Below are 72,089 nucleotides of genomic sequence, written 5' to 3'. Positions count from 1 at the left end.
CTTCACCACGCTGGGCGATGTGGGTTGGAGTAGGTGGTGCGGTAGGGGTGGTGGTGGAGGGGGGATGGGCCAGGCGACTGGGGTAGTTCCACGGACCGATTCTAATACCGCATCGCACCGCTGATGTTAGCCGTGGGCAGAAATCGAACTCAGGTAGCGGAGTTCCCTGCAAAGTTTGCCCTCCACTGTAAGACTGTCCGCCTACGCATCATACAAGATCACAATGCCCATCATCCCTTAGGAGCGGATACATTTAACACCACCTTGTGGAAAGTCAACAATATTCGTCTTTATTGATAAAAGCTCTCTCATAGGAGTGCGTCATTGTGCACCGTTGGCGTAGGCTCACCAGTAATTGAGCATGGATGGAGCGGTGGTGCAATGGTTAGCGCACTGCGTTGTGATACCGGCTAATCTGCTATACAGGAGGTCGTCGGTTCGATCCCGACCCCGACGTCTATAAATGTGGGTTTGCGTGCCTCTCTCTCTCTCTCTCTGCGTGGTCGCGTGAGTTTTCCCTCCGGGTTTTCCCTCCACATTTAGAAGCACGCGTTTAGAGTATTTGGCTGCTATACATCTGCACGTGATAAGCCACTTCGTTGAGCTGTCATTTGTGGTCAGCTCGCTTCTAAAAAGGAGCTTTAGAGCTCAGTTGGGGCTTACCTGGTAAAATAAAAATAAAAAAAAATGTGTGTAGTTTCAGTGCGATTCACGGCCAACATCAGATGCGAGCGACTTCTGAACGGACCGATCCTGGGCCTCCCTAACACGTGACCGTCCGCGCACCGACCAACGTGAAGAAACACTAGCGACACGGCGTGGGGAGAGCCTTCATCCAGCAGTGGATACAACAATTTGTTTTTTTTACCAGGTAATTCCCACTGAGCGATGGAGCTCTTTTTCAGAAGCGACCCGGCCACAAATGATAGCTCAACGAAGTGGCTTATCACGTGAAAATGTATATCAGTCAAATACTCTAAAACCGGTGGTTTCTTAACCTGGGGTGCACCCAGCCCCCCTGGAGGTGCGAGATTCCCTTTCTGGGGGGCTGCGAGACGTGGCCAGATTTTTTTTAGAAGGTAAATAATCGAAAACACAAACTAAGTACGGGCACGTAAGTACAACTACTTTGTTTCATCAAACCCCGATGTATTGATTAACATTGTAAAAATGTTCGCGATTCAGAACCAAAGGGGTACAAGGCTAGAGCAAAGGTTAAGAGTCACTGCTCTAAACGCACCTTTCTAAATGTGGTGGGAAAAACCGGAAGACCCGGAGACAAATCCACGTAACCGCGGGGAGAACAGCAGCAGGCATCAGGGTCGGGGTCGAAACCACGACCTCCTGTGTACCAGGCGAGGTAGTTAACATCTCCAAGCCACCGTGATGATGATGAGAGAGAGAGAGACACGCAAACTACAAATATACAGCAGCAGGCATCAGGGTCGGGGTCGAAACCACGACCTCCTGCATACCAGGCGAAGTAGTTAACATCTCCTAGCCACCGTGATGATGATGAGAGAGAGAGACACGCAAACTACAAATATACAGCAGCAGGCATCAGGGTCGGGGTCGAAACCACGACCTCATGTATACCAGGCGAGGTAGTTAACGTCTCCAAGCCACCGTGATGATGATGAGAGAGAGAGACACGCAAACTACAAATATACAGCAGCAGGCATCAAGGTCGGGGTCGAAACCACGACCTCCTGCATACCAGGCGAGGTAGTTAACATCTCCAAGCCACCGTGATGATGATGAGAGAGAGAGAGACACGCAAACTACAAATATACAGCAGCAGGCATCAGGGTCGGGGTCGAAACCACGACCTCCTGTATACCAGGCGAGGTAGTTAACATCTCCAAGCCACCGTGATGATGATGAGAGAGAGAGAGACACGCAAACTACAAATATACAGCAGCAGGCATCAGGGTCGGGGTCGAAACCACGACCTCCTGTATACCAGGCGAGGTAGTTAACATCTCCAAGCCACCGTGATGATGATGAGAGAGAGAGAGACACGCAAACTACAAATATACAGCAGCAGGCATCAGGGTCGGGGTCAAAACCACGACCTCCTGTACACCAGGCGAGGTAGTTAACATCTCCAAATTGCCGTGATGATGATGAGAGAGAGAGACATGCAGACTCCAAATCTACAGCAGCAGGCGTCAGGGTCGGGATCGATCCCATGACCTCCCGTACACCAGGCGAGGTAGTTAACATCTCACCAACGCGGTGCCGCCCCTTGGATAGACCGGGAGGGGGGAGGGGCTGAGCCACCCACGCTTGCAACTCCAGCACGAGGCCCACCGTGACACAACGATCATCCTCCAGCACTCGCCACTCCGCAGCAGCTGTCAAAGTCTCCTGCAGCCAAGTGGCGTGTGGGGCTCTCCGTGGACTCAATCCCAGCCCACGAAGCCATCTGGTACCCTACGGGTGCAGTGTTAGTCCATGCGCGCGTGCGTGCCACGGGACCGATAGCAATAGTACTAATAGCGCTGGTCAACACACTTTTTCTGGCATAAGGTATTCCAACGGTTCAAAGGTAATTTTGGGGTGCTGATTCCAAATCTGGCATCAGTTTTTGTCTATCACATCAGGTTTTTGAGATATCAAATATTGCATTTTCAATAAAACTGTAGAAGAAAATATTAAATAAATGTGGATATCTACATACAATGATATTATAAACACACTATCCTAAAAATACAGCACCATATTTTAACACTAAAGCAGTCGCTGACTCGCAACAACTTGCAATCATAAGTGACAGAGTTAATTTCGGGTAAAATCTATGAAAATGGGGTTTGCCGATAGCATAAAAATGAGATGTGATAGAGCAAATCTGAGATCAGATTTGGAATCAGCACCCTGAAATTAGTCTAAAACAGCTGCAAAAGTCCAGGCCATAAAATGTTTGTTGACCAGTGTAATCAGTCAGAGTAATTAGTCATAATAATTGATGATAATAACGAATCGAGAGCGCGTGCGTGTCTCTGCAAAAGCTAAATAAGAGACCGCTGTGTCCATGCTGTTTTCTCAATCCTCGTGCACTCTTCCACGCTCCGCGAACTCATCGGAGGATCGTTCTTAGGAGACGCTGCCCCCCGTAATGGGAATGTGGAGTTTCCACCACCGGCTAGCGGTCGCCACGCCGTCACGCGAACCCCGGTAGTCATCCTCGTAGCAGCAGCGGCGGCGGCGGCTTTTAGCTGTCCCATCGAACCATGACGGCGCTTCTACGGGTGTCTGGAACGCTCTTCCTTCCGATGTTAGGAAGACATTGGAGCTGTGTGCTTTTAAATTATGAAGGTTGAAAACGTATTTCTTTGGAACTGCTTTTTGTGTCTGCTGTCCGTACGTAGCACGCGTGACTACGTACGGTACGAGAGAAGTTCAACATACATAATCTACTAATAGGGGTTTTGCCCTTTTTTCTGGCAACAAAACTGACACAAAAAACAAAATTATTTTTTGTTTGCATTTGACTGCAAGTATTGTGGTTAATGTAAGCATGATTCCTTGCAAAATGTGTCAGTTTTGTTGCCAGAAAAAAATGGGAAAACCCCTATTAGTATATTTTGGTACTGGCAAAGGAGGTCCCATGATACATAATCTACTTGAATGTAAGAGAGTAGTAACCGCGGGTCTACGTCGAAACGTCGTGAACTCAAAATGATTCGCTGGGTAAGGTGGAGGCGAAGACTGAGAGGCGAGGGATAACGAGAAGGTACGGACGATGCTCTCAGCAACGTAAGCGTGGCGTTGATCGGGTAGCGATGTTAATAAAGTGACGACGTATTCGCGAGATGACGTTAAAGGCGTCCTCAGGTGAAGAACAGGTCTGTCGGAAAGACAGCGTCTGAATGAAAGACAGCGTCTGAATGACAGACCTGTTCTTCACCTGAGGACGGCTGCTTGCGTTGTGGCCGAAACGTCGTGAGAATTATTTATTATGTTTTATTTTTATTATTTTATTACTTCCCTTCTACGTGACTTTACCGAAAGAACCAAAAAGAAGGACATGTTACTTTTAATTTTTTTGTTTAACACGCAGCCACCCTCCCCCATTCCCCCAACCACTCAAGCAAAACAAACAAAAAACCCCGTTTTGTTTGAGCGAAAGACACGAGTTATTAAAACGAAAAGATACCTCCGAACACGGCGCGTGAACGGCGGGGGCGACGCACCAATCAGTTCACGCGCGCGTTCCTCCCACGCTCGTGCACGCGCGCGTGTCACTGCGTTCTTAACTCGCTTTCACTTTCTATTCTCTTTTATTCCTTCCGTATAAGCCGGCCACAAAGAGTACTTTTATCCCTCGGATTATATATATAAAAAATATTAAACCACCCCCCACCCCACATACAACAAACAGCGCGATAGAAATACACATTACATCCTTATTCTGCTACAAAATCAAAACTTAAAAGTGTACGGACCCGAATTCATCGTCCGGCCCCCCCAAAAAACTGAAAGAAAAAAAAAACATCATTTTATTTTTTGTCCCGAGTTGGCCCGCTTTGAACAACGGGGCATTAAAGCGCGGCCAATGTAGTGGGGGCGAGATTTAATTCCAGATCATTTTGCTTATATTTGTGACGGGTCCTTTCTTCTGAACGGATGGCCTTTGAAGTGGGGTGGACAGATATCTTATACCATTAGGACAGCATATTCGTCGCTTCGCTATCGCCCCGTCCGCCCTGGCCGCTATGAATATTTTTCTTGGTGAGATGCCCCGCGCCCCATCCCCACCCACCCACCAACCAACCCCCGCCCCGTCCTTCAACCCACCACCCTTCCACCCACCACGCGAAATGTATCATGAAGCCACCGCCCCTGGCTCAATGCCCCATCTTGTTTCCTGATCCCCCCCCCCTTACCGCCACCTCCCTCTCGCTCCACCCCGCCACCCACGACCCCCACCCCTATCAACCACAATTCACACATTGCTCCCACATTGACTTCTACCCCCACCCCTCCTTCCCTCGCCCCCCCCACGTCTACCACCGGCTGTCTGCACCCACGCTCGCCAAACAGAAAGACAAAGAAGCCGCCCACCCCACCCACCCCACCCACCCCACCCACCCACCCCACCCCTCCCGCCCACAAAGTGGCCTCTTAGCGAGCACCTCTTAAGGTCGGAACAGCGCGCGGTCGGCTTTGTCTCCCAGTGGCGAATTTCATTCACACACCGAACCAGCTACTCGTTTAATGGCTGAGTCGACCTAGACGATGCTCACTCAGCACTGATTTTTTTTTATCACTCGCCATTTATTTTATTCGTGGTTGAAAATATTACTCAGGCCGCCGGGTTAGGAGCGCAATGCGCTAACCGTTGTGACACCGCTCCCCGCTGATGTCCACGTGCATGCAAAGGCAAATATCCCCCGTATAGCCTTTTGACAGGATGTTGGGGCAAGTGCTGTTAGCATGGATCCAACCAGCGCAAACGAACGTGTGCAGCGGTGTGGCTGGGGGCTATCGGAGGCTTAGCCCCCTCGAACCCGTCCAGAAGTTCACATCTCAGCACAGGGCCATGCGGTGAGCACCCCCCGGGCGACCACAAGGTCATCTCTGGCAAACCACGTGGTTGGGTGACGCTGCCGGTGACCGCGAGCCCTTGGGCGCATTACAATAAAAATAAACCACGTGGCATCCTCGCACGCTCTCGGATTTTGACATTAATTTTGGACGTTAAAGAAATTAACTTAATTAATGAGAATTTTTTTTCTCTCTCTCTCTTAGTCGTGCCGCAAAAGAATATTTCCACCGACCGCCTTTGTTTCTCCCGTCGCATTGGCTACCAATGAGGTTTCGAGTTGACTACAAGATCCTGCAGCTGCAGGCCTATGCAATGCTCGCCATGGGCTGGCCCCACGAGACCTGCAGCACGTGATCTGTGTTGACTCTCCAGCGAGGTCCCTGAGAGCCCCGGATCGCGTTCTTCTCGGGACTCTGTTCCTGGGCTGTTGACTGCACTGTGTGTGTATGTGTGTGTGTATGTGTGGGGAGCGGTGGTGTAGCGGTTAGCGCGCTGCGCTATGAACGTGGCGATCCGGATTCGATTCCCGCTCACGGCCAACACCAGTGACGATTATCTGAACCGGTCCTGGGCCTCCCCTAGGTCGACTCAGCCTGAAATGAGTACCTGTTGCGGTGAGAAAACATCGCCACTGGGGAGACAAAGGCGGTCGGGCGTGGTGCTGGCCACCCACCCCCTCGTGTACCGTTCCGGCCTTCATAGGTGCTCGCTAACAGCACTTACCCCCACAGTCTGTTAAGGCTATACGGGGGATCTTTGTCTTTTATGTATGTTGACCTTCTTTCGCACCGTACGTAGCCAACCGTACTAATCGGAGGTGCGGCAGACTGCGGGACAACGCTCTGTGCCTGTGGTGATCAGGCAGTCAGATTCACGCGCGCTATTTAAATCTCTGTTCAAAACTCAACCTCTGGTGGGGTTAGATCTCGTAAATTCGTGTCGTAAAACCCGCCGCCACCCGTCACAGCCAATGCGTGAGGTTTGTCACGTAAACGACCTCTTTAGATCGACGTTAAGCCCCCACCCCCTCTTCGTGTTGGCCGTGGTTTTGTTTTCATTTGCCCGCTTTTCGCACACGGCATTGGCATCTACGGATGAAACGCTTCTTACAAATTCAAATTATTTTAATTCTACATATCCAGTTGTTGTTTTTTTTTTCAGCGTTGCCGTGCATGTCTTTTGAAAAATCCAACATCAAATGTTTTTTTTACTTGTTACAAATAATTTTAAAAAAATCAAACTAAATAGTTTCTTTTATTTTACCAGGTAAGGCTCACTGAGCTGTGTAGCTCTTCATCAGAAGCGACCTGGTCGCAAATGATAGCTCAATGAGGCGGCTTGCCATCACGTGAAAACGCAAAGCAGCCAAATACTCTAAACGCGTGATGTCGATTCGAAATGCGGAGGGGAAAAAAACCCGGAGGACCTGGAGAAAAATCCACGCGACCACGTGGAGAGCACGCGAACTCCAAATATACAGCAGGCGTCAGGGTCGGGATCGAACCAACGACGTCTTTCCTACCCGCTAAAACAAACACAGTTAAATAGCCACAGCTTCGCCATCGGCCGTCGTTCGGGGGTTTTCCAACCCTGTGCCCTCACGCGTCGAGCGAGGCAATGAAAGGTGGCGACGGGGTGATGGGGGCTGACTGAGACGAGGGGATAGTGGTGTCGAAACGTGGCCCCAGCCTCTCTGCCTCCCTCCGGTTCTCGTGCTGTGGGACCGACTCCACTGCGTCGTTCTACCCACGGCAGACGACCACAGCGCCACGCGTGTCGCCGTGGGGCCGTCACGCAACAGACACGCGCCTCTCGTGGCCTCCTCGCCTTCGACGGACTTTTGGGGCAAGTGCTGTGAGCGAGCAACGATGAAGGCAGGCCACGGTACACGAGGGGGTGGGCGGCCAACAACCACGGTATACACACGACAACAAAGACAAAGATCCTCCGTATAGCCTCATCAGACTGTTGGGGCAAGTGCCGTAGGAGTTGATCTACAAAGGCCGGCACTGCACACGAGGGCGTGGGTGGCCATCACCACGCCCGGCCGCCTTTGTCTCCCGAGTGGCGATGTTTACACACCGCACCAGGTACTCATTTGAGGCTGAGTCGACCTAGGGGAGGCCCAGGACCGGTTCAGATAATCATCACCGGTGTCGGCCGTGAGCGCGAATCGAACCCGGGTCGCCGGGATTCGTAGCGCAGCGCGGCTCACCGTCACGCTACCGCTCCCCACACACGCGCACACACACACACGTACAGACACACACGGATTATTCAATTCTATTATGATAACGAGGTTCCCCCCACCCCACTCCTCATCATCCTCCTCCTGCGGGCGCTGCAGTGTTGTTTTTAATGGGCCAGGATCGGAGGCTCTTCTGCTGATCCGTGGCTCGCGACGTCGTCGTCACCACGAGCGCGGCGCGCAGAGGGAGCCGCGCGCGTGGAGATTTTTCATGGGGAAAATTGGATTTTTTTTGTTTGCTCCACTTTGTCACTGGAACACACGCGCGCGCACACACACACTCACGCACAACGCGCGGAGACACACACACACAGAGACGTGGACTCGCACAGGCCAGCGCACACACTCACGCAGACACACGCAGACACTTGCAGACGCAGAGACGCATGGACAAAGGTCCCACGAATAGCCCCAATTCGACGCAGACACACACAGGCAAACGAAGACAAAGATCCCCCGTGTAGCCTCAATAGACTGTTGGAACAAGTGCTGTTAGTGAGTGGCACCTATGAAGGCCGGCACGGCACACGAGGGGGTGGGTGGATGGCACCACGCACGGCCGCCTTTGTCTCCCCGGTGGCGATGTTTCCACGTCGCACCAACTACTCATTCGAGGCTGAGTTGACCTAGGGGGGGCCCAGGACCAGTTCAGAGAATCGTCGCTGGTGTTGGCCGTGAGCGGGAATCGACCTGGGGTCGTCGCTGCACAACCTCTCCCCACGTCCACACGAACACACCCTGACATACACACACCCTGACATACACACACCCTGACATATACACACCCTGACATACACACACCCTGACATACACACACCCTGACATACACACACCCTGACATACACACACCCTGACATACACACACCCTGACATACACACACCCTGACATACACACACCCTGACATACACACACCCTGACATACACACACCCTGACATACACACACCCTGACATACACACACCCTGACATACACACACCCTGACACACACACACCCTGACATACACACACCCTGACATACACACACCCTGACATACACACACCCTGACATACACACACCCTGACATACACACACCCTGACATACACACACCCTGACATACACACACCCTGACATACACACACCCTGACATACACACACCCTGACATACACACACCCTGACATACACACACCCTGACATACACACACCCTGACATACACACACCCTGACATACACACACCCTGACATACACACACCCTGACATACACACACCCTGACATACACACACCCTGACATACACACACCCTGACATACACACACCCTGACATACACACACCCTGACATACACACACCCTGACATACACACACCCTGACATACACACACCCTGACATACACACACCCTGACATACACACACCCTGACATACACACACCCTGACATACACACACCCTGACATACACACACCCTGACATACACACACCCTGACATACACACACCCTGACATACACACACCCTGACATACACACACCCTGACATACACACACCCTGACATACACACACCCTGACATACACACACCCTGACATACACACACACACTCGGCTCTGGCAAGACGCTTGGCCGTGCAGCGTGAAAGAGTGGCACAGCGACACGCCACTCGAGTTGACTCTCTCTCGAGCAGCCTCCAGTGGAAACCCTTTCGCCGGCAGTGGCGTGAACAGGCAGTTGCAGGGCTGCACCTTTGCCATTCATTTATCACCACAGTCTCATGGCCGAGACAATTCTCTCGACAGAACGACCACTGGTGCCCTTTTTTTTTTGCAAAGTGGTACTCATTTTAGTCACTCAGCAGCGAGCGTTGCTTTGCTGCTACTCGTGTTGGTGATGATTGGCTAATCCGACCCTTCGACCAGGGTTTGGATTTACGACCATCCTCTTGTGTCAATCGATCACTCACTCTCTGAGCCTAAGCGACCCCTGGGCTGACTTTAATTGAAGAGTTCGCTGTGGTGGTGGCGGGGGAGGTGGTGGTGATGGTGGTGGTGGTGGTAATGATGGTGGTGGAGGTGGTGGTGATGATGGTGGTGGTGGAGGTGGTAAGGATTGCGGTGGTGGTGATGATGATGATGGTGGTGGTGATGGTGGTGCTGGTGGTGATGATGGTGGTGGTGATGATGGTGGTGGTGGAGGTGGTAATGATGGCGGCGGTTGGTGGTGGAGGTGGTAATGATTGTGGTGGTGGAGATGGTAATGATGGCGGTGGTGATGATGGTGGTGGTGGTGATGATGGTGGTGGTGGTGGTGGTGATGATGATGATGGTGATGATGGTGGTGCTGGTGGAGGTGGTGATGACGATGGTGGTGGTGGTCTCACCAATAGCGAGGGTAAGATGATTGTGTAAATGCGAACCTTGTCTGAAGTCTTCCACGTGACCCGTCCATCATTCCTCGTTCATAGCTCATTTCAGCGCCTCGTGTTTTCATTTTGGCAAAGCGGACTGTGTGTGTCTGTCTGTCTGTGTGTCTGTGTGTCTGTGTGTGTGTCTGTGTGTATGTCTGTGTGTGTGTGTGTCTGTGTGTGTCTGTGTGTGTGTCTGTGTGTGTCTGTCTGTCTGTGTGTCTGTCTGTGTGTGTTTGTGTGTGTGTCTGTCTGTGTCCGTGTGTGTCTGTGTGTGTGTGTGTGTCTGTGTGTGTCTTTGATCTTTTGTGTGTGTGTCTGTGTGCATGTCTGTGTGTCTGTGTGTCTGTCTGTGTCTCTGTGTGTGTGTGTCTGTGTGTGTGTGTCTGTGTGTCTGAATGTCTCCGTGTGTCTGTCTGTGTCTGTGTGTATCTGTCTGTGTCTGTGTGTCTGTCTGTGTCTGTGTGTCTATGTGTGTCTGTCTGTGTCTGTGTGTGTCTGTCTGTGTCTGTGTGTGTCTGTGTGTGTGTGTCTATCTGTGTGTCTGTGTGTGTGCAAAAAAGAATAAATCACATTTGTAAACGCGTATGAATTCAGTTCGCCCACACATATACACAATACGGATTTACGACTCACACAACTGATACTTTATATTCTGTATAGGATTCTGCCACGCCATGTAACTGCTTCGCACCCGCCACTGCCCTTGCACTCCAGGGGTCGCCTAGCCGACTCGATATCTCTGGGAGCGGCACTTTAAAAAGCAATGTGGGACATGCCTATTATAACGCGGGACATGCCCATTATAACGCGGGAAGCGGGCGTTATGGCGAGAGACGCCCGTTATAACGCATAACGCACCCGTTATAATGTGATTTCTGAATGGTCGATGACGAACTACTTTCTTGAACTGCGCGGTACGATACAGTATGGGGAGTAGCGATACAGTAACGCGGCGGCGTGCCCTCGGTTATCTGTCCCGCCGTCTCGCTGCGTGTTCGTAGCGGTAGTCGTACGTCGCCAGACTTCATCGTCGCATTATTCTTAGGGGGCAATTGTGTTTCGCTGAACGCGCCTTCCGCCGCGTTGAGCGAGGAATTACCCCGGACACACAGCAAGCGGGGGAAGCAAATCGAAGAGCTGAAACGTGCTGGAAACCCGCGCCTTCTTGTCCATCACATTTGCAGTGACCGAAAAATGACCCCAAGCCATGGTGCAGCCCAGACGGCTGTTTAAAAAATAAACAAACGGTCTCCGATTGGAGGAAAAGCGTCCTCCACGAAGGGGATAACAAAAAGGATTCCGTTTAAAGGGAAAGGACAGGGATTGTCTAGAGCAGGGGTCGGCAACCAAAATAACAAGAAGAGCCATTTCTTTCCAATTCGGTACAAAATTCAGTATTTCAAGAGCCGCAATGCATCTGAGTACATACTGTACATACGTACATATCGTCAAGAAGCAGCCCGTAAAGAGCCGCATGCGGCTCCGGAGCCGTAGGTTGCCGACCCCTGGTCTAGAGGTAGGCCTCGGCAAGGCAAGGTAATTTGCCCTTTTTACCGGCTACAAGGGTAAAGGTAAAGGGTCAAGGTGTCGACATGCCAAGGGGTAAGGTAGAGGGTAGGGTAAAGGTAGCACGGAAGAATTACCCAGTAAATACCTTGTTTACCTACTACCCTGTTTACCGCTCGCTAAAAGCTCCGTGGCGCAGTCCGTAGCCTCCATTTTAAATTGGAATCACCGAAAGTATTCTATATGAATAAAGCGCTCTACCTCGCATTCACCTGTTATAAACCTTGTTCATGTGTAGTAATACCCCAGTTATTACCCTGTAATCGGGTAATTTGTATGGGGTCAGGGCAAAAGGTAGGGTAAAGGTCGGCTCGTTGCTTTTGACCTTTTACCTTACCTTGCTAAAGGGTAAATTGTAAGGGTAGAGTGATTGTATTTGTGGTAAGGTCAAAGGTAAGGTAAAGGTCGGCTCGTTGCTTTTGACCTTTTACCTTACCTTGCTAAAGGGTAAATTGTAAGGGTAGAGTGATTGTATTTGTGGTAAGGTCAAAGGTAAGGTAAAGGTAGGCTCGTTGCTTTTGACCTTTTACCTTTTACCTTACCTTGCTAAAGGGTAAATTGTAAGGGTAGAGTGATTGTATTGTGGTAAGGTAAAAGGTAGGGTAAAGGTAGGCTCGTTGCTTTTGACCTTTTGTCCTTTTACCTTACCCTGCTAAGGGTAAAAGGTAAGGGTAGAGTGATTGTATTGTGGTAGGGTAAAGGTAGGGTAAAGGTAGGCTCGTTGCTTTTGACCTTTTACCTTACCTTGCTAAAGGGTAAAAGGTAAGGGGCGAGTGATTGTATTGTGGTAAGGTAAAAGGTAGGGTAAAGGTAGGCTCGTTGTTTTTACCTTAATTTCCCGAGGCCTACTAGAGGTAAAACAAAGTATGACGAGAAGGTTCGAGAAAGGGGAGCTGATGGATGTTTCGGGGGGGGGGGGGCACGAGGAATGGGGAGGTTCGTAGGAAGATACAAGCCGGGCGACAGTCACCTGATTGTGTAATCCACAGTCGGCTTCTGTATGTTGTGAACTAATACAAGTGGCTCTTCTTATATATCCTCGGCGTCGAAGACATTGCACGTTCGTCACCCAGATCCCGAATGGAAAACTAATCGGCGCCTCTAACCGTGGGCTACATACCGGGTGTGTACGGACCAAGTTCAACACGCACCTGTACGTTGTTTCGTAAGTAAGTTGACACATTGCGGGCGCATTAAGGGCAATAATACAAAGCAGTTGTGGTGAAGTATGGTCAAATAACCCCCCCCAACCTATAACCTGCAGGGACATGGGGTGGGGAGGCCGCAGCGGACCAACAAAACGGCCGTGCGTGTAAATACAATAATATAATACTGTTGTTATTATTAAGCGGAAGAAATCAAACCGTTAGATACTTTGATCATTTGAATGCAAACATGAAAAAGGGTAGGGACGGGTCAGAGGTGGGGGGCACGGTGGAGCTGAGGGGAGGGGTCCCCCCCCTCCCCCTCCCCCCACCCTATCAATCCCCCACCCCCTGCCGCTATAATCTCCCCTGGGCGCACGCGCTCACAATCTACACTTATCGGCCACGTGCATGAGGAGGGTGTTCGGCCATGTGTGCACGTGCGTGAGTGCGTGAGCGAGTGCGTGCGTGTGTGTGTGTCGGTGTCTGCGTGTGTGTGTGTGTGTCGTTGGGGAGCGGTGGTGCAGCGGTTAGCGCTACGCTGCGCTACGAAACCCGGCAACCCGGGTTCGATTCCCGCTCACGGACGACACCGGTGGCGATTATCTGAACTGGTCCTGGGTCTCCTCTAGGTCGACTCAGCCTCAAATGAGTACCTGGTGCGGTGTGTAAACATTGCCACTAGCTCTTTGCACCCACATTTTCGGGGTTCCCCAAATCTAAAAATGTCTATGGTTGGTCAAATATCTCTGGTGTTGTAACTACAGTGATGGAAAAAAGTATTTGATCCCCTGCTGATTTGGTACGTTTGCCCACTGACAAAGAAATGATCAGTCTATAATTTGAATGGTAGGTTTATTTGAACAGTGAGAGACAGAATAACAACCAAAAAATCCAGAAAAACGCATGTCAAAAATGTTATAAATTGATTTGCATTTTAATGAGGGAAATAAGTATTTGACCCCTCTGAAAAACATGACTTAGTACTTGGTGGCAAAACCCTTATTGGCAATCACAGAGGTCAGACGTTTATTGTAGTTGGCCACCAGGTTTGCACACATCTCAGGAGGGATTTTGTCCCACTCCTCTTTGCAGATCTTCTCCAAGTCATTAAGGTTTCGAGGCTGACGTTTGGCAACTCGAACCTTCAGCTCCCTCCACAGATTTTCTATAGGATTAAGGTCTGGAGACTGGCTAGGCCACTCCAGCACCTTAATGTGCTTCTTCTTGAGCCACTCCTTTGTTGCCTTGGCCGTGTGTTTCGGGTCATTGTCATGCCCTGGCTGAGGGAATGAGGTTCTCACCCAAGATTTGACGGTACATGGCCCCGTCCATCGTCCCTTTGATGCGGTGAAGTTGTCCTGTCCCCTTCGCAGAAAAACACCCCCAAAGCATAATGTTTCCACCTCCATGTTTGACGGTGGGGATGGTGTTCTTGGGGTCATAGGCAGCATTCCTCCTTCTCCAAATACGGCGAGTTGAGTTGATGCCAAAAAGCTCAATTTAGCTCTCATCTGACCACAACACTTTCACCCAGTTGTCCTCTGAATCATTCAGATGTTCATTGGCAAACTTCAGACGGACATGTATATGTGCTTTCTTGAGCAGGGGGACCTTGTGGGCGCTGCAGGATTTCAGTCCTTCACGGCGTAGTGTGTTACCAACTGTTTTCTTGGTGACTATGGTCCCAGCTGCCTTGAGATCATTGACAAGATCCTCCCGTGTAGTTCTGGGCTGATTCCTCACCGTTTTCATGATCATTGCAACTCCACGAGGTGAGATCTTGCATGGAGCCCCAGGCCGAGGGAGATTGACAGTTCTTTTGTGTTTCTTCCATTTGCGAATAATCGCACCAACTGTTGTCACCTTCTCACCAAGCTGCTTGGCGATGGTCTTGTAGCCCATTCCAGCCTTGTGTAGGTCTACAATCTTGTCCCTGATATCCTTGGAGAGCTCTTTGGTCTTGGCCATGGTGGAGAATTTGGAATCTGATTGATTGATTGCTTCTGTGAATAGGTGTCTTTTATACATTTAACAAGCTGAGATTAGGAGCACTCCCTTTAAGAGTGTGCTCCTAATTTCAGCTCGTTGCTTGTATAAAAGACACCTGGGAGCCAGAAATCTTTCCGATTGAGAGGGGGTCAAATACTTATTTCCCTCATTAAAATGCAAATCAATTTATAACATTTTTGACATGCGTTTTTCTGGATTTTGTTGTTGTTATTCTGTCTCTCACTGTTCAAATAAACCTACCATTAAAATTATAGACTGATCATTTCTTTGTCAGTGGGCAAACGTACAAAATCAGCAGGGGATCAAATACTTTTTTCCCTCGCTGTATACCTGTGCCAAATGTAATCATCTCTCTAGCCCTTCTACAACAACATCATTATAACTCGCATCAGTCGCTCAGTCACTAATCTATCAGATCGATATATTAATGCGAGTGCGCATGTATGCATGATCATTATCGGCATCGTCGGCCATGATCTATGCCCTGCTGGATGAAGGCCTCCATAATCCGTCACCATCTGTCGCTGAGATGCAGCACCTTGGGATCACCTCCGTGGTTGTTTCGAAGGGCTGCTTTCTCCAGCCTCTACCACAGATACACAAAGATAAAGTTCCCCCGTATAGCATCGACAGACTTTTTGGGGCAAGTGACTGTGAGCAGACACCGATGAAGGCCAGGCACGGCGATGTCTACACACCGGGCTACTCGTTTGAGGCTGAGTCGACTTAGGGGAGGCCCAGGACCTGTTCACACAATCGTCACTGGGTGTGTGTGGCCGTGAGCGAGAATCGAACTCGGGTCGCCGGGTTCGTAGCGCAGCGTAGCGCTAACCGCTACACCACCACTCCCCATTCTGTTTAAACAAAGACAAAGATCCCCCGTATAGCCTTAACAGACTTTAGGGGCAAGTGCTGTTAGCGAGCATCTATGAAGGCCGACACGGCGCACAAGGGGGTGGGTGGTCAACACCACGTCCGACCGCCTTTGTCTCCCCAGTGGAGATGTTTACACACCGCACCGGGCGACTCGTTTGAGGCTGAGTCGACCTAGGGGAGGCCTAGGACCTGTTCACACAATCGTCACTGGGTGTTGGTGGCCGTGAGCGAGAATCGAACTCGGGTCGCCGGGTTCGTAGCGCAGCGTAGCGCTAACCGCTGCACCACCGCTCCCCAACGACACACACACACTATCAATCAGATTCTGCAGGCGACGAATGCATACCAAATACCGTTATGCATATCCGTTTGAGAGCGTGAAAAGGCATTCGACTCGGAGGAAATTAAAGCGGTGATGTTTGCCTATTATACGTGCGTTATCAAGTTTCTGCTCCAGTGATCTTATACATAACACAACAGGTTAATTGAAATAAAAATAATTAATAAATACCACGGCGATTTTACTGTAAATGAGAGTATCGGAAGCGCTAAATACACACACACGCGCATATGTACATGCGCGTGTGTGTGTGTACGCGTGTGTGAGTGCATGTGTGTGTGCATGTGTGTGTGAGTGTGTGGGGAGCGGTGGTGTAGCGGTTAGCGCTACACTGCGCTATGAACCTGGCGACCCGGGTTCGATTCCCGCTCACGGCCAACACGAGTGACGATTATCTGAACCGGTCCCGGGCCTCCCTTAGGTCGACTCAGCCTCAAATGAGTATCTGGTGCCATGTGTAAACATCGTCACTGGGGAGACAAAGGCGGTCGGGCGTGGTGCTGGCCACCCACCCCCTCGTGTGTACCATCCCGGCCTTCATAGGTGCTCGCTAACAGCACTTGCCCCTACGGTCTGTTAAGGCTACACGGGGGATCTTTGTCTTTTTGTGTGTGTGCGTGCGAGTGCGCGTGTATGTACTTGTGCGTGTGGAGTGTGGAGGCTGAGGTGGATTGGATCTGGCATGAGCAGCCTCAGGCAGGATTCAGCTCTAAATCCGAGTCACAAACCGCGTCGGAACCTCCTCCGCCTCCAACTCCACCACCACCTCTTTCTCCTCCCACCCTCGTCTAACCACGCTTCTTCTTCCGTTCCTCCTCATTTCCCTCCCTTCCTCCCCGTCGTCTATCCAAGTTCCACTCGCTCCTTCATTTCCTGTCCTCGTTTTTCTCCTCCTTCACCTCCTCACCTCACCCCGAAATCCTCATCTCCCCGCCAACTCCTCCTCTCCTATCCCTCAACTCTCCCACGTCCCCCTCGGATGTTAACTACCTCGCCTGGTACACAGGAGGTCGTGGGTTCTATCCCGGCCCTGACGCCTGTTGCTGTATATTTGGAGTTTGCGTCGCTCTCTCATCATCATCATCACGGTGGCTAGGATATGTTAACTACCTCGCCTGGTACACATGAGGTAGTGGGTTCGATCCCAATCCTGACGCCTGTTGCTGTATGTTTGGAATTTGCGTGTCTCTCTCATCATCATCATCACGGTGGCTAGGAGATGTTGACTGCCTCGCCTGGTACACAGGATGTCGTGGGTTCGATCCCGACCCTGATGCCTGCTGTGTATTTGGAGTTTGCGTCTCTCTCTCTCTCTCATCATCATCTACACGGTGGCTAGGAGATGTTAACTACCTCGCCTGGTGCATAGGAGGTCGTGGGTCCGATCCCGACCCTGACGCCTGCTTCTGTACATTTGGAGTTTGCGTCTCTCTCTCCGTGGTCACTTGGATTTTTCTCCGGAACTTTCGGGTTTTCCCTCCACAGTTAGAATCCACATGCGTTTAGAGCATTTGGCTGCTATAAATTTCCACTTGATAAGCCACTTCGTTGAGCTATCATTTGTGGCCAGGTCGCTTCTGAAAAATAACTATACAGCTGAGTAGGCCTTACCTGGTAAAATTGAAAATAAAAATAGTTCAAACATATTGGGTCTTTCGGTAAGTCCGCGTAGATAGAAAATAAAATAATAAAAATACCGTAATCACAATATCACGACGTTTCGATCGCAACACAAGCAATCGTCATCAGGTGAGAGCTGTTGAGGTAGGAAAATAGAAAACATTGTTTGATTATATTTTTTCTATTTACGTGGCTTTACAAAAATACCCAAAGAACATGAATTCCTGCAGTCACGAAAGCTTTAAGTCAAGTTCAAACATAGTTGAGACCTCCTGAACCTCCTTCTCCCCACTCCCTCATCCTTGCCTCTCCCAACTAATTCTCCTCTCCTAACCTCATCGTCTCCATCAACCGCTCTTCCCCGTCTTCTCCTGCCCTCCTCCACCTCCTCCCCCCCTCCTCATCCACGAGGTTTGATTGATTCCCACAGGACGGGAGTCTGACGCGTGAGATCAACTGCTCTTGTTACAACCGCGAGGAATGGTGACGGGTTGTTGTTGGAAGGTTTCATCCAGCGGTCGATGGATCATGGCTAATTATGATGATGATAGTTGGTGGTGGTGGTGATTCAAAGCACCCTGTTTAAAATCTGAAATAATTATAATTATATGTTTGAATATCAGAGAAATCTGGAGACAAATCAGACACAACGCAGAGGAATTTGAAGCAAATCCACCACCCTCACCAGAACTGGCTGTCTGTGTCATCCACGTGTCTCCACAGCCAGAGAGTCACTCACGGGGCGGGGGGGGAGTGATTTCGTGAGCTGGCTCGACCGGAGCTGCACATCTGTGAAAAAAAGTGTTATAGCTCATCCTCCAGTATAAAATGGTTTCCTCTTTTTTCTGGCAACAAAACAGGTGTTAAGTTGTTAAAACACCAAGCTGAAACCTTTTACAAGGAATCATGTCCGCATTAACCACAATACTTGTGGTAATTGGTTTTTACCCTTTCAACTGGTACAAAAACTGACACCTTTGTACAAGGGATCATGTTTGCAATAACCACAACAGAAGCAGTCAAAATGCAAACAAAAAGAAACAACTGTGATAATGGTAATGATATGCACTGTCCTTGAAGTTGATTGGTCCACACCCGAGACAGCTTTTCTTAGAACCTAGTCTCCATTGGTGTTGGACCAGATGACAATACTTGTGGTCAGGATGCTAACAATATACATACGATGCTCAAAAAAAAGCTGTCTCTGGTGCGGACCAATCAGTTTCAAAGACAATGCTTCATATATTATCAGAGTATGTTTTTTGTTTGCATTCTGACCACAAGCATTGTGGTTAATGCAGTTACACGATTCCTTGTAAAAGGTTTCAGTTTGGTGTTTTAACAACTTAACACAACTGTTTTGTTGCCAGAAAAAAGGGGAAAATCTATTCACATATTTTGGTACTGGCAAAGGAGGTCCCATGATGAAGTTTAAATCCTTGGGATATCGATGATGATGTTGATGATGACGACGATGATGATGATGATGATGGATTGATGACGACGATGGTGATGATGGTGATGGATTGATGACGACGATGGTGATGATGGTGATGATGGTGATGGTGGTGATTAAGGATCAAGCAACGATGATGATGATGTATTGATGACGACGATGGTGATGATGGTGATGATGGTGATGATGGTGGTGGTGGTGGTGATTAAGGACCAAGCGCGCTGCCCTTCAAGGTGACCACGGGCTGAAACGACGCAGCTTCAATCGGAGCCACTCACCCCCCTCTCCGCGACAGGACATGGACTCTTCCATCAGCCCCCTGCTGTAACAGCCTGCACACCCGAATTTCTTTAGGTCGAGCATCCTGAGAATTGGCCACGTGGGAACGGTTTTTGAATTTAATGTTGGGGTGGTGGTGGGGGGGCGAAAACAACTCGGGGGGAGGGGGGGGACTCATGCCCGGCAGCCTACGCCAGATCGAATCCCAACCAAGACTAATGCCAGTATCGAGTTACCCTGTGTGGAGCATCGAACATCCCATCCCGTTCGGCGATAACGAAGGCGGCCGGGCGTGGTGATCGATGGCAACACCGAGGAACCCCTTCGCCCCCCCCCCCCCCGTGCGCCGAGCTCGTGTTAACGTCACCACTTGGGAGACAAAGGCGGCCGGGCGTGCATCCTGGCCACCCAGGTGCTTGCTAACAGCACTTGCCCCAAGAGTCTGTTCCAGGCTATACGGGGGACCTTTGACTTTGTGTGTGTGTGGCGCTGCCCCCCACCTCCTCGGCCTTCAGAGGAGTTCAACGATGGGGGGGGGGTATTCACGTGGAAATGTATAGCAGCCAAATACTCTGAACGCGTGATGTTGATTCTAAATGTGGCGAGAGAAAAAAAACCCGGAAGACCCAGAGACAAATCCACGCGACCACGGGGAGAGAGAGACACGCAAACTCCAAATATACAGCAGCAGACGTCAGGGTCGGGATCGAACCCACGCTCTCCTGTATACCAGGCGAAGGGAGTTAACATCTCCTAGCCACCGCGTTTACTCATCTTTTCTTAGATTTACATAGCGCCGTATTTCTGGTTCAGGGTTTCCATTGGATGTGAACACTGCCCCATTGCTGGTTTGAGCATGAAAACACTTAGACGTAACTTGGCATTGCAAAGAAGTGTGTGTGTGTACATGCCCACAGACAAAGACAAACACATCCCCGTATATCCTTTAATAGTCTGGTGCGCAGAGCTCTAACTGCTGCACTGCCGCTCCAAAGACAAAGATCCCCCGTGTAGCCTTCACAGACTGTTGGGGCAAGTGCTCTTAGCGAGGACCTATGAAGGCCGTCACGGCACACGAGGGGGTGGGTGGGTGGCCAGAACCACGCCTGACCGCCTTTGTCTCCCCAGTGGCGATGTTTACACACCGCACCAGGTTTACACACCATACCGCTCCACACACACACATTGATCACGTGTCAAGAGAGATCTCAAGGCGAGATGATGTTTCAAATAAAATCACGCTGGATCCTCCTTCTCTGTCAAAGCGATGGGTGCGTTAATCCTTTATTTTGAAGCCATCGCTTTGGTAGACAGGAAGGGAAGGCCGCGTGGAGACAGACTCCCAAAGCGCGACCACACGCACAATTACCAGAGCACCCGTCAATTTTGGAGAGACACGCAGAGACACAGACCCGACCACACACCAGACGGAATTATCGTTAAGCCATCATTTGATTTAATGTTTTATGTTGTCTTTCTCTCGCTCTCTCGCTCTCTCTCGCTCTCACGCTCTCTCAATTAGACGTTGTTCTGCCCTTGCCCCGTTGGTGTTGGTGGTGGCTGCGCTGCTGTGTGGGGGCAGCAGCGTTGGTTGAGGGATCACCGCACGCAGATGTCGTTGTGACACTCCCTCTCTACCCGTGGGGTGCGTCGAGGAGGTTGGCGTCACATGGACCTCGCCTGCTCCGTGTGCACTGCATAGAGCGTTGCCCCCTCGCACGCGTTGGGTTTCTCTGGGTGGCTGACAGCACCTCATCAGGAAATGCATTTAGACTGGAGGAGGAATCCGACGAGCTACGAAGTTATTTTTCACAGATGTCCAGTAGCGGCGTGCCAGCACGTTGCAACAAACACGACAAAAACATGATAAGTAGTGCCAAGTACAAGAAAGGTAAACAAATCACCCAAACACGTACAGGCAAAAACAAAGCACCCGCATCCTACCAGGCAAAGCCCAACCGAGGTGTTAACTTATTTTTCAGAAGCGATCTGGCGACAAATGACAGCTCAACAAAGTGGCCCATCATTTGTACATTTACACATATAGAGAGAGGATCGCAGAGCCTGGGCAACTGTTGGCACCAGCTGACTGGCGTGGCTGCTGCCTTCTTCTGCCCTCCCGCATTGTCTGAGGCTCCCTCGCGCCTCGGAGTCGTTCCCTGACGTCGAGGGGGGAGCGAACACTGCGCGCATGAAAAATGAGACGAGGTTTTTTTTAACCATTTCTGGCAATCAAACGGGAGGTGATGGGTTTTTACCCTTTCAACTGGTACAAAAACTGACACCTTTATACAAGGCATCATGTTTGCAATAACCACAACGCAAGCAGTCAAAATGCAAACAAAAAGAAACAACTCTGATAATGATAATGAAATGCACTGTCCTTGAAGTTGATGGGTCCACACCCGAGACAGATTTTCTTAGAGCCTAGTCTCCATTGGTGTTGGACCAGATGACGCCAAAAGGCGTACAACTCAAAAAAACAACTTCAAGGACGGTGCATTTCATTATCATTATCAGAGTTGTTTCTTTTTGTTTGCATTTTGACTGCTTGTGTTGTGGTTATTGCAAACATGCTGCCTTGTATAAAGGTGTCAGTTTTTGTACCAGTTGAAAGGGTTAAAACCTATCACTATATTTTGCCACTGGTAAAGGAGATGTCTCGTAGTGCAAACGGGAGGTGTTAGGATGTGCACAACGCCCAAGTGGGCGCCTCTTGCAAAAGCATCGAGTCTGCATTAACCACACGCAGTTTTAGTAAAACATGCGCACAAACACGCCCTGATTAGAATGTGTTCATTGTCTTTGAAACTGATTGGCCCACATCAGAGACAGCAGATTTATGTATGGCTTTGTCTCACCAGTGTGAGTCAGAGAACGCCAAAAGGCGAACAGTCGAGAGGCATATTCTTAGGTTTTGTCGGTAAAGTCACGTAGGTAAAACATTAATGAAAGTAAAATAGAATAAAAATCACGACGTTTCGGAGGCAACACAAGTCTCCGTCATCAGGTGGGACGGAGACTTGTGTTGCCTCCGAAACGTCGTGATTTTTATTTTATTTTACTTTCATTAATGTTTTACCTACGTGACTTTACCGAAAAAACCTAAGAATATGAATCCTTGCAGTCACGAAAGCTTCAAATCTAGAATTAAAGAGTCGAGAGGCAATGTAAGTTTCAAAGCATTTATAGCTCGGCTTGAGCAGTTATAATTATGGGACATTTTTACCAGTATCAAAATATGAAAAATCAGAGTAGATGTTACTCTTTCTGGCAATAAAATATATGTTAAGATGCTGAAACACCAAGTCTGCATTACCCACGCGAACTTGTGGATAAACATGCAAACTAAGTGCTCTGATGATAATATTTCAGCATTGTCCTTGAGATTGATTCGCCTATACCAGAGACAGCTTTCTTTATGGCCTTTGTCTCACCAGTGTCAGTCCAGAGAAGACCAAAAGGTCTTGCAAAAGGTGGGTATTTAGTGTTTTAACATCTAAACACCTGTGTTGCTGACAGAAAGGGTGAAGCCTATTCTTGTGTTTTCATCATGAAGGCAGTGTAATTGATGAATTTGTTGAGTTGTCTCGTTATGCGAGCTGGAATAAGTGTAATTATACGTGACAGTAAGGGCAGAACATCCCAATGCAGGACCCTCAGTGCAGATTTGCAGAATTTTATCTTCGGCATTTAAATGTTACGGATTCGAATTTAGTTTTAACTCGCTACACTTAAGAACCCCATTTAATCACAAAATAAAACCCAACACATTCGTCAAAAAAATTAACCCGTTAAAACAAAGTTTTTCACTATAAATCCTTTATATGCGTGGCGGCTAGAGTCCTCTCGTCCTCTGGCTTGAGATGGCTGCCACCTATGGGTCAGATGATTGCCTGCCACCATTAAGCAATTGGTAATTAAATATAAAAAAAATTCCTAAAAAGTGTCAAATTTTGGAAAAAAAATTCACGAAAATAAATTGTCACGCACAACGAGTCTGTGTGCAAAATGTCAGCTTGATTGGATCCCGGGAAGTGGGTTAAAAAACGACCGAAAGATTTGCACGGTCGTAAGCGCGCAAGCAAGCAAGCAAGTGAACTTAATATAAAGGATTTATAAACACTGTGGCTTCAAAAGACACCGGGTATATGATAGGCAACGTTTCGGGCACATTGCCATTTTCACGGCACTATTTAATCACAGTCGAGCACCAGGGGTCTCAGAGACGCTCGGCCGGTACCCAGACAGTGCGGCGATGAATCGTCTGGGCCACCCGGCCACCACAACACTATTATTTTTTGAGAGAAGAGGTACAGCGGAGACTCACACACACAATTACTCGGGAGCCATCATTTCCGAGCGAGCACGGTGGAGAGATAGGGAATGAATGCACATGCATTTAGGCAATGATTTTTGAGAGGCATGGGGAGACACGGGCTGAGAAAGTACAAAAATAATTATTTTGAACGAATCGTTTTGGGAGAGATGATACTGTACACACATACACACACACACAAAGACAAAGGTCCCCCGTATAGCCTGGAACAGACTCTTGGGGCAAGTGCTGTTAGCGAGCATCTACGAAGGCCGGAAACGACACACGTGGGGGTGGGTGGCCAGCACCACGCCCGACCGCCTTTGTATCTCTAGTCGCGATGTTTACACACCGCACCAGGTACTCATTTGAGGCAGAGTAGACCTAGGCGAGGCCCAGGACTGGTTCGAATAATCGTCACTGGTGTTGGCCGTGAGCGTGAATCGAACTCGGGTCGCCGCTAGACCACCGCTCCCCACACACACAGGCCGACACACACCCATACATACAGATACGTACACACGTGTACAAAGATAAAGATCCCCCATATAGCACTGACGCAATCGTGGTGAGGGAGAGTGGTGAGGGAGAGTGGTGAGGGTGAATGGTGAGGGTGAGTGGTGAGTGGTGAGGGTGAGTGTTGAGGGTGAGTGGTGAGTGGTGATTGGTGAGGGTGTGATTGGTGAGGATGAGTGGTGAGGGAGAGTGGTGAGGGAGAGTGGTGAGGGTGAATGGTGAGGGTGAGTGGTGAGGGTGAGTGTTGAGGGTGAGTGGTGAGTGGTGATTGGTGAGGGTGTGATTGGTGAGGATGAGTGGTGAGGGAGAGTGGTGAGGGAGAGTGGTGAGGGTGTGATTGGTGAGGATGAGTGGTGAGGGACAGTGGTGAGGGTGAATGGTGAGGGTGAGTGGTGAGTGGTGAGTGTTGAGGGTGAGTGGTGAGTGGTGATTGGTGAGGGTGTGATTGGTGAGGATGAGTGCTGAGGGAGAGTGGTGAGGGAGAGTGGTGAGGGTGAGTGGTGAGTGGTGAGGGTGTGTATATATGTAAGGTTATTAAGAAATATATTTTTCACCCGGGCAACGCCGGGTACTTCTGCTAGTTCAGATATATATACACACCTATGCTTTATCGGTTTTAACAGAATGTTGGGGCAAGTGTTGTTAGCGAGCACCTATTGAGGTGGGAACGACACATGAGAGGATGGGCGTGGCCGTGAAACCACACCCGGTCGCCTTTGTCTCTCCAGCGCTGATGTTTGCACACCACACAGGGTACCCGTTCAAGGCTGAGGACGCCTAGAAAAGGTTCCAGGACTGGTTCTGATACCACTAATGTTAGCCGTGACCGGAAATTGAACTTGCGACCACTGCAGAATTGACCCCTTAGAAGTAGACACAAAATACAAAGATCACTCGTGTAGCCTCGAACGGACTTTTGGCAAGTTTCGTAAACATGCTCATTGGTTTCATGGCTTTATTTTGGTGATTTCGAAAAGTGTATTGGTTTAGCCATGTTTGTTTGTTGTAGTACAGAGTTAGACTGATGGCCTTAATCTAAGTTGTCTTGTGGTTGTTGTTGTTGTTTGACTTGCATCCCACTGGGATTTTTGCACACAGCGTTGGTGTACGGTGTTTTTTTCAGCAATATTTTGCTGTCTTTTCTTGGATTTTCTGTTTGCACTCAGTCACATATTCACTTTAAGATGTTATTTTTGTTAATGTTTTTGTTTTTTGTTTGTTGCGGTTGCACCCGATTCAAGAGCCGAATGGCTCACAGGGCTACACCTAATAAATGAAACTTGAACTTGAACGGCATGCAAATGTAAGTCGCCAGCTGGCGCGGCGACTCTGCACGCCTGTAAACCAGACAAGGGTTTGGTGGATCACAGAGAGATTTGGAAAACTCACAAAACCCCGCCGGGCCGCGAGGTGGCCAGGTGATGGCAGTACAGCAAAAGTGGCATTCTTGAACCCATCTGTGCGGTGTCACTTTTTGAAATGGAAACGGCCAAACACCCCGGGGAGGGGACTCTCCTGAAAAACATCCCTGCGACGAATTGAGTTTTTTTGTTGTTGTTTAACTTGAGAAATAACTCTGATTATTAGTATGATTGTGTCCGTGCGTCGTCTCTATAATCACGTAAAAACACAAAATGATTGCGACTATTCAAGGAATTGTCCAGATCTGGGGGGGAGGGGGGAGGTTGTATTTTTCCGATTCATCTCCAAACGTGGTACACTCGTGCCAAACGTAGTGGCGGCCTCTATTGGCTGCACGGGGTCACGGTAAGTCCTATTATCTATACCAGGGGTCCCCAACCCCCGGGCCGTGGGCCAGGACCAGTCCGTGGCCTGTTAGGAACCGGGCCGCACAGCAGCAGGAGGTGAGAGCGGTGAGTCCGCGCGTGGCCCCCCGCCCCCATTATTTGATTAGCACTTCCATCCGTGCCGAGTCAAAATGAGTAAAAATTAACCCGTGAAAACAAAGTTTTTCACTATAAATCCTTTATATGCGTGGCGGCTAGAGTCCTCTCGTCCTCTGGCTTGAGATGGCTGCCACCTATGGGTCAGATGATTGCCTGCCACCATTAAGCAATTGGTTATTAAATATTTTAAAACAATCCTAAAAAGTGTAAAGTTATGGAAAAAAAAAATTCACGAAAATAAATTGTCACGCACAACGAGTCTGTGTGCAAAATGTCAGCTCGATTGGATCACGGGAAGTGGGTTAAAAAACGACCGAAAGATTTGCACGGTCGTAAGCGTGCAAGCAAGCAAGTGAACTTAATATAAAGGATTAAAAAAACAAACGTCGCTGGAGAGCTTCTTTGAAAAGGGGGAAAGACCCAATGATGAACTCCCCCCCTCCTCCCCCCGGTCCGTGAACAAATTGTCTTCCATGAAACCGGTTCCTGGTGCCAAAAAGTTTGGGGAGCGCTGATCTTTCGGACTCTTTTCGCAAGGATCCTCCGTTTACGCGAACCAAAACACGCAGACTCTCAGATGCCACGATTCGGCACCGCGCACACAGCCGCGGAGCTTACGAATCGACGATTCGTCGACGAAAGGGATGGCAGCAAGACTCTATCTCACGAACGACTAATTACGTCCCTGTACGAGTCTGTATAGAACCCATTTAGGGCCCTTTTGTAGAGAGACTCGTGGCTTCAAAAGGCACCGTGCTCGCTCTGCGTGGATTACATTATGCTAATGGTATTTCAATCACTTTTCCACTCTCGACTCTCAATTTTGGCTCCAGGATTCCCTAATCCAGTGGCATTTTCAAAGAGGAATAATCCTGCTTTAGCCGGGGAATTCTCTGATAACGAAAGCGGCACGGCCAACTCTTTTGATCTCGAGAATAATATATTTTTTAATGTATCATCATTTTTTTTTAGAGCGTGTCTTTCTCTGGATGTGTGTGCAAGGGAGCGGTGGCGCAGTTATTAGCGCTGCTGCGCTATATCGAATCCGCCGGCCCAAGTTCGCGGCCCACATCCACTCGGCCTTGGGGAGACAAAGGCGGCCGGGCGTGGTACTGACCACATCACTCCCGCGCGTGCGGTTCTGGCCATAACGTATGCTTGCTAACAACAATTGCCCCAACAGGCTATGTGTGGGATATTTGTCTTTGTGAAAGTCTGTCCGTGAATATCTTCACCGCAGCTCTAGAAGTGCTCGCTAACATTTGCTTTAATAGTCTACGCAGGCGAGACGGGAGGGTGTGTGTATATTATTTAACTCACCCTGTTTAGGTTATTCTGGGGGAGCTATGTTTTCGTGTGCACGTGCGTGTGTGTGTGCACTTAAATCCATGTACATGTGTGTCTGTGTGCGTATGGGTTTAGCAGCGTGTGTATTGTGTTTGTGTACATTGTGTATGGGGAGCGGTGGTTTCGCGGTTAGCGAGCTGCGCTACGAACCCGGCGACCCGAGTTCGATTCCCGCTCACGGCATCTGAACCGGTCCTGGGCCTCCCCTCGGTCGACTCAGCCTCAAATGAGTACCTGGTATGGTGTGTAGATAACGCCACTGGGGAGACAAAGGCGGCCGGGCGTGGTGCTGGCCACCCACCCCCTCGTGTACCGTTCCGGTCTTCATAGGTGCTCGCTAACAGCACTTGTCCAAGTCTGTCAAGCCTATACGGGGGGCCTTTGTCTTTGTGTATATGTATGTTTGTCTTTGCCTCTGTATGTTTTAAGGTATTTAGTTTACAACTAGTGTGGCCCACCTTCATACAAATCGAGACCATCAGGGCATCCCCAATCCCTACCTTAACCACTCATACCTGTACTCCTAACTGTCACCATAACTACACCGCCACTTTTAAAAATAACCCCACTCTTTATTTTAACCACTATCATCTTGCGTACAATTTTATAATCGTCGCCAAAGCACCTCGGGATTAGTGCGCTGCTATATAAACCTTGAGAAGATTAAACGAGATCCCTTCCAAGTCCTGTGGGACCGCTCCCTTTCGTCGAGGCAGTTTGTGAAGGTGTCAAGCCAGCCGGCACGCCACCACCACCACTACCACCATCCCTCGGAACGCGCCTGCGTTGAGACTTCACGTCTCTGACTTATTCCGCGTCAGTGATGCGACAAAGGTCACCGGACATCCCCCCCCCCAAAAAAATCGCTTCGCCTGTTAGTTATTCGATTTTGATTTGAAGCTTTCGGTAACGTCACGTAGGTATAGTCAGTTATTCTCTTTGCTCTTCTGACAGGCAGCGTCGTTGACAAACGTGCGGCGATGTTTCGTTGGTTTTTTTTTGTGTCGCTTGGGAAGTCACCTCCGCGCAGAGGTCGCAACCGGGTACCCGATACCCATACCCTACCCGATACTCGGCTACCCGTACCCGGCCGCGTACGGCTACGGGTACCCGTTTGCGACCCTGGTGCGGCCGGGTACGGGTACGGGTAGACCGTGAGTCACTGGTGAGTCACCGTTTGTCACTCATTTCCCAACGTCTTGTCTCTTCTCACAATTCAAGTTCCTAGAATCAACCCACTCGCGCCTGCAACATGGCTTCATCCCAGAGGTCGCAATCAGGTACCCGATACCCGTACCCTACCCGGCCGGGTATGGGTAGGGTACGGGTACGGCCGGGTACGGCCGGGTACGGGTACCCGTTTGCGACGCTGGTGCGGCCGGGTATGGGTACGGGTAAGGAATCAAACCCCGTTTGCAACCTCTGCTCTCCGCGTGATGCTCTACTTTGGTTTAAGGGTTCAAGGGTTCAAGTCTCGGCTCCAGAGCCGCACGCGGTGGCTCTTTAAGGCACCGACTCGCGACCTTGTTTATGAAGAGATCCACCGTCTCGTACTCACCACGCACTGCATTGCGGCTCTTGAAATATTGAGGGGGGTGGGGGTGGTTTGTTGTTACCGAATTTGAAATAAATGGCTCTTCTTGTTATGTTGGTTGCCACACACCTGGGATAGAGCCACCCTCGTCGCTGACGTTAATGCCACAAGCACTCGAACAGGAGAGAGAAACTTTCATCGGCCTACGTTCAACATTTTTAAAAAGTTTTACATTTTGCCCCGACATTTTTGGGTTACCCAACGTCGAAAATATGATACGGTTTTCAAATATTTCTGGTTATAAAAAGTGTACATTTATCTATTACATGTGTGCCAAGTGTAATCTCTCCTACATAATTATCATTGACATCAGCCGCTCAGTTACCGAATTAACAAACACGGCTCTTCTTGTTATTTTGGTGCCAACCTGCCCTGATCCAGCCACTCAAAGGGTCCTGGGTACTTAATTCTAGATTTGAAGCTTTCGTGACTGCAAGGATTCATACTCTTAGGTTTTTCGGTAAAGTCACGTAGGTATAAAAAAAAAATGCTCTTTACTTGATACAGCAATCGTGCTGTGACGGTTCCACCTGAAGACGGAAGCTTGTGTTGCCTCCGAAACGTCGTGATTTTTATTTTATAAATTTTAATTTTTTTTTACCTACGTGACTTTACCGAAAAAACCTAAGGGCACTGGATACTTCCTGAAATAGTTGAGGCACCACAGGCCCTGGGCAGGGCCCACCACGTGTCCTGCCCCATGGTTCGGGCCGCCAACTCTCCGCCTTGGACGCAGGCAGATGGCGGAACTGGCGATCAGGTGGCACGAATTCGTTTATAACCAGATCCGGTGCCGATATTGTTGTTGAACTTTGTCGCAGAATAACTGCACATTTAAAAAATAAAGAACCTTAGTGCTGACTGAGGGTTCGGCCGGAGGGAAACCTTTGGCAACGCGTCAGTTTTGCTCGAGGTGTTCTCAATCCAGAGCTGTGCGTTGGGCAGCAGAGGGCAGTGCAGCAGAGCCCATGGATGCTGCACCCTCTATGCTTCCCACCTTTCACCAACCCGCACTGACCAGCGTGGTGAAGTATGGTTAAATACCTCGCCCCTACCACCACGACCGGCACGGCCCGTACGGCGTGGGAAGGCCCTCATCCAGCAGTGGATTGGCAAAATTACTGTACAAGTAAATGTACAGCTACTTTATGTATTTGTTTTATTGAAGTTTGTTGTTGTTCCTAGAATGCTCCACAACGCATACGGAGTTTGTATCCAACATTGCTTCCTATTACAGTGAACAGAGTCGCCTATGAGAATAGGTATTCATATTCTTAGGTTTTTTCGGTAAAGTCACGTAGGTAAAAATGTTTTAATTAATTAAAGTAAAATAAAACAAAATAAAAAATCACGACGTTTCGGAAGCAACACAAGCCTTCGAAACGTCGTGATTTTTCATTTTGTTTTATTTTACTTTTATTAATTTAAATTTTTTACCTAAGTGACTTTACCGAAAAAACCTAAGAATATGAATCCTTGCAGTCACGAAAGCTTCAAATCTAGAATTATGAGAATAGGTTTTACCTTTGCTGGCATCAAAACAGGTGTTAAGATGTTATAACACCGAACATACACCTTTTGCAAGGATTCGTGTCTGCGTTAACAACACATACCTGTGGCGAACATGCAAACAAAAAACACGCTCCGGTAATATATGTCATTGTCTTCGAAACTGATTGGTCCACACCAGAGACAGCCTTCTTCAGAATGCATATTTTTCTTTGCACGTTCACCACAAGTATATGTTGTTCACGCAGACGTGATTCCTTGCAACATCTTAACACAACTGTTTTATTGCCAGAAAGGGTAAAACCTATTCTTATATATTCTTGGTTCTTTCGGTAATGTCACGTAGAAGAGAAATAATAAAATAATTAAACATAAAGTGATAATTTTATGAAAACATTTTTTTACCCTTTTATCTGGCAAAAAAACTGACACCTTTTTTACAAGGAGTCATGTTTGCATAGACCACAATACTTGCAGTCATAATGCAAACAAAAAACATAACTCCTTAGAGCCTAGTCTCACATGGTGTGCACCATGTGAGACTAGGCTCTAAGGAAAGCTGTCTCGGGTGTGGACCAATCAACTTCAAGGACAGTGCATACATTATCAGAGTTATGATTTTTGTTTGCATTATGACTGCAGGTATTGTGGTCTATGCAAACATGACTCCTTGTAAAAAAAAGGTGTCAGTTTTGTTGCCAAATAAAGGGTAAAAAAACTATTATCATATTTTTTACTGGCAAATGAGGTTCCAATGGTGAGAATGTTATCTTATTATTTTTTATTTTTATTATTATGTTATTATTTCCCTTCTACGTGACTTTACCGAAAGAACCAAGAATATGAATCCATGCAGTCACGAAAGCTTTAAATCGAAATCTATTCTTATATTTTGATACTGGCAAGGGGAGGGAGGCCCCGTAAGGGTCGCATAGTCGAGATATGGACTGCTCTTTCCAATAGCATCCGGTAACCCAGAATCATTTGTTGAACGAACCCGACTCTCGATTTAAAGCTTTCGTGACTGCAGGGATTCATCTTCTTGGTTCTTTCGGTAAAGTCACGTAGAAGGGAAATAATAAAAATAAAACATAATAAAATAATTCTCACGACGTTTCGGCCACAACGCAAGCAGCCGTCCTCAGGTGAAGAAAATCCTTAAGTGAAGAATTCTCACGACGTTTCGGCCACAACGCAAGCAGCCGTCCTCAGGTGAAGAAAATCCTCAGGTGAAATTTCTTCACCTGAGGACGGCTGCTTGCGTTGTGGCCGAAACGTCGTGAGAATTATTTTATTATGTTTATTATGTTTTATTTTTATTCTTTTATTTTTTCCCTTCTACGTGACTTTACCGAAAGAATCAAGAAGATGAACCCGACTCTGGTAGAAGGCAAGAAACCGATCCGGAGTTTTGGCTTGTTTTGTAAACATTTTCTGCTGAGAAATACATGCCACGCGGTGTATTTATTGTCGAACGCGGTCCACCGAATGGGGTTAATAATTATTGTTGTCTTAAGTAATTCTAGATTTGAAGCTTTCGTGACTGCAAGGATTCATATTCTTAGGTTTATTTCGGTAAAGTCACGTTGATTAATTAAAAAATGTTTTACCTACGTGACTTTACCGAAAAAACCTAAGAATGTCTTAAGTAAGTTGTGCGGCCGTGGCAGGCAATGGGGAACTGAGCAAAATCCTAACGCAATCATTTTGACACAAACCTAAAGCCACCGGCTTAGAGGATGGCATTCCCGAACGCGCGCGGATCACTTTCAGACCGCCCGATGTTTGTAATGCGTTCGACGGCGGATTACCCTCCAGCGATTCCGATAAAGACTATGACCAACTTCGCCCGGGCAGTGGAGAGATGCATTCACAAGAGACATAGCATTAGGGTGAGATCAGTGACAAGAGGGAGATGTAATTTGTGAGAGATAGCGGGCGAGAGACGTCCGCTCGTTTGTTTCTCAATCCGCTTGTGCTGGCGAGGGTCGTGGGGGCAGCGTGTTGAGGAGTGGCGGTCCACACCTCCCTCTTTCCCTGGCGACAGACTCCAGCACTACACTAATATACACTACACTATACACTACACTACACACTACTATACACTATACACTACACTATACACTACTACACTATACACTACACACTACTATACACTATACAGTACACACTACACTATACACTACAACACTACTATACACTATACTACTGTAATAAACGACTCTGTCAGGCTTTCTTGGTCTCCATTGTCGTTTATTTAGGTTCTTCGTATCGCACCCCGCTGGTCCCCGCCCGGACCCGCGCCGCCTCCGTGCGCGCCCCGCGCACGCTCCGTGTGCCCCACACACTCTGCTAGTCACTCACTAGCCACGTGTACCCCACACACTCTGCTAGTCACTCACTAGCCACGTGTGCCCCACACACTCTGCTAGTCACTCACTAGCCACGTGTGCCCCGCACACTCCGCTAGTCACTCACTAGCCACGTGTGCCCCACACACTCTGCTAGTCACTCACTAGCCACGTGTGCCCCACACACTCTGCTAGCCCCTCACACACCGCTAGCCCCGTCTACCCCACGCACACCGCTGGCCGACGATGTGCGTAGGTCTTCGACCACGTGGCAGATGGCGCCGCTCCACCACGTGGCAGATGGCGCCATCTCCCACACTGCCCAGCGTGCCTTCTCCTATTCTCGCTCCGTTCCAACTCCTCGATCTCTTCCGGCTCTCTCCCTATATCCTTCCCATCACGTGACCCTGACTCCTCCTTCCCGTACTGCCCCCGTATCCGCCCCCCGTTCACCTCGTCTCCCATTGGAGCCGAGGTGAGCAGTGGCTCCTCCCACACGCTCCGCCGACCAGGCTCCGCCCCCCAATGCTCCGGGCCGTGTGATTGGCGCCGAGGCCAGCAACCACCCCGTTTATGTTCGCATTACACTACGATACAGAACTACACTATACACTACACCACAGCACCACCGCTCCCCTACCACAACCACAGAACCACCGATCTTCTACCACAACCACAGCACCACCGCTCCCCTACCACAACCACAGCACCACCGATCCTCTACCACAACCACAGCACCACCGCTCCCCTACCACAACCACAGCGCCACCGCTCCCCTACCACAACCACAGCGCCACCGCTCCCCTACCACAACCACAGCGCCACCGCTCCCCTACCACAACCACAGCGCCACCGCTCCCCTACCACAACCACAGCGCCACCGCTCCCCTACCACAACCACAGCACCACCGCTCCCCTACCACAACCACAGCGCCACCGCTCCCCTACCACAACCACAGCGCCACCGCTCCCCTACCACAACCACAGCACCACCGCTCCCCTACCACAACCACAGCGCCACCGCTCCTCTAACACAACCACAGCGCCACCACTCCTCTGCCACGACCACAGCACCACCGCTCCCCTGCCACAACCACAGCGCCACCGCTCCCCTGCCACAAGCACAGCACCACCGCTCCCCTGCCACAACCACAGCGCCACCGCTCCTCTGCCACGACCACAGCACCACCGCTCCCCTGCCACAACCACAGCGCCACCGCTCCCTTGCCACAACCACAGCACCACCGCTCCCCTGCCACAACCACCGCACGCGTGGGGTGGTGATAGCCAGAGCCACCCCCGGCCGCCTTTGTCTCCCCACTACTGATGTTTAACAACAGCACCAAGTGCCGTAAATCCTTTAAGGTTGAGTCAACCTCACACTCAAACCGTGTGTGGGCTTCCTCCAGATCGACTCAGCCTAAAATCAGTCACATACCCAGTGTGGTGTGGTGTGTGTATATCTAACCGTACTGGGATATATATTCTAAGGATCTTTCGGTAAAGTCACGTAGATATAAATTATTAAAGTAAATAAAATACATTTAATTACGGCGTTTCGATCACAACACCAGTGACCGTCATCATTTTTTCCTCCTGATGACGATCGCTTGTGTTGTGATCGAAATGTCGTTATTTTTTGTTTCATTTACTTTAATTTTTTCTATCTGCTTGACTTTACCGAACTATCCAAATAATATGAATTCCTGCAGTCACGAAAGTTTTAAGTCAAAATTCACACTGGGATATTTTGCGAGCCAAAAACCGTTCGGTGACGTGTTCGGTCACAGTTATAAGCGCCAACACGATCACTTTCAATCGGCAGCCGAAATAGCTCAGTTGGGAGAGCGTTAGACTGAAGATCTAAAGGTCCCTGGTTCAATCCCGGGTTTCGGCAGAGTATTATTTTGTCATCGCCATAAATCAACTCTCGTCTCGTTAACGTCTGTAAACAAGCGACGATTTTGCTTCAAACTAACTATTTATTTAATGTATTTAAAGAGCGTAAGGAAAATAAATATGTAGCAGTTCTTCATGAACATCCCATCCAATGGCAATGGCGTGAGTCAATGCTAAGTCTGCCATCTGCTGTCTAAAACTGGACTTGCAGATGCAAGCGCTCAATATTTTTTTCTCTCTAGATTTGAAGCTTTCGTGACTGCAAGGATCCATACTCTTTGGTTTTTTCGTTAAAGTCACGTAGGTTAGAAAATAAAACAAATGAATTAAATCACAACGTTTCGGAGGCAACACAAGCCTCCGTCTTCAGGTGATTTTGCTGTGACGGAGGCTTGTGTTGCCTCCAAAACATCGTGATTTAATGTATATGTTTTCTTTCTCTCGCCTCTGTTCTCGGGTTGTCACTGAACGCCGCGGTGTCGATGTTAACTACCTCGCCTGGTGTACAGGATGTTGTAGGTTCCACCCTGAAGCCTGTATAGTTGGAGTCTGAATGTTCTCCCCGTAGTTGCGTGGATTTTTCTCCGGGTCCTCCGGTTTTCCCCTCCACATTTAGAATCAACATCACGCGTTTTAAAGTATTCGGCTTCTGTAAATGTCCACATGGGCAGACACTTCATTAGGCTATCATTTGTGGCCAGGTCGCTTCTGCAAAACAGCTATATCGCTCAGTGGGCTTTACCTGCTAGAATAAAAAAAAATGTGCGTATGTGTCCCTTGTACCTGACAATGGGATGAATCATACACATGGGCCTTGATAAGGGAGATGGGGAGAAGATTTATGATACACATTTTTTTGTAGATGTGAAATTCCCGTAATTGCACCGAGAGACGTAGTGTACGAGGAGGACAAGGTTCAAACAGCGTGACCAGGGCAAGTCACAAGTGGCGAATTGGGGTGCAGATTCCGAGTGGGTGAGAGAGCTGACGCGTTCAGGCATCTAACCATGGTCCACAGTGCACGATAACGATCGGCGTTTTCATACACGGCATAAATCATTCAAACTGCATCTCACAACGCCGCACAATCCACACGCTGCGTAGAAGCAAAAATAGTCGGCCTATTAAAATAAAATAACAAGTCGATTTTATTACACGCGTGTGAGGATAACTGGAGCACATGGAGAAAACACGCACGTGCTAGGAGGCAAGGCAGACGGAACAGATGGAGATTCGTCCACATTTTTCTTTATTACAAAAGCAACGAGAATGCATGTCCGTGTGTATGTGAAACTTCTTTCGCACCGCACGTAGCCAACCGTGCTAGTCGGAGGTCTTACGACCCGTCGATAGGGAAGCGTTTAGAAGACGTTCATGAGACCAGTCGCTAACACGAGGGTCTCATTTATGGACTCGAATTAAAAGCCAAAGAGCCAACGTTGGTCCAAAGGTTTCAACCGCATTCCAAAGTCGGTTCATTTTCTAAGGGGGTGGGGGGTGGGGGAGGAGGATCAGATCTTGTGCACCACAAAGACAGAGGAGGACGAAGTGAACCCCAGGGGTCACAAAGACTGTGTCGGGTCAGAAACGAGAAGACGGGGAAGGTGGCAACAAGGAGTGGATGTTGGAACCGAATCTTGGACACACTGGAATAAACCATAATAGAGGTGTTCTTGGTTCTTTCGGTAAAGTCACGTAGAAGGGAAATAATAAAAATACAACATAATAAAATACAATTCTCACGACGTTTCGGCCACAGCGCAAGCAGCCGTCCTCAGGTGAAGAACAGGTCTGTCGGAAAGACAGCGTTCATTCAAACGCTTCATTCAAACGCTGTCTTTCCGGCAGACCTGTTCTTCACCTGAGGACGGCTGCTTGCTGTCGGAAAGACAGCGTTCATTCAAACGCTTCATTCAAACGCTGTCTTTCCGACAGACCTGTTCTTCACCTGAGGACGGCTGCTTGCGTTGTGGCCGAAACGTCGTGAGAATTGTGGCCGAACACGTCGTGAGAATTGTATTTTATTATGTTTTATTTTTATTATTTGATTATTTCCCTTCTACGTGACTTTACCGAAAGAACGAAGAAGATGAATCCCTGCAGTCACGAAAGCTTTAAATCAAACATAATAGAGGTGTTCTTGGGTTAGATTGCATAAAAATGAATGCGTCATTAAACCTGCCACCACTCGGCACGGACAATTAGTAAGGTTTGTCACGTAAACAACAAAAATGCCAATTTGTTCCTGCGTCAGTTGGTGGCGGGTTTAACGACACGTTTACATTTACGCGATCTAATCCCAAAAAAACCCTCTAATATGGATATTGGTAGCAAAAGCCTACGCGTTAAACTAACATTGAAATAAGGTCTACTGAGATGGCTTAAGTAGGACATGTTAGAGCAAAGCCACATCATAAAAAACACACTTGATGAACGTATGGAAGCACCAGGGTGCAGAGGCAGGCCTAAATATGTAACGTTGTTTATGTATTTTATCAGGTATAGACCCAGTGGGCTATATAGCTATTTTTCCAGAAGCGACCTGGCCACAAATGATAGCCCAACGAAGCAGCATATCGTGTGGAAATGTATCGCAGCCAAATGCTCTAAACACGTTTTGTTTCTCAACGTAGAGGGGAAAACCGGAGGACCCAAAGAAATTTAACACGACCACGTGGAGAACATACAAACTCCACATACACAACAGGCGTCAGGGTCGGGATCGAACCCACGACCTCCTGTGTACCAGGCGAGGTAGTTAACATCTCCTAGCCACCGTGATGATGATGAGAGAGACACGCAAACTCCAAATCTACAGCAGGCGTCAGGGTCGGAATCCAAACCCACGACCTCCTGTACACCAGGCGAGGTAGTTAACATCGCATAGCCACCGTGATGATGATGATGAGAGAGAGAGACACGCAAACTCCAAATATACAGCAGCAGGCGTCAGGGTCGGGATCGAACCCACGACCTCCTGTGTACCAGGCGAGGTAGTTAACATCTCCTAGCCACCGTGATGATGATGAGAGAGACACGCAAACCCCAAATATATAGCAGCAGGCGTCAGGGTCGGGATCGAACCCAAGACCTCCTGTGTACCAGGCGAGGTAGTTAACATCTCCTAGCCACCGTGATGATGAGAGAGACACGAAAACCCCAAATATATAGCAGCAGGCGTAAGGGTCGGGATCGAACCCAAGACCTCCTGTATACCAGGCGAGGTAGTTAACATCTCCTAGCCACCGTGATGATGATGAGAGAGAGACACGCAGACTCCAAATATACAGCAGCAGGCGTCAGGGTCGGGATCGAACCCACGACCTCCTGTGTAGCAGGCAAGGTAGTTAACATCTCCTAGCCACCGTGGCGCCAAGACGGAGAGGAGGTTGCAAGTGTTGAGGCCAGGATGTGAGGGACTGTGGAGTGGACGTGGAAGATTATGGATGACCCAGGACAGGAGTGAGTGGCGGAAGAGGCACAGGAAGGCAGCAGGGCCCACAGATTTATGGGTGGGGGGGGGGAAGTGTTCTGGAAAAGAAGAAGTGTCCATTACTCAACGGGGCTCGTATGATGTAATGTTGACACTCGGACCTTACACCAACTCTGTTGGTTAACATTCGTCTAAAAAGGCCAGTAGAGGAAATGATATTTAGACCTGTTTTGGAGATACAGTATTCGTAAGTAGTTTGATTGGTTTTGCTCCTTTTATCACAATATTATTAAACCCAATAAAGTGCGTTCGACATTAATTTGGAATGCAGAGCACTAAATAATAATGGGATTGGCCCAAACGTTTTAATTCGGGAGCGTCCTGAAAGTGTCAATTAAGGACTAAATAGTTCCCTAAGCAAATAACGCGGATGTGGTGCGATGTGCGGTGATGTCGCGAACTGTGCTCCGTCACGGTGGAGGGAGCCGGGCGCGCATCGGTACACGATGACGTAAACATCCGGGCACTACTTGCGGTCGAGGCCCCAACTTTTGGCTTAACCTCGGCTTCTACTGCCGCCACCCTCGGCCCTTCCTTGCCGGTCTCTCTCGGCCCGCACGGCCCCGCAACGTTCGGTCGAGCCCTCGCTGCCCTCCCGCTTCACCCGCGCGTCCACCACCATTCCCGGCGGCTTCCCACAAGCGAGGCCTAGTCGCGCTCGGGCCCCCCCCTCCTTGCCTGGGCCCTCCCGCCGCCCCGACCCCCCCCGGTCTCGGCTGGTCTCGCGAACCGCCCTCCCAACGGGAGTCTTCCTCGTTCTCGATGCTGGGCGATAATTGCGGCCGCCGAGCGCCGGATGTTTGTCAATGATTACGCAGCGTTAGGGCAGCAGCAGCAGCAGCAAGAGCGTTGCGGGACGCGGCGAGCAGAGGCGGGAGCGTACGTGGCGGCATTGTTATAACATTAGCCGTGGCTCGGCGCGGGCGGTGAAGGGAAGAGGCCACAAAGGAGAGAGGAGAAGAGAGGAGACGAGAGGTCTGAAGGCGGAGAGCGGTGGCGGCTCTAACGAAGCGGAGACTGAACAGCAGCAGAAGCAGCACTCGGCTGAAGCAGCAACATCGCCGGCAAACAACACAACACAGAGTTCACAACAACGGGTCCACACCGACACCGCGCCAAACATAAAGAACCCCCCTCCACCCTCCACCCACACGGGCGACCTCGCAACAACGGCAGCTTCACCAAAGGGCAGCCGGGAACGACGGCTTCGGTGACAGCAGCAGCAGCGGTGGACAACAGCAACAACAACAGCAACAACAGCAGCAGCAGCTTCGAGAAACACCATCCGCACACTCTCCACCACCAGCAGCAGTCGGGACGACATCAACATCAGCAGCAGCGGCAGCAGCAGCAGCGGCGGTCTCGAGGCGGCCGTAAACCGAGGCGGTGAATCCGCCCTCTGGTCCCCCACACTTCTCTCCAGGTTGGTGTTCTTCAGGGGGGGTCGGTGGGTGGGTGGGTGAGGTGATCCTTGGAACTGCTGGTGATGCTGCGTTGATGTTCGCAAGGAGAACGGTCACGGCTGCTGCAGTCGGCCAGACGCGTGCGGGTGAATGAGGCCTTTTTGGATGTTGATTTGAGGGCGCTGAAGTGACATTCCGTGACCAAGTGAGAATTTGGAGCCACAGGGGATTGTGCGTGTTGAGGTTTAGCAACGCAAAGATGCGATTAATATCGATCGGCAAGCTCGCCCCGCCTTCACGAATCCGCACTGACCAGCGTGGTGAAGTATGGTCAAATGAGCTCCATGAACCCGCAAAGGTTAAACACCCCCCACACACACACATCCAAACAGGGCTGCAGTCCTGTAGATGTACATGCACAAGCTCACGACACCTACAGCACTCAAAACGCGTGTCGGATTCGACTTTTTTTTTAAAGGATTGTATGCAAATTGGAGCCACTAGTGACCGCTACATTCACCACGCGGTAAAAGAAAAATCATTTAAATCGCCAGGGAGAAGTGGATAGTTATACCTAGGTTTTCAAAATATATATGAAACGATCAGGTGAGAGAGTGGGGAGATCTTACCGCGCATACAAATCCCACAAACAAAATGTTGATAATGATTTTGACAGATTCAATTGAATGGTTGAATATTGACTTGAAGCTTTTGTGACTGCAGGAGTTGATATTCTTTGGGTCTATCGGTAAAGTCACGTTTACTTTATCTGTTTGGTTCTATGTGACTTTACCGAAAGACCCAACGAATATGAATGGTTAAACATGGTCGGGCACGCTGTAACGTGTTATCACCACCCCCCACTGAATTTTGATTTAAAGCTTTCGTGACTGCAGGGATTCATATTCTTGGTTCTTTCGGTAAAGTCACGTAGAAGGGAAATAATAAAATAATATGAATATAAAGCAATACAAATTCTCACGACGTTTCGACTGCAACACAAGCAATCATCATCAGGTGTGAAATCCACAGCATTTGATGATTGCTTGTGTTGCAGTCGAAACGTCGTGAGAATTTTTATTGTTTTATATTTTTATTTCCCTTCTACGTGACTTTACCGAAAGAACCAATAATATCACCACCCCCCAACTGCTTTAAGCAGTTGGGCAACACTGCCGAGCGTACACTTTTTTGTTAAACGGGCGGCGTTGCCTTCCAGACGTGACGGTCAAATGGTGCAACTTTGCAACGCGTAAAATGTTGTTCGCTGTCTGTTATTCCCTTTCAATCGTTGCGCAAACGTCGCTGCAAAACCAGGCAACGTTGCCGATTCTGCAACGCAGTTCTTCCAACGTCGCTGGATTTGAGCCTTTCCTGCAGCAAGTCGTGACCAAAACCTTCACCCCAGTACTGAGAGCGAGGCAAAATGATGTTTCACACCCACGTTTGTTTAATTCGACCGGATCGTGGCTTCGTTGGCATCTGTGCCAAGCTGCTGTGGATCAACTCCGATTGTCTTTTTCCCCTGCTCGTGACCACGCCGTCAACACTTGTATCGTGGGACCGTTTTTGTTTGTTCTTGTTGCCAGTATCAAAGAATGAATAGGTGTTATTATCCTTTCTGGTAATAAAACAGCAGGTGTTGACATGTTCAAACACCAAATAGATACATTTTGCGAGGAGCCAAGTCTGCATTAACCGCATTCGGTACTTGTGGTGAACATGGAAACAGAACATTCACTTGATCCGCCTACTCCCAACAAAAACCCTCTCTGGACAATAGGCCTTTTGCAGTTTAATCAAGCGTTCTTTTCTCTCTCTCTCTCTCCAGGACACTTCCATTATTGCAGTATCCTCTTCTGGATTATAAAAAGGACTTTCCCGACTCTGTTCGATGTGCTTTGAAGGAGGCCCAGTGCCCGAAACGCCACCTATGATATTTTTGTCCTCATTAGGTAATGTTTATTTGACGAATGTGACTTCTATTTTGATTTAAAGCTTTCGTGACTGCAGGGATTCATATTCTTGGTTCTTTCGGTAAAGTCACCCGATGATGATTGCTTGTGTTGCAGTCGAAACGTCGTGAGAATTTTAATGTATTATATTTTTATTATTGAATTGTTTCCCTTCTACATGACTTTACCGAAAGAACCAATAATATGAATGTGACTTCTTTTGCTCTTGTATTTTAAGAGCAATGGTTACGTTTGCTGCTCATAATCCAGAAGGTGTGTGTGTGTGACCAGATTCGTATAGCTCTAGTGACATTGGGGACGAGTTTTTAGGTGCGTCTTTCTTTCTGGAGAATCCTATACTCTGGGGGATATGGAAAACGCATTCCTGCGGAGGGAGCTGGTAGGGAGCTGGTAGGAACGTTGGGTTGCTCGGCCAATGGCCAGGGTCAACGGTGGCGTGGTGTATCCGCAAATATGGCCAACTGTGAGGGCGGGCACAAGCCGGCGTGAGTAGGTTAAACGTTGAGTTTTATAAGGGCACCACGGGGTGACCAGCCCCTCCCCACCCAGCCCCACCCCTCCCACCCCCCACCCAGCCTCACCCTCCACCCAGCCCATCCCCACCCAGCCCCCCCACCCAGCCCCTCCCCACACGGCCCCTCCCCACGCTCCCCACCCAGCCCCACCCCACCCTCCCCACCCAGCCCCACCCAGCCCCACCCTCCCCACCCAGCCCCTCCCTGCACGACGGACGGACACAATAATCCCCTGTGGGCTGGTGTAACCAGGAGGTTCCTACCAGTATAACAGCAGGAGCTGTCAAGAGCTCTCTCAAAGTAGGTCGGGGTTTGTTGGGACTGCTCCGGCTATGAACACAATCATGATTAATGGTTTGGGGTTTAGGAAAATGTATTATAAATGTGTGTATAAAAACGAAAGTTGAGTTTCTTAAGTGCCTTCACTAAAGCGGATGTATCCAGTTGGCTTATTAAAAACAGTGTCACATGCTTATGAACGAATTCTTCCCTTTTTAAATTTAGCGTTCACATTTCAATGACACCCAACGCACGAAATCACACCCAGTCAATAGCATCGCCCCTTGCATGTGAAATGGGACTACAGCAAAACAGATTTTTTTTTGTATGGAACTTTTATTTTTTGCACGTTGGTTTTCAATGCAACAATCCATGTAGCACCTGCACGGGGAGCTGATTCAACAGCTCCATCTCCATGGTAGACGTTCTCTTGGGGGCGCGTTGTCTTCTTTGGCTGCAGCTCTGTCATTTAGTCATCTGTTCGAGAACCGCGGGCTGCGTTAATCTTTTTTTCAAATTATGTCTGTAACTTATACTTGTTCCTTTTTGTCGCTCGGTGTAATTCCAAGTATGCACCTCTCCATACTTTTTTGGCCACTTTTCAGAATGGGTTCCATTTGCTTTGTCAACATCGATATTTCTTATCCAGATACCATCGGAATCATTTAATCTGATCGTAGACGGTATTCGTTTGATACAATGATGTGTATATGCTATTTGGAATGGCTTTACTTAACTCCTTCGGAGATTAGAGCCTCTGTCATTCACCACAATGTTGAAGCGAGGAAGAAAAAACATCCGTACGCATGGATTCAGTAACGCTTTCCAACATTGCATGAATGATGGTACGCGCCGAGCCGAACAATGCGATGACGTGATTTCGCAAGGCTACTTCACACGTAATGACCTCATCGGGAGGTGAGGTGCATGCATGACTTGTGACGTAGGCAGATGGCAGCACACGGAATGGCATCGCCTTGGCTTGCAAGGATAATTCTTTTGGCACTTGATTTTTTTTTCGCCAAGAAAATAAGGCAACCCAAAATTAATTTTCCATTTTTTCTCGAATAAGTAAGTAATCTCAACTTATTTTATAGAACGGTATTTTTCTTTCGAATGAACTTTTGAGCGTAGTCCTGCCTCCCTTACAAGGCCGGCAAATGGACCAAACCAGCACATCAACGCTTCAACCTTATTTGGAAAAGCGATAAAAAGGAATCGTTTATTGCGCTGAGTCAAGGACCCCTCTTAGTCTCATCGGTTGAATCGTGACCCTGAACCGTGCCAATTCATCCCATCCCCAGGGGGAGGTGAATCACCCCAGCCCTAATGAAAACCAATAAAGAACACGATATCCAATAATAAAAGCCTACGTGTTAAACCCAGTAAAGAACACGCCTCTATCATTACACAGTGAGCAATACAACTGTTCCTCTCACATTAGGCACCTACGAACTTTAGAATGTAAGTAAGTGCATGTTTGCGTCAGTGTTGGGTGGAGGTTGAGGTTTTTTTGTTACTGCCTTTTGTCAATCCACCCCAATGACTGACCAGCTGTGTCAGTCATGGGGTGGTTTGATCATGCTTGACACTGGTTATTCCTGGTTGGTTTAAGTGGGAAGCCCATAGCCGGTTCAGATATTGTTCGCCACTGATATTAACTGTGGTTGACAATGTAACTCAAGTCATCGGGGGAAATAGCGCAGGGTTACAACGCAAATTAATCATATTCGGTAGACATTAATCCCATGGGTTGATAGTTTAGGGCACTCCTGTGCCAGGCCGAACACCCAAATGAGAATATCCTATTCACAGCACTCATTGGCATTGGTCATAACAGGAAACTAAGTGCTTAACAGAAAACTTTAAAGGTAATCGTGAAAATTATTATTCGTCTTTGCCTGCTACTGCCGCCACAATCATTCATGACTGACATGGCATGGAGAGGCCTTCATCCAGCTCGTTCATTCCTTTGTTTCTCAGTCCACTTGTCCTGGTAAGGGTCGCAGCAACAGCATGTTGCGTAGTGGCGGTCCAGACCTCCCTTTTCTCTGGCGGCAGACTCTAGCTCTTCCTTGGGAATTCCCAGGCGTTCCCAGGCCAGCCGAGTGACATCGTCCCACCGCCAGCGTGTCCTGTGCCGGCCCCGGGGTTTTCGCCCAGTGGGACGTGCTGCTGCCCGGTAGAGTTCAAGGGGGAGTCTGTCGGGAGGCATCCTTACTAGGTGCCAGAACCACCTTAACTGGCTCCAGCTGTGTATTGAAAAAATACTTAAAGCTATGGATAATTTTATTGTATATTTTCAATGTTATCGGTTCGTGTAAACCTGTATACCACTGGAGGCGTTGATGGGAAAACACATTTTCTTGAATGTGACCCCGAATCAAGAACATTAATTGAATTGCGATGGGGAAACTTAGCGAAGCGTCACTTGGCAACTGCCAATGCCATCGTTGCCAGTACCACCACACGATGCCATCGCTTCCCCCACCCCTCCTGCCAGATCTCGCAGCAGTTGCAAAGTCAGCACCCCACCTCGTAATCTCATCATCGCCGCGGTCTGCCTTGAGGTCTTCCCATTGGCCGCCGACCTCCGAGTGCTTCGCCCAATGCCTGTGTAGAGGAGTAAAATGGGGACGTGACGTCAGGTGGGCCGTTCAGTGCGATGACGTCACATCTCCTAGGGTACTTAAGGGATACCCCGTGACGTAAGCGGGGTCACTGTGGGAACGGGTAGAGTAAGAAGGGTGAAGAGGGAACCAGGGGTAGAGAGAGGGGATCGAATAGGGAGTCTGGGGAGAAGCCGGTGGTAGCCATAGAGGTGCTTCTCTCTCCGGTCGGTGGAGTCAGCAGAGTCCACGATCCGACACGAGAGAGAGAGACCGAAGCTAGCCGGCAGGGACCCGGACTCAGAGTAGGACCCCCCTAGCCCCTGGGAGTTGTGTACCCTGCTGTGTATTATTGTAACAGCTTTAATAAACCCTGGCGATAGCCCTTAACTTACCTCCGTCTCGGAGTACGTCCGTCGGAACCTCTCTCCACCTGTTTCGGTGACCGGCCCTCCTCCATGCATCGCCGCCTCTTCTTCCCCCATTGTCTATATTTCTTTACCTCGGCATTTGTACTTCAAAATTACAAGTTGTTTACCCGATCCTGCCAAGACATGCTTGGCATTCTTTGCATGCACCTCCTCCACTATACCGGTAAACTCTGACAAGGCGAGGCAATTCATCTCGGTGATCTTTCACCCAGTTCAATCAAGACGAACCGAGTTGGGAAGACAACTGGATGATGAATCGAATGCGAACTAAACCCCCATGGGTTGTCGCATTTGAGCACATTCAGCATGTTCCTAAGTATTTAAATGTGTGGTTATTTAATTAGTTTCTTACCTACCTTTCAGTAAGTTGTTTAGTACTGGCTGTCATAACTCAGTCCAATAAATCCTTCGTGTGGGTTTTGATGTTTATATTTTATTAACCTTTTTTCTGTCACAGATTTTGTCTGCTTTCCTGTCTGTGTCACATGGTTTTGAGTCAAAGACATTTCTATTCAAGAGTTCTCACCGCGAGCAGTGGAGAGAGACCACATTGTGTCAGAGACTGGCCGCTAGAAGATGACGACACAAAACTTGCTGCCGTGATTCTGCAATCGTTTCAATATCCGCTTATCTACGCGTGGGCTTCACACCCTTCAGTGGCAATCAAAACTGAGATGTTTAGCTCTCGCAGCTGGAATCGGCTGAATTCGGTGACCAAACAAACTTAAAGTAGAGTAATGAGGTCTTTTGTTGCAGGCGTTGGAGGCAGGGCTGCCACCATAAACTTGCTACGTTTGAGAAACTTTTAAATCCGTGGGCGGCTGAAAATAGGTTTTGAAATCAGGAACTTGCGGCCACCGGTTTTGACTGACACAGCCGGGGTGAGCCTCCTGAGTACGTTTTTCCCAAACCAACTTCGGCACGTCGACATTTACAATGATTTAATAATAAAATAGTTCCCGGCCCATTTTGTCAGTACAGTGCACTCCTGGATGAGGGCCTCCTCATTGCCATGTTATTCATGGGGGCAGGTGGGGTTGTTTGACCATACTTCACCATGCTGGTCTCAAATTTTCACTGCATTTTTCATACTTCCCATTTTTCAGTGAAAATGCCAGATGGGTAAACACTTGTAAATAGTCTTAATTTTAGAACTTTCGTGACTGCAGGAATTATTATTTGGTTCTTTCGGTTAAGTCACGTCTAAAGATAAAATAATAAATTAAATTAAATAATAGAATACCTGATGATGATTGCTTGTGTTGCAATCGAAACGTCGTATTCTATTATTTAATTTAATGTATTATTTTATCTTTAGACGTGACTTAACCGAAAGAACCAAATAATACTTGTACATAGATTGGAGATGTGATAATTTGCCAATTAATCTGTTTAAAAAAGACAATTATAAAAATAATAGTTCATAAGCATTTGACAATATACTGCTATATGAAGGCCTCGTTATGCTATGGTTATGGGTTTGTGACATTGGTGGGTTGTGGTCCAGGTGCTGTGGTGGTGAGATGTTAACTACCTCGCCTGGTATGCAGGAGGTCTTGGGTTCAATCCCGACCCTGACATCTGTATATTTGGAGTTTGCACGTTCTCCCCGTAGTCGCGTGGATTTTTCTCCGGGTCCTCCGGTTTTTCCCTCCACATTTTAGAAACGCGCGTTTAGATTATTCGGCTGCTATGAATTTCCAAATGCGAAACCACTTTGTTGAGCTAGCATTTATGGCCGGCTCGCTTCGGAAAAAGAGCTACTGTATATAGGTCAGTGGGCCTAACCTGATAAAATAAAATGTAAATAGATGTCATTCGCCATTAATGTTAGCCTTCGTCAGCAATCGAACTCGGTTCGTCCGGTTGGCAGCACAGCATGCCAACCACGGAGCCACGCACAGATGTACCTCCCGTGGGTGTTTTATCGTGTCTTACTCATGACCACGTCCTATGTAAACATTGACAAATTGTTATGGTTGCACGCTTGCAAATTTCTATTTGGTGACGCACTAGGGTCACTCAATGTCACACTTTAGGTTTCAGTTTATGTTACAGCTGATATTTGTTTTTTACTTCACATTTGCGATAATTTAATAAACTAAATTGAACAGTGTACTATCTACAAGCGGACTCGCAAAGGACTTGTATGCGTGTGTAACCACCGCTACCTTGGTTAACTTGAAAATTATGTTTTCAATTTGACCTGGCTGTCCTGCATTTATATAGAAAGGATTTTATTACAATGATAGACAATCTAATCTTGATTGTTTCTCTTTCTGTCACCTCTGCATGCTTCTTTGCGTATTTGTTTTAGCTTTTCCATGTTATTTTTGGTCAGTGTCCTAGCAGGTAATATATATACTGATATAAAACGTTCTCCATTAGGTACGCTGGTGGAGCTTTTTATTCCAAAAAGCGCCCCTATCCCTTCGTCAGCCCCTTTATTTCATAGATTTAATCTCGATTTAAAGCTTTCGTGACTGCAGGGATTCATCTTCTTGGTTCTTTCGGTAAAGTTACGTAGAATGGAAATAATAAAATAATAAAAATAAAACACAATAAAATAATTCTCACGACGTTTCTGCTCGACAGACCTGCTCTCCACCTGAGGACGGCTGCTTGCGTTGTGGCCGAAACGTCGTGAGAATTATTTTATTATGTTTTATTATTTTATTATTTCCATTCTACGTGACTTTACCGAAAGAACCAAAAATATTTAATCTCGGTCCACCTTCAATAATCTCGCTAAGGAGCATAAACTATTGCAAACTCCGGTCATCAGTGCAGTGGCTTTTGGCTAACCATTGAACAAGGACGGTCACCGCATTGCTCGCTTTCAGATGTGCTTTTGTGACCATGTAGAATGCTCTTCCTTCCAATACTAGGAAGCCACAGAAGCTATGCACTTTTAAATTGTGTAGATTGAAAACTAATTTCTTTGGAACTGCTTTTTGTGTTTAGTTTGTTGTCCTTCCCCCCCGCACGGTCGTCTACATACCGTGCGAAAGAAGTTCAACGTCCATTCAATAACTGGCCATGGTGGCACACGAACTCTGTCGCCTGCCTCCAACAGAGCGTCTCTCGAATCGCTTCCTGAACCCCGTGTGGGCCACGTTTTAATCTTCTATTATTTATCTTGAGCACGTCATTAAGTCCGGTTCCCCCACCAACGCAACAGCCAGCCCCACTGCCCTGCACCATCCCCTGCAGTTGCGTTCGTTCGCTTGTTTTTCCCTTGCCCCGAGGTCGGTGTTCGTTGATTGCAGTGGGTGGTTCGGCGTACGTGACCCCCGCGCCACCACCGAGCACAGACGGCGCCCTCGAGAGAGTTTTTTTCCCCCCGAGTTGCCGCAGGGTGGATGTCGTGACGTAACGCCCGGTGGCGTGTCGGGTGCCTCTGTGGCCTTCTGGTGAGACAGGAAGAGTTGAATCCCTGTTGTTTACTCAGGATGTAACTGAATCATCTCCTGTACGGACTCCATCATCGTCATCTGGGGTCACGATTCGGTTCACAAATGCACACATTTTTTTTGCCTAAAGGACAATCTGTGTGTGGTGTGAAACTGAATCTCCACTACTGCGCTCTGTTAGAATCTTCCTTCATATGTGACTGTTGAATCTACATTTATATGAATGAGAATCTACTGCAGTGACGTGTGAATGTGTATTGAAGAGTGAATGTGTGCAAGCTACAGTGATGTGTACGTGTCGAACCTCTTCAGTGTGCAATCCCAATTGGGTAATGTGATGTTTGGCCAATGCTAGTCACAATGTATTTTTTTTAAGCACTGTTAATCTAATATAATCCACGGTGATATGAATAATAGAGAATTAATAGTAGAATATATCTTTAGAAACAACAGCTGAGTGAATTTATACTGGTAGGAACCTCCTGGTTACACCAGCCCACGGGATTATTGTGTCCGTCCGTCGTGCATCCAAAAATGGGAGGGGTGGGGCTGGGTGGAGAGGGGAGGGTGGGGAGGGGCTGGGTGGGGAGGGGCTGGGTGGGTGGGGCTGGGTGGGAGGGGTGGGGCTGGGTGGGGAGGGGCTGGTCACCCCGTGGTGCCCTTATAAAACTCAACGTTTAGCCTACTCACGCCGGCTTGTGCCCGCCCTCACAGTCGGGCATATTTGCGGAATACACCACGCCGCCGTTGACCCTGGCCATTGACCGATCAACCCAACGTTCCTACCAGCTCCCTCCGCAGGAATGTGTTATTATAATCTACACTCGTTTGTAAATCATGTAGAATGTATAGTTCTGAGTCATGCAGTTTTACGAATTTGTAGCATCTCTATCAGAATTAATTCCTAGAATCTGGTGGTTTGCTGCACTAATTGAAAACTTACAACAAAGCATCACTTGTATATGATGGTTACGCTCACCCTTCAATGGGTGCATCGTGATTGCCGACATTTTTTTAAATTAAATTCGTCACGGTTCCTGTGTGTTTTCTGTTTGGCAGCATGATGTTCATGCAGAAAGCCCCGTGAGCTTGTGACCACATATTCCCGACTTCCTCCCGTACACCAGGAACTGCTTATTTTTATTTATTTTTTGTTCATCCAAAATTAGCGGCAGAGTTGGACGTGGCATTGTCAGAGTTTTCATGGCACTTTCTAACAGCTTTCCATGTTCGCTGGTCAGGCGATGATTTAATCAATCAATCCTTCCACATCATCATCATCATCATCGGAGCCATGATTGCTTGGCGATCATTAACAGTTGCACCACTTTGTGGACAGTCAACATTGGTCTGTCATGGAGAGACCGGTGTGTCATATGCAGCATGGGAATGTGGAATTGCCACCACGGGCCCAGAGGTACCAGTGTGAATTAGTGCCTCCCAACGCTTATTTAAGTAAGGAGCCAACTTGACTTGGACGATCACATTCAGTCTTGCAAGAGGCACCTAAAGGTTGATACGCTCCATTCTTTTATGATAAGAGAGACATTGGTTTTTGCCAGTAGGAATGGCATAGGCAGATAGCATCTTGGTTTCTTTTGAATGTGTTCAATCAATGGAACATCTCATATGATAATTTTTGGGGATCCTTCGAGGTTGACCTGCACTTACTCTGTAGATAAAGTAAAACTCTGGCTAGCCGGATCAATAGGAGGGAGAACCCTGGGTCCAGCTAGCTAAAACGTTTGGCTAGCTGCGATTTGAAATAAAAATTCATGTTTAAAAAATATATTCATCAACCATGTGTACTCTAAAGTGTATGTCATGCAAACATCAATCGATCAGTCATGTCTACTATGTAGTATGTGTCATTAATATACTCGCCCGTGGAGTGCATGTGCGTGTTATTGTAAAGACCAATCATTAAGAGTACTCGCGGTATTCCACGTGTTGTCCTGTACAATCCCATAGTTACGTCAGTCCCTCTATGACCCACCAGAATAACGCATCAACTGCTGAATGTACGTGAAGTGGTATTCGTAATATCTGGAAAAGCCTCTGGAATCTTCTCCCAACTGCGCCAAGTCGTCTTGGTACGTCTCCCCTGCCCTCCCCCGTGCTGCCTGAACCAGCTGGTCAACGTGCATGGCGTTGCGAGGCCTTCGTCCAGCAGTGGATTGACAAAAGGGTATGACTGTACAACCACCCTTTGCTTTAGCGCTCCTTGTGTGTGCCAGGCCATGCACCCCTCCGACGGGCGTCGTAAAAACGTTGCTCGTGCCCAGAGGTCGCAAACGGATTTTGATTCCTTACCCGTACCCGGCTGCACCAGGGTCGCAAACGGGTACCCGTACCCGGCCTAACCCGTACCCTACCCGTACCCGGCCGGGTACGGGTAGGGTACGGGTATCGGGTACCCGGTTGCGACCTCTGCTCGTGCCTCTCTCAAGGAATTGCCGGACTTTACTACGGGCCTCTGAACTCAAACATTCATATGTTCATGTCGCAGCTTCAAGTGGATTGCTGCTGCTGTTGGTATTCTATTGCTGAAACTCGCCCTTCCGGATCTCCAGCATCGTTCATTTGCATTCGCAGACCCCTGCTTTGTATCCGCATGCCTCGAGTGTTTGCGAGCTTTGCATGCCTGTCACACTTGCCCAAGTATGGATAGCAGAGAATTCCTAACAACTGTCGCCATTGACTTTCAAACGCTACTGACTCGTCGTCATCATCGTTAGCACCAGCCATGTACAATCCGCTGATGGATAAAGGCACCATCTCCCTTGGTCCTGCTATGTACATATATACCTGCGGTCCTCGCTTTGACCACGTCACAGTGCTTTCCTGGAAAACCCGTCATCGCAAAATCGGGCCACTGTTTTCCCTTGGACAGTAGAAACAGTGGAAGCATCACTTGGCGATGTGTGTTTACTTTTATCGTCAGTATTTAACGGGGTTTCATAGCTGAACATCCACAAAAAAACACATTTGAGAATAACAAAAACTCTGCGCCAAGTCACATCGGAAACCGGACTGACTTTGTTCAAATGTGTTCGAAGTCCTGTCGGAAGATTCGTCGTAAATCAAAGTTTCTGCGTCATAAATCGAACCACGGTGGCATTATATGCAACTCCGATTGGCACGATTGGCTACGTAAGGTGTGAAAGAAGTTCGTCATACATACGTAATTCTGGATCGTAAAATAATCAACACTACTTTAACAATAAATTTCGATTTAAAGCTTTCGTGACCGCAGGGATTCATATTCTTGGTTCTTTCTGTAAAGTCACGTAGAACCAAGGATACTTTAACAATGTTAACCTGTTGAACAAGTAGGCACCTAACAATTTCGGGTGACATTATATACATCCTCCCGGCGATTCAGTGAATCGTCAGGGTCACTATATGAGACGAGATAATTTTTTGGAAGCATTGCATGCAGTGATGGGTGCTGCCTTCGGTGGCTATAGGGGTCATGTGAATCCCATTGAGCGTAACTCAAGACGATTAGAAAGCGTTGCTTCTTGGCCACGCAGCTTGCACTCAAGAAAATCTTATCAATTGGTCAACGCACCGTCTCGCACGCAATTCCAAATCACCGATTAACATCGACTCTTATATTCCCGATGCTTGCATTGAACTGTACACGTGAGTAATGATTATATTAGTCACCATTGTTGTCATTTATATGCCAATGCACATTGAGGCCAATGCAATAAACAAGACAAAAATAATTATATATTTTGTTACAGTTCAAAGGTTACGATTTAATAAAAAAATTGGTCACTTTCCCGATTGTACTGTGACTCGCCTGTTGCTCATGTCGTCTGTGCTGTCCCTCCTGTCTGTATAGTTAGTGGCTCAACTCAATGTGTATTGTCAGAGTTCCTGTGACATACAAAATGGGACGGGCGTTAAGCCACGGCCAACGCGAGCGAGACGGTACAAGAACCGACTCTTGCGTTGAATCGTGACGGCACCTAACTCGTGAACTTGCCGGGAAGTTGTGCGGGGGATGTGAATCATGTCAGCAATTAGTTAAGGGAAACTTCCTTATCGGTGGTGCTTGAGCATGTAATGGTCATTATGTAGCATGCAATTGGCTCCTAGAATGAACCACAACTACTAAAGCTTGACATCACCCTCCAGTCAACCTCAGCCCCAATCGCTGCCGTGCTTCTTGAGGCTCTCGCTCAGTGAGTCTCACCATTTCCTGAAGAAGGGTGGTTGGCCGAAACGGTAAAAAAGCGATGCTCTTTTGAATTGATCTGTAAGCTCAAGGTGCATTAAATAGCATCACCCTCACGAGTTATTAGTTTGATTAATCAGATTAACAAAAATGCTACTTGATGGAAAGTTTGTTCGTATATATGAAATCGTTTCTCAGGTACAGTATGTGTAAGTGTAAGATTGTTTTTTATGAACACTTTTATTGTTCTAGATTTGAAGTTTTCGTGACTGCAAGGATCCATACTCTTTGGTTCTTTCGGTAAAGTCACGTGGGTGAAATAAAAAATTAAAATAAAAAAAGAATACAAAATAGAAATAACTAAATAAAATCACGACGTTTCGGAAGCAACACAAGCTTCCGTCATCAGGTGGGACAACCACAGCAAGAAACAAACATTACTGTAATGTGTGAGAGCATCCATTATGAGTCCACCACTGGACAAAGGCCTCCCCAAGTTGTCATGGTCCTGCAGTGGGTAACAATCCATCGATTACCTGCACACAAAGCGAGTTTCATCCCTCCATATCCATGGTGGACTTCTTCTCGGGCACGTTCCCTCCCTTGACCGCCACTCTGTATTCTTAGGTTTTTTTCCGGTAAAGTCACGTAGGTAAAAAATTAAAATTAATAAAAGTAAAATAAAAATAAAAATCACGACGTTTCGGAGGCAACACAAGCTTCCGTCTTCAGGTGGAACCGTCACAGCACGATAGCTGTATCAAGTAACTTTCTTATCTTACTTACTTATCTTACTTGATACAGCTATCGTGCTGTGACGGTTCCACCTGAAGACGGAAGCTTGTGTTGCCTCCGAAACGTCGTGATTTTTATTTTTATTTTACTTTTATTAATTTTAATTTTTTACCTACGTGACTTTACCGAAAAAACCTAAGAATATGAATCCTTGCAGTCACGAAAGCTTCAAATCTACGCCACTCTGTAGTTCGTCTGAACCATCGGCTCTCATCCCCAGTACAAACTACAACCAGCGAGTCGCATTTCACTGTTCAAATCAAATTTGAAGACATCGCCCTTTGCGGGTTATTTTTTAGGTCCTGTGCAAGCGGTGGAAATTCTACTTTTTTTTCTTGTCGGGGACCAGTTTCTTCACGTGAAAGATGACTGTTGATTTCTCACAGAGTGTTACTTATATTATCCACCTCGGACGACTGACGATGATGATGATTCCGCATAATGAGAATGATGACCTCAATCATTGCGTGTCCAGCAAGAGCCAACAGCTGACCAGGAAAGTAACGGATGCGTCGCTGCAAACAGATGAGCCAACGGTGTCATGAGTTTATTGTCCAAGCGTGCGAGCTAATCTTTGTCGTCGCACGAACCGATAGGATTTTGCCCTACACGGAGTAAACCTTGATGAAAACCTTGGATGTTTTGAGTTTCAGTCCTTTTATGGGCACATGGTGGCCATCACGAGGTTGGGTGCGGTCTTTACATCATCCCCTTCATCAGCCACGCTTGATCCACTGCTGGCTGAAAGCCTCCCAAAGCTATCGCCATCCTTCATGGTTCTATAATATAACAATCCACCCAGCACCTGCACACGAGATAATTTTATCGCTCCATCTCCGCGTTGAATGTCCGCTAGGGGGGGTTTATCCGCTTCTTTGGCTGCCACTCTGTCGTCATTCTCCGACCACCATCTGTTCTATTGAGCAGCAATCCCAAGCCCAGGCATGTGGTCAGTCTCACATGTGTTGCCGGAGATAAAAAAAAAAGCTAATTATCAATAACTCGCATCCAAAAGTGGATTTGTCGTTAATTGTGTGATCAGCTGCAGCAACTTATAGGTGAAGGCCTGCCCGTCATCATCATCACCACCTTCCCCTACACAGTACCATCATGGTGGTTGCTTGATCATACTTCACCACGCTGGTCAATGCGGAATTGTGAAGGGCTGACATGATCTGCTCAGATGTGCAGGCGTGAGACGGACTCTGGGGATGGCAAAAGCATGGGGTGGGCTTATTCAGCAGTGGATAGAACATGGCTGATGATAGTGATAATGATGAGGTAAGAGAACGGACAGCTGTTACTGATGACGATGATGACCGACGCTGACGATTGCCCGAGTAGGCCTTAATCTACCGATGGATAGATCAAGGCTCATGATGGAGATGACGAATCTACATCACATTGCCTTGTCCAAGGTGCATTCTTTTTCCCTTAGAAAGGCCCTATCGAGGACAACCAACGAAGGCTTTCACTGCCCGTCAAATGGTCACTGTGCAAGGCTTAAATAAATTTGGCAGTTGCAGCTGTGCGCTTATCGCAACTTGCAGTGAGTATGCGGTCGCAATAGGATCGCTATTAAGCCGAGGTTGATATGTGTCCGTGTCATTATTGACCGTGCAGCAAAAGCTTTTGAGGCGCACTTTGATTTCGGACAGAGCTTCAGTTTGCGTTTTATTTTCACAGAGCGGCGAGCGAATTGATGATGCAGAGTGAGATTAAACTATATCCCTAATAGGCGACGAATAGCCTTTGATAGTGGCACGGCAATGTGTGTACATTTTTATGATATTTTTACGGGCCTTTAACAAGTCACCTTCCTCCGTTCACGACAATTTTTGAATTGTCTCCATTATATGTCTCGACATGATTCGAGAATCCGTTCGATTTTTTCGCTCATATTTTATGTCCCATTTGTATCGCCTGTTTCATATATTGCTTTTTGCCCGCTCCATTGTTGTCGTCTAACGTCTGCACACAATGTGCACAGGTTTGTAAATTGTGAACAATACGCGGGTTAATAGCCCGACGTTACATGTGGTCAACAGAGGGCGGTGCAGCACCTCCGATTAGCACGGTTGGCTCCGTACAGTGCGAAAGAAGTTCTACGTACATACAGCAGAATCCATTACTGCACTATACTTTTTTGCTCCCCGCGTCTATGCTCCACGCCTAACGGGCCTGAGCAGCGTGGGGATGTGTGGGCAAGCAATCGGCACAACCTCACGCGTTGTGGTAGGCCCTCATCCAGCGGAGGAATGACAAAACGCGCTGTACGCGCACGATAGGGCTGCGAGCGGCTTCGGCGAGCCCCGGCACACGCGCTCAAACTCGCACGCGTCGCTTTGGCTGCGGCACTCGGGAGCGTGGTTCTGTGTGCAGAGCTGCGGCACAGAATTCACCATCTCGAGCCCGGAGATAAGGGCCTGCGCTGGGGAGGCGGAAGCCACAATCTGGCGAGGGGGGACGCCCGTGTGTGGGCGTGTGTAAGTGTGTGTATGGTGTGCGGGCCAGTGCTTGTGTGTGTGTGCGTCCGCCTGCGAGTGTGCGTCCGCCTGCGAGTGTGCGTGCGTGTTCGAGTGCGTATGGGCATGTACAGTCGTGCACCATAAGTGTGCGTGCGCGTGCGTGCGGAGGGGCCTTCGAAGTTTTAACCGGGGCCATTCCCCTTGACACCTTTTGGGTGCGACGGGAATGCGGTCTGGGCCCCAACGCTCTTTAATTGAGCCCGGCGATCCCGGCCCCACTCGGACCGCCGGGAAGTGAGCTCGCTCCCAACCACGGTTGGCGATCTTCAAGAGTCCCCGGGCCGTCGGCAGTAGGCGGACGCGGGCCTCCCGAGCCTCGCTTAAAATCCGCACGTCGCCTTCATTATGGGTGATCTTCAAGGGGCAGGTAAGGTGCCCTCCTTTTGCCTGCTGCACCTACTGCACGTTTGGGGTGTTATGGGGGTGTTTAGTTGGTTACTTGGGTTAGGGGGGAGACATGAGAGGGATGAATCGTGACGTCTTTCACGGGCACCGCTGGCAGGTGACGCGGTCCCCCGCCCCGCACCCACCGCCTCCTTCCCCTACTCCCCGTCAGGCTCGTTAAAAGATTATGGGAGAACTCGGGGAGGGTCCACGATCCGAGGTGGAATTGGTCGACGGTCTTAGGCTCGCGTTAACCTCGAATCGTGACCGTGATTCAACTACTTCTTTCGTATGGCTGTGATGTAGATACGATTGGACTACCGCTTAACAGCTTATCGCCAAGCTTTCTATCACTGTAGGTGGAATTTACATCCGGTAGAGATGCAAACGAGGCTGATCTCGCAGCTTTAGCTTTTTTTACATTTGTATTTATTTTGTGGGTGCAATTGTGAACAATAGCCATATCAAACATTAGTACATCTATCTTCTTGGTTCTTTCGGTAAAGTCACGTAGAAGGGAAATAATAAAATAATAAAACTGTTCTTCACCTGAGGACGGCTGCTTGCGTTGTGGCCGAAACGTCGTGAGAATTGTATTTTATTATGTTTTATTTTTATTATTTTATTATTTCCCTTCTACGTGACTTTACCGAAAGAACCAAGAAGATGAATCCCTGCAGTCACGAAAGCTTTAAATCGAAATATTAGTACATCTAATCGGTCTAATCATTGGTTCACTGCAGCTCGATGATTGCCAGGTCATCGGCGAACATAACGTGCCTCAACCACGTGGTTTGCCGAGGACCTGGCAATTGCCACTCTGAGAAAGTATTAGAATCACTCTACTGCTGGATCTGGGGCTTGCCACGAGATTAGTGTGGCCTTAGCCAAACTTTAAGCAAAGCACCCGCCTGGATACTTGGCATCATCATTGAATGCCCCCCCCCCCTCAACTCTCCCATGAGTAATGGGGTAGTTGTCGACAGGGTGGAGTAGTTCACATACCTGGCCAGCGTGCTCATGACCAGCTCTGGTATGGTGACATATGTCTCACTAATAATAATTAGTCAAGCAACAATTATTTTTGATCAGTTGCAGGGCAATGCATACTTTGGGCCTCCTTGGCAACATTTGATGCCCTCTCTTCATATTAGTTGTGAAACCCTGGGCCTCTTTACAGGAATACTGCGTCAATTAGAAACGTTGAGGCTGTCGTGTTTGCGGTCCATCACGAGTGCTAAATGGGATTGTGTGAGACGCCCACATATCCCTGAAGAGCTGGACACAGTCCCGTCAGTGAGCTTCTCCAACAGGCAAAGTTACTTACATCGGCTGGTTCATTTTACCCGCATGCCCAGCCGCTGCATGTCCGGATATGAAAAACAGCTTCTGTTTGGCCAGATATAAGGCACTAAATGGACAAGGTACATCTACAGAAGTTATGGGGCTGATGTGCTTCAGGAGGACTTAGGCCTGTTCGTACTTCCACAGTGACTGTTACCAGCGATGTCAAGATCGGCCTCTGTGACGGAGTCTTTTGAAGGACTCCCGGGCAGTTTTTAGGCAGTCGCCTACTGACAACAATATAGTGCAGAGGAGCGACGCTCACAACAACGAGTAGAGAGCTGGGTGGTAAAACACGGCCAAGTGGCACAAGGTGCGGAGGGGAGCACAGAGCACAACTGCTGCCCTCTGCAAGTCATCTTAGGCAGTCAAGCCATAAGACCTATGTCTGTCCCTTGACCTCCTGCCAGCGAGCCTTGTACACTTCATGTGGCCTCAAAGTGCACCTCGTGTTGCACAAATACCGTGTTGTCATCACCGTGACTTAATGGCAAATTGCGTTTTGATTTTGTGGTGTAGTGGTTAAATTATAATCTCTGGATAACATGTAAATAACAACTGGTGTCTGCCTGTTCTGGTTCTTCCTGAGGTCACCACAGCATTAATGTAATGTTCTTGTCAATTAACAGAGTCCATCATTACGTCCCAAACAATACACCTCAACATGAAAAATAACCATGAAAGTCAACTGTGAGATAATATATTGACCCCGGCAAATGTGAAATATCAACTATTTATCCAATACTCAGATTACCTGTTTAATTATTAGTATTTAACGTAGTATTTATGGTGGTGGTAATTTTTGTGGCTGTTTTGGAGGTGGGGCAGTCACTGGCGGAGCCAGAGGGGGGGGGTGGGGTGGCACGTGGACCCCCAATGATCCGATCGAAATTAGGGATTTCGATCGGATCATTGGGGTGTATTAGTAATACATCGGCATTTTGCGACCCCCACTGCCACTGTGTAGCATATTCTTACGTGCCAGGGACTCTATGAGATGATAGGACAATAGTCTGAGTCCATAATTGGCAATAAGTAACGGCAAAGCAGTTATAAGTGACTCACAGAATTGTAGTTGCGTATACAGTACAGTACACGACTTCCCTGAAGGCATCAACACCTTCAGCGAGCGTGATGCCGATCACACAACGCGGTTCGAATTCGACCCTCGATCAATGACTGCGCCATCACGACCCGCATCAAATAAAAAGCAAGGGACAAGTCCTTACTTACTAACAACTCCTCTATCATTTTTCATTGCTGGAGGGGTTGCCCCCCTACCTGAAAATCCTGGCTCCGCCATTGGGCAGAGTCTGCTTGTGCGATTGTGCTGATGGGGGGTAATCCCTGCCTGCCTACCACCAGGTGGAAAAATGAGGCTCTCCTCTGCATTCACCACCCAAACTCCCTGCCCCCATCATCCCCACTCCCTGCTGCCCCCATCGCCCCCACTCACTGTTGCCCTCATCGCCCCCACGCCCTGCCCCCATCGTCCCCACTACCTTCCAAACTCCCACACTTCTTGCCAACCTGACCACACATCCTTGGCAACCTTGCTCGATTTTCTGAAATAAGACCAACATATTTAGTTTGCTAAACTGATGAAAGTGATATGCCCAGACCACATGTGCAGCTAAGTTGGATACATTTTTTACTCATGCAGCAATATTTTTTTTTTAATCTCCATGTTTTAAATTTTGTGATGTAAGTATAAAAACCTGTTTCGTCAACCCACTTCTGGATGATTGCCATCCGGCCATCAACAATTGCTCTCATGTGATCTACATATTAAGATGTTTTCAGCCAACTAGTGAGTGTGTATTATTCATGTGGGAAGTAAACCGGACCACCAGGAGAAAACCTATGCACCTTACCTCTCGTTTCTCATGTCCCTCTACCAAATATATTCATCATTATTATAACACCAAATTTACAATTGTTGGTATTATCACTATTTGGGTCAAAGGTTTAGATCAGTGTTGGGCAATCTGTGGCCCGTGGGCCTCATGCGTCCCGTGGAGCCCCTCGTCGTGATGTCCTGGTCCCGGTGTTTCTAGGGCGATGCGTGGGCTCGTGATGATGAGTGCACAATCACAACGTCGAACTTCCGCCCCCACTGGGGTGAAGGAGGACCGCTCATGTGGCCCACGCGTCTGGGCTGCCCATTACTGCCCTACACTATACACTACACTATACACTTCATTATACACTACACACTACAAACAACACTTACTAAACGCTACATGATACACTACGCTATACACTACACACGCTTTACACTACACTATACACTACACTACACACGACACTTACTAAACGCTACACGATACACTACGCTATACACTACACACGCTTTACACTACATTATACACTACATTATACACTCCACACTACATACTACACTTACTAAACGCTACACGATACACTACGCTATACACTACGCTATACACTACACACGCTTTACACTACGCTATGCACTACACACGCTTAACACTACGCTATACACTACGCTATACACTACACGCTTTACACTACGTTTTACACTACGCTATACACTACACACGCTTTACACTACGCTATACACTACACACGCTTTACACTACGCTATACACTACACCAATGGTGGGCACCCTGCGTCCCGTGGTGCCCCTCCGCGTGGCTGCCTGGTCTCGGTGTCTCTCGGGCGATGCGCGGGGCCATGATGAAGGGTGCACAAGCGCCGTGTCCAGCTTGCGGCCCGTCGAGGTGAAGGAGGGCCGCTCAAGTTGCCCCCTAACGTGTCTGGGTTGCCCATTCGCCGGCTTGGATGCGATTGTGAATCCACATGGCAGCGTGGCGATATTCGCCGGTGGTTTTGTCTCGAGGCCCAGTAAAGACGACGACGCGGGACCGCGTGGTGTGTTCCCTCCCCTACAGAGCCTTCCCCCCGTGCTTTCGCCACCGTGGCTGACGAGATGGCAGAGGAGGTGTCCCTCGTGGCAAAGTATGACTACATTGCTCAGCAGGAGCAGGAGCTCAACATCAAGAAGAATGAGCGTCTCTGGCTGCTGGACGATTCCAAGTCCTGGTGGCAGGTACGCGGTGTCAACGGTTACTCCTTAGTCCGTGGGTCAGCGCAGAAAATCGGCATCCCCGCCTGAGGTGGCAAAAATTTTATTGGCTTCAATTTAATTATAATACGGTTGATGATAATGAATCGCTTTGTAACCCCGCTCGTTTCGCACCGTTATCACCGTCGTTGGCTGTTAGTGGCCCGCATACATAGAGACATTTGGAACCGCTAAAGCGATGCTACCTCAGGTGGTGACTGGAAAATTAAATATCTGGTCTAGGCTCGCGGACTAATTAGCATTCAGTTTGTCGTGGTCCATGTTATGTGATTGACGATTGAATTTTGCGTGAGGCGACGTGAAGATTCAGGTTTGTGTCGTCAGGCCCTCTACCACCCTACACAGTCCAATAAATGTAATTGTCACTCATGTATGCGTTCAATGTGCTAATTATTATTTCAGCTCATCTCACCGGTTAGTTGAAGAACAATTCTCACTACTGTTGTGGACAAAAATCCGAGTTCCAGTCCTAATTGGTTGATATATTATACACAAGTACAAAGCTTGCTTCGTGGTCACAGCAATTAATGCTCACATCTTGAAAGCATCTGAAATGTACGCCTGAAATCGTGGGATTGTCTCAATACCTGCGTCGTGGCTTCTTTCCCAGGTCCGCAATGCGCAAAACCAGACCGGGTTTGTCCCATCAAACTACGTGGAGCGCAAGAACAGCCTCAAGAAAGCCAGCTTTGTCAAGAACATGCTGGGTAAGCACACGCACATCACAACTGTGGCCACACGTCCACAAGCAATGCAGAGGTGCGTTATCAGACACGACGGTGAAATTGGCTCCTTTGCGTACCACCCCTGCCTGCTCTGTAAAAGAGATTTAGAAGCTATAAAAGCGCAAATAGTTAGGGCTGGGCTGTTCGGTAACCTATGTAATCTCAATCATTCTCCCAATTATCAGTTCGATTACTAGAATAATCGGATGGCATTAAAATAGTTGTGGCGGTGGTTCGAGGAGTTGGTAGATCTCTCCTTTCTTCCCACGTGTGCTGCTGGACGGGAGCTGATGTACGAGGGTTTAGCATCAGAATCGTTATTTAGACTTTCGGAATCCGACGGGGGCTTCATGTCTTCGGCATCGCCATCAGCCTCGTCATGATCGGCGTGGCTAGGTAGTGGGGGGCGGGGGGGGGGGGTTTCCTGCCTTCGGGGAGGGCAGGACACGGCAGATGCCTGCGCAGTGCGACTCACGACCTCCTCTTGATACCAAGATCCATGTCTATGCGCCGCTTCTCGGTGGCAGCCCCAACAGTCTGGAACGATATCCCTCTGCGCATTCGCAGCATCACCTCAATCGCCTCCTTCAAGAGACACTTAAAAACTCACCTCTATAATCACGCTTTTGAGCGACTCTGAGCTTGGCTCCGCGCTTCTGAGTTGCGGCCACTACGTCTGCAAATTTGCGCGCGTTACAAATTGAACTATTATTATTATTAAGGGGGGCAGCTGGCAGTCATATTTTTAAGGGGGGGGTGGGGGGGGGCCTTCGTCATGAACAACTGCTGTCCCCGACTCCCATCCCTTCTGCTCCCTTCCGCCGCTTGCATGTGCGCCAGGCATCGGCAAGGTGAAACGCAAGCCCAGCAACTGCGAGGGAGGCGCGGCGGCAAGCCCCAGTTCCACGTTGGACTCGGGGCCCGACGGAAGCCCCACGGAAACCACCCGGGCCCTAAGCCTCCCCGCCATCGTCAAGTTCAACTACGCGGCCGAACGCGATGACGAGCTTTCGCTCATTAAGGTGGGGGGTGGACAGAGGATGGGATGATGTGGGGCAGGGCTTTTAGCGGTTAAATTAAACCCCCCCCCCCCCGGTCTTCTCACCTTTTTGAGACAGAAGCTGGAAGATGTCTTCACAATTCTGGCAAATCGTCTGATGGAGCTGATTGTTGTAATAGCCAGCGAAACGTCATGCTCAAATTGTGAAAGTTGTGGGTTAACGCTCCAACACACCGGCGTTTTGTTTACATGACAAACCTTGCTAATTGGCCGTGTCTGGTGGTGGTGGTAGGTTAACGACACATTCATATTTACGTGATTTAACCCAAAAAAACGAACCATTACCGTGTTTAGAAAAGCACGTAACGCCCTACCTGCTGCTTTGCCTTCAAAGAGCACCACCGCTATAGCGGAGAGATTTTTGCCTTTGGCACATGGCAACCCAGGCGCTGGTGATGGCTGAGCGCGCCCGTAACGCAGCATTTTGGAGTGGAGGGTTGGTGGATCACGCAGTCGTTGTGAAACTCCCTTCCCGTGGGCGTCGAGGTGGCCGTACCCTGGCTCGCCAGGAGAAAAGGCGGTAACGGTAAAAATGTGGACAACACCGGTTCCATCTGCATGAAATAGTGTTGCACTCTCGCACGGGTTGGATTTCTCCAGGTGCACTGTTTTCGTCCCACATGTAAACAATCATTAGTTGGCCGGTAACACCCTCATATATAGAGGACAGCAGAACTTGGGCAATTGTTGGCGCCGGCTTGCCGTGTGGCTGCCTTCCCGCCTGTCTGTGGTTCATCAAGCCTCCCGAGTTTTATTTTGTATATCGCACCGCGTGGCGTTGTATATCGCACCGTGTGGCGTTTGCGTTATCGCGTTTGTTTTTGCCGTCGCCGCCCCACGCAGGGTGCTCGCGTCACCGTGCAGGAGAAGTGCAACGACGGCTGGTGGCGGGGAGCGTGCGACGGCCGCGAAGGCTGGTTCCCTTCCAACTACGTGGTGGAGGAGGTCGTGGAAGGAGGGGGAGGAGGAGGAGGGGGTGGGATGGGGCGTCTCGACGCCGGCGCTGCGTCTCCTCGCCTGGGCACGGCGCTCGCCGCGGCGCTGTCGGCCACCAATGGTGAGATACGAGACGGTGCGCATGCGTGCCCACCCATCCCAGCGGGGTTTTCCGTCTCTCTGGGTTTTATTCCTAGCTTCCTGAAGATGCTTTGACAACGCAGTTTTGAGCGTCGGTGGTGAGATGTTAACTATATCGCCTTGGTATACAGGAGAGGTCGTGAGCTCGATCCCGACCCTGAATTGTTCGCCGTGTGGTCGCGTGGATTTTTCTCCGATTTTTTCCCCTCCACATTTAGAATCGAGATCAAGCGTTTCAAGTATTTGGCTGCTATAAATTTCCACGTGGTGAGCCACTTTGTTCAACTATCATTTGTGGCCTTACATGGTAAAATAAAAATTGTTTAGTTTAGTATCTGCTAAAAAATGTTGGTTGGCTCGAATTGCAAGTCGACTTTGACAAGCGACGTCAAGCCGAAACAACAACAACAAAAATAAAAATTTGGCGCGTCATTAAACGTTTGCGGCGGGCGTGACAATTACAATTTTATTCGGCCGTGTCGTGTCGGCCAAGGGCCTCGGGATAGATATTTTGCCCGCATCATTGCACGGCCGCGCGCCCGCAAAATCGGTTAAACGCGCGGGGGTCGCCACAGTTAGAAGTGAGAGCGTGACCGGCCACAAAACACGCTCCCACCGTGCCTGACGGGGGGAGGGGGCGGCGGGGACACGTTCGTTACCGCGTGCCTCTTGCGAAGATCCGGCGAGCGCGGAAGCTGCATAGACTCTCTTTGCGAACGCTGCTCCCCAACTTTCTCATGTTTATTATTTACGCTTCTTTTACCGAGGAAAGCCTCGAGACACTTCGTTTGTTTTTTTTGTTACTAGGTTTTCTGCCATGTTTATCCGCTGCAAGGCCGCGGGAACGTGTTGCTATGTGCGTCGTCCCACGTGGGTAATTTGTAGGCAGTATTTCAGCATTGGGGATATATTTGGCCAACGCCGGTTACGTTGTGTGCTGTCGTTAGCTTTGAGAAGAGGACTGGAGAACACGGAAGAAACCCGTGAGAAACAGTGGGGGGTGGGTTTAGGGGGTGGTGGAGGTGGGATGTGGGGTGGAACATACAAACTCCACAAGAAAAAGAAGAGTCTGGAAATGAACCCGGGGGCTTCTTCCCGTGAGACGCAATTGTGACCGCTTCACCACCGTGCCACCCGCAGAGAGACGACGCGGCTTTTTCGTGGGGACGTGCGGTGGGTGTTCGCCTGCCGCCTGAAGGTTTCTCGTCTGAAATGAAAGCTGCGCTACGAACCTGGCGACCCGAGTTTGATTCCTGGCCTCGGCTAACGAGGGGTGTAGTGAACGATATCTGAACCAACCGATCGTGGGCCCTCCTCTAGGTACACTCAGCCTCATGTGCAGTGTGAAAACATCTAGCACTGGGGAGACAAAGACGGCTAGGCGTAGTTCAGGGCACGCTACCCCCTTGTAAGCCTGCGAGCAGCACTTACAGCATGTGAAATGTTATTGAGGGAAGCGTTGTCTTTGTGTATATGCGCGTGTGTGTGATATGTGTGTGTTATATATATGCGACGTATATATGTACGTGTGTGTGTGTGTGTGTTATGTGTGTGCGTGGGTGTGTAGGAAACCGCGGTGGAGCGTGCGTCTCCCCGGCGTGCCCGCAGGTGCTGCACGTGGTGCACGCCATGTACCCCTTCAGCTCCGGCAGCGACGAGGAACTCGGCTTCAACAAGGTGGAGATCAGTGTGGAACTCCCGTGGAACGCACGCGAGGGAGGCGGGGAACTCCCATGGGGATGCACAAGAGTGGAATAATTCCCATGGGGATGCACGTGCCGGGCGGAATTCCCATGGGGATGCACGGGAGGGGCAGAGTACTAATGGAAACACTTGAGCGGGAAATCCCATGGGGAATATTGAGCCTGGAAAAAATTGTTTGGTGCGGAAGTGGGAATCTTTTCTGTGGTTGGGATTGCAGTGGGAACGTCGACATCCCTTGTTTTTTTACCCTCGTCGTACGCGTCATGTATGACCCCCTTCCTCCTCCCTCTTACACTAACTTACACCCCCTCTCACTCCCCCCTCGTCCCCTTGTTCGTGTGCACCACACTTGCACCACCCCGCTCGCCGGCCCCCCGTGTGTGCGTATCGCGGTGCCACGCAGGGGGAGGTCATGGACGTGCTGGAGAAACCCGAGGACGATCCAGAGTGGTGGCGCTGCCGCAAGTCGGACGGGCGCGTCGGGCTGGTGCCACGCAACTACGTGCAGGTGGTGCCCGACTCTCCCAGCCAGCGAGCTCACAGGTAACGCGGACACACGCGGGCACACGCGGGCACACGCGGGCACACGCGAGGCACACGCGGGCACACGCGGGCACACGCGGGCACACGCGGACACACGCGAGGCACACGCGAGGCACACGCGAGACACCACCACCGTGTTTGTATGTGTGTTGGCTGTTGGGCTGGTGGGGAGCTGAACTTAATAAGTTAGTAAATAATGGAAGAATAAAAGTCTTCCACAAGGGGTTCAGGAAACGATTCGAGATGCTCTGTTGGAGGCACACGACAGAGTTGTGTGCACCTTGGGCAGTTGTATGTATGTTGAACTTCTTTTGCACTGTACATAGCCAGCTGTGTTAATCGGAGGTGCGGAAAAAGAACTACAAACTAAACACCAAAAATAGTTATAAAGAAACGAGTTTTCAATTTGGATTTAATAATAATAATGAAAATGTATAAAGCACCCTCAAACAATCTTTCTCAGTGCATAGCTCCAGTGGCTTCCTAATATCGGAAGGAAGAGCGTTCCAGACGGCCGCAGAAGCGCATCTGAAAGCGCCGCGCGATGTGGTGACCGTCTTTGTTCGATGGCCCAGCAGCCAAAAGCTGCCGCTGCTGCTGCGAGGATGCCGACCGGAGTTTGCGTGATGGTGGTTTATTACGCTCCTTGTCCCCAACAGTCTGTCGGGGCTACACGGCAGGGGTGTGGTTGGATCTCTTGTCCTTAGTGCGTGTGCGCGTGCCGATGCATGCAGCGCGGCGGTGCTGGCCGGCTGCCTGGGCCCGGCGTCGTCGGGCCAGTTTGCCGGGCGGCCCTGGTACTATGGCCACGTGACGCGACAGCAGGCGGAAGATGCCCTCAATGAGCGCGGAGTCGACGGGGACTTCCTGGTGCGCAACAGCGAGTCGTCGGTGAGCACGAATAGCAAATAACACGCACGCGCACACGCCCAGCGGGGCTGTTTCAATAAATAACAATGGCACGTTTGCTAAGAAACCTTTTCCGTTGTGATCGATAAAATGAGATGCACTTTGCGAGGTCAGTAGTGGGTTTATAGGCGTGTGGAATTCCCACCACTTGCTAAGGGCTGTAAATGGGGACCGAACACAGTCTCAATGCTCATTTGAGCCAGAATTCACTTCGCCTGTGGATTCACGTCATTGGCAGCAGAGGGCAGTGCAGCAAAATGCAGTGCCGTGCATACGGAAATACTGAAATAAGAGCACAGGCAAAAGTGTTACAAACCATCCCTCCCATACTCCCTCGCTCCCTCCCTCCCACTCTCCCTCCCACTCTCCCTCCCACACTCCCTCCCACACTCCCTCCCACTCTCCCTCCCATACTCCAACTCTACCCTCCCACTCTCCCCTCCCATACTCCCTCGCTCCCTCCCTCCCACTCTCCCTCCCACACTCCCTCCCACTCTCCCTCCCATACTCCAACTCTACCCTCCCACTCTCCCCTCCCACTCTCCCTCACACTCTCCCTCCCACTCTCCCTCCCACTCTCCCTCCCACTCTCCCTCCCACTCTCCCTCCCACTCTCCCTCCCACTCTCCCTCCAACTCTCCCTCCCACTCTCCCTCCCACTCTCCCTCCAACTCTCCCTCCCACTCTCCCTCCCACTCTCCCTCCCACTCTCCCTCCCACCCCTCCAACTCTCCCTCCAACTCTCCCTCCCACTCTCCCTCCCACTCTCCCTCCAACTCTCCCTCCAACTCTCCCTCCAACTCTCCCTCCCACTCTCCCTCCCACTCTCCATCCCACTCTCCCACTCACTCTCCCTCCCACTCTCCCTCCCACTCTCCCTCCAACTCTTCCCTCTGACGCTTCCTCCCACTCTCCCTCCCACTCTCCCTCCAACTCTCCCTCCAACTCTCCCTCCCACTCTCCCTCCCACTCTCCATCCCACTCTCCCACTCACTCTCCCTCCCACTGTCCCTCCAACTCTCCCTCCCACTCTCCCTCCCACTCTCCCTCCCACTCTCCATCCCACTCTCCCTCCCACTCTCCCTCCCACTCTCCCTCCCACTCTCCCTCCAACTCTCCCTCCCACTCTCCCTCCCACTCTCCATCCCACTCTCCCACTCACTCTCCCTCCCACTCTCCCTCCCACTCTCCCTCCAACTCTTCCCTCTGACGCTTCCTCCCACTCTCCCTCCCACTCTCCCTCCAACTCTCCCTCCAACTCTCCCTCCCACTCTCCCTCCCACTCTCCATCCCACTCTCCCACTCACTCTCCCTCCCACTGTCCCTCCAACCTCTCCCTCCAACTCTCCCTCCCACTCTCCCTCCCACTCTCCCTCCCACTCTCCATCCCACTCTCCCTCCCACTCTCCCTCCCCACTCTCCCTCCAACTCTTCCCTCTGACGCTTCCTCCAACTCTCCCTCCCACTCCCCCTCCCACTCTCCCTCCCACTCTCCCTCCCACTCTCCATCCCACTCTCCCTCCCACTCTCCCTCCAACTCTCCCTCCCACTCTCCCTCCCACTCTCCCTCCCACTCTCCCTCCCACTCTCCCTCCCACTCTCCCTCCCACTCTCCCTCCAACTCTCCCTCCCACTCTCCCTCCCACTCTCCCTCCCACTCTCCCTCCAACTCTCCCTCCAACTCTCCCTCCAACTCTCCCTCCCACTCTCCCTCCCACTCTCCCTCCCACTCTCCCTCCCACTCTCCCTCCCACTCTCCATCCCACTCTCCCACTCACTCTCCCTCCCACTCTCCCTCCCACTCTCCCTCCAACTCTCCCTCCAACTCTTCCCTCTGACGCTTCCTCTCGCCCCCCCCCCCCCCCATAGCCCACGGACTTCTCCGTCTCCCTGAAGGCGACGGGCAAGAACAAGCACTTCAAGGTGCAGCAGAACGGCAACGATTTCTGCATCGGCCAGCGGCGCTTCAGCAGCATGGCTGACCTCATCGAGCACTACAAGCGAGCGCCCATCTTCACCTCGAGCCAGGGCGACAAGCTTTACCTCATCCGGCCGCTGCCCTGAGCCGCGGGCGCCGAGAAACGCGACCGATCGTCGCCGCTCACGCTGACTCTGTGACGCCGGGTGCCCCCCCCCCGTCCCCCGCTCGCGATTGGCGCCGCCGCCATCGTCGTCCATCGCCACCCCCCCCACCCCTCACCCCGACCCCGACGCCAGCTCATCTTGCCGTGTTCTCCCCGCGACGCCGCAGACCGAACCGTTTTGACGCGAAGGCCCGGCTTTGTTTTAGTCGGGGGGGGGGGGGGGGGTGGCGGCTCGTTCACTTCCTGCGTGGCTCCCAGCGGCCCTCCCGGCTGGACCACCTGCCCGTCGAACTCCACTCGACTACCGCCCCCCCCCCCCCCCCCCACAGCCCCCCAGCCCCCCAAAGCCCCCCAGGGCCCCACCTCGTGCTCGCTGCTTCTCTGGGCGCACATGTCCGTTCCCCTCTGCTCTGCGGGTTTGGCGTTTTACGAGCAGAAGAGAACTGTCTTAAACAACACAAGTGTTATTGTTGATATTGTTAACATTGTTCGAATAGTGTTTGTGAAACGTTCTGCTTATTATTATTTTAATTATGATGGGTTTTGTTTTGGTTGGGGGGGAGGGGCCTGGGGGGGGGCGGTGGTGGTGGGCGGGGGGGGGGTGTTTCTGTTCGCCAATTCTCCGTGGCGCCAATTTCCGCCAACGCTCATTCGCTTCGCGTGCGTGCCGTGAGATTGAAGGAATGCACGCGGGGGGGGGGGGAAGACGTAAACAAGAAACGAAGCAACGTGTCTGGGCGATTGTAAGTAAAAACCATCCACAATCCAGACGGGGGAAGAAAAGGAACAATACACAGGGCCAGAACCGGCCGCGGAAATGACGGTGGCAAGCGACGAACGGCGGGGGACCATCGGCAGCGGAGGGGAGAACAGCGCCCCCCAATCGACTACGTCCCCCACCCCCCGGACACCACTCGACCCTTGCGACGTCGGTCACGGTGCGGTGCTTTTGTAGGCCTCGACGGTATCTCCGTCGCCCCCCCCCCCCGCCGCGGATTGTAGCAGAAGATTTGGAACTTTGACGACGATGAGCGGCCGCGAGGGCAGCGTGGTTGTGATGTTTTCGGAAGGGGGGGGGGTTCACAAAGAGGTGCGCTGCTACGCGTGCCAATTTGCCGAGCCGCGCGCCCGGCTGCGTAATGCGTGCCGAGCCACGTAATGATGCCGCATTGTGCCGCGCCGCATCTTGCCGAAGAACGCCGTCGTGCTGCTTGCCCACGGTACCACACCTCAGCATGCGACACCCACACCACCTCGTCATTATACCACACTCCCACAGCTCATCTTCATTACCACACAGCCACGCCACACCAGAGCCTCTTTAAATGACCACACTACATTTACACCACATTTAGACGAGCATACAACAGCACACCACAATAACCACCACCACCACACAAAAATCGCGTCGCGATATGGAGAAACCGAACCCACAGCACTCCCATTTACCACATCACCGGATCGCACGGCGCCTCGCGGCTTGGCGTGACGCACGCGGCACTCCGGTGGAGTCTTGTCGCCCCCAGCAGCCGTGGGGGAAGTTTTGCTTCGAGCGTCGTTGGTGGCGTTGCCGGGGATGTTGGCGACGACGACGATGGTGGCGGCACGAGCCCTCGGCGTCGGTTCTTCCGAAGCGACGAAGCGGCCTTCGATGCGGCCGTCGCTCCTCCGATGCGGCGAGCTTCCCCCGCAAACGCTCGTCACTTGCTGACGTCCGCCTCCTGCTGGCTTCCTCCATGCATCGTCAGTGATGGGAGGGCGACTTAAGAAGAGTACTTTGCCCCTCTCTCTTTCTCTCTCTCTCTGTCTCTCTGCGCTTGCCGGCTACTCGGCATTTTAGAAGTAACTTAACATAGTCTGGTATTAGCTGTGTTCTGAGATTACAGAGTGATGTGATCTCCTCGCTCGATTACTTTTACGATTTACTCTCTCTACTGACTTCTTGCGCGAGGTTGGTTTAATTCTCGGGGAGCGTGGCGGCGGTGTGCTTTCGATGCAACGCCACCCGCTCCCCATGGCGGTTGACCTATGTGAACGCTGTTGTGTGGTGGCAGCAACTCGGGCTGCTGATGTCGCCGTAAATTCCCCCTCCCCCCTTTTTTTAAAGTTGTTTTACGAGTAATTATAACAATAAAAGTAATAATAGGTAGTCGTGAATCAGCCCGTGCATGCCAAGGTAACGGCAATTTGATTAAAAAACAAGCAACCGTTATAATACATAGCTTCCACGCTTTAGTTCTTTCGGTAAAGTCATGTAGGTAGAAGAAATAATATATCACGACGTTTCGATCGCCACACACGCAACCATCCTCAGGTGAGAGAAGACGGTTGCTTTTGTGGCGATCGAAACGTCGTGATCTAAAAAAAATTCTACCCAAGTGACTTTACTAAAAGAACTAAAGAGTATGAATTCCTGCAGTCACGAAAGCTTTAAATCAAGATTGAACGCATAGCTTTTTTGCTACAATACAGTAATATCGTTGTGGTGATTCATCATAATATCATTACGTTCATTCATTACTGCCCAGCACTGATCACTGATGCTCCTTGGACACTGCTACATTTGCGTGAAAAAGTCAACGATTTCCTGTTTAAAATGAGCAATGA

The 72,089-nt window shown here is 49.5% G+C and overlaps 1 protein-coding gene and 1 non-coding gene across 3 annotated transcripts; both read left to right on the top strand.

Moving 5' to 3' along the window:
- The first annotated feature begins 34,836 nt into the window (after positions 1 to 34,836).
- TRNAF-GAA (transfer RNA phenylalanine (anticodon GAA)) lies at positions 34,837 to 34,909 on the top strand. Its single transcript has one exon. It is a non-coding gene; the product is annotated as a tRNA-Phe (tRNA).
- A 3,946-nt stretch (positions 34,910 to 38,855) lies between these two features.
- Positions 38,856 to 69,797, top strand: LOC144732581 (cytoplasmic protein NCK2-like). 2 transcript variants are annotated; one of them, XM_078614031.1, is made up of 9 exons: positions 38,856 to 39,827; positions 61,187 to 61,344; positions 61,991 to 62,087; positions 62,946 to 63,127; positions 64,009 to 64,222; positions 65,810 to 65,919; positions 66,350 to 66,489; positions 67,224 to 67,380; positions 69,268 to 69,797. In XM_078614031.1, the coding sequence occupies exons 2-9, from the start codon at positions 61,225 to 61,227 to the stop codon at positions 69,460 to 69,462; spliced, it is 1,215 nt and encodes a 404-aa protein (XP_078470157.1). In that variant the 5' UTR covers positions 38,856 to 39,827; positions 61,187 to 61,224; the 3' UTR covers positions 69,463 to 69,797. The 2 variants fall into 2 exon arrangements, with proteins under 2 accessions (XP_078470157.1, XP_078470156.1); XM_078614030.1 differs by lacking the exon at positions 38,856 to 39,827 and adding an exon at positions 56,255 to 56,909.
- Positions 69,798 to 72,089: the final 2,292 nt, after the last annotated feature.

The sequence above is a fragment of the Lampetra planeri genome, chromosome 43, assembly GCF_965212315.1.
Source record: "Lampetra planeri chromosome 43, kcLamPlan1.2.h2, whole genome shotgun sequence".
NCBI classification, from domain to species: Eukaryota; Metazoa; Chordata; class Hyperoartia; order Petromyzontiformes; family Petromyzontidae; genus Lampetra; species Lampetra planeri.
The sequence above is the reverse complement of the archived record's forward strand: the minus strand, read 5'-3'. Positions and strand labels throughout refer to the sequence as shown.

Bases quoted from the DNA above. Each gene is read 5' to 3' on its own strand.
- LOC144732581 (XM_078614030.1), top strand. From the start codon at position 56,888: ATGGGTGATCTTCAAGGGGCAG. The intron at 65,920-66,349 runs GTGGAGATCAGT...GGTGCCACGCAG, and splicing joins AGGAACTCGGCTTCAACAAG to GGGGAGGTCATGGACGTGCT. The intron at 67,381-69,267 runs GTGAGCACGAAT...CCCCCCCCATAG, and splicing joins TGCGCAACAGCGAGTCGTCG to CCCACGGACTTCTCCGTCTC.